The sequence below is a fragment of the Pinus tabuliformis genome, chromosome 4_2, assembly GCF_031772625.1.
Source record: "Pinus tabuliformis cultivar Carrire ecotype Pingquan chromosome 4_2, CPIR1, whole genome shotgun sequence".
Taxonomy (NCBI): Eukaryota; Viridiplantae; Streptophyta; class Pinopsida; order Pinales; family Pinaceae; genus Pinus; species Pinus tabuliformis.
Genome location: NC_142304.1, coordinates 188,695,000 through 188,767,088, shown reverse-complemented (window position 1 = coordinate 188,767,088; position 72,089 = coordinate 188,695,000).

The window sequence follows — 72,089 nt, the reverse complement described above, 5'->3', positions numbered from 1 at the left end:
GAGTCATATTCCTAGACGCAATTTCCTAAAAACTTATAAGATAGGTGTTCCTCATGTATTTTATATGATAATGGATGAGCTTTATATTTATTATTTGGAATGGTGTTATTAATGCAAGAGGCATGACTATGTGATTAATATGTACAAGAATGACTAATAAGTTGTGTTATTATTTTAAGGGTGTTGGGATATCATGTGAAGGTAATGGTTATTTCATAATAATAGTTATTATGGGAATCCTCCCATGATTATAGTGTGGTGGTTATGTGGATTGCAAATATTTATTAAAACTGTTTATGTGGTAATATGGAGGATTTCCTCCTCTTTTACCCTTGTTGACTAGTTATTTTATGAGGGTCTTTCTAAAGCATTTAAAATAATAAAAAACAAACCCTTCCTTATTATAGATCAAGTGATATATAGAACATGACATCAAAAAATTGTCTCTAACTTTTAGGAACATAAAACTAAGTTCGTTGAATCAAAATCAATAATAATATCAAACAATAAACTAAATTTATAATAGGCTACAAGGTATCCTTTGATTATTCATTTTCTTCCTGAATGTTTGGTATAAATTATCAACTACATCATATTCTTCTTGATGTGTTCTTCAAATGTCCTGGAGCTACCTTCAATGATAAATCGAGGTTGTAATTATTGATTTTGGTAAATTTAATGCCCAAGATATGTAAACCTACTGCCAGATGTTGACGTTTTGACTACCATTTGTACAACTAAATGATTGAATACTCTTCTTGTATTTATCTTTAACTTTGTAAGTAAAATTTGATTATTGATTCATCTCCTCAAAAGTGGGTCCATTGATTTTGTGCGATGACTTTCTTGATCTAATTCTTGGAATATTCTACAAGCTACTTATTGATTGCTATGTGTGTTGCTATCTGTTGCTCCAAATCTAGTTTTACCTTCTTGAAATCTGAATTGTTGAAGTTATATCTACATATTTAGTTGTCTCTTGAAAATATGCAAACTTTCACAAGATTGTACTGAATGTCTATTTTTATACGATCCACAAGCTTAAAAATTTGTTCCTTTCATAGTTTCCTGCACTTAGAATATCCCACAAAGGGTCATTAAATCAACCATGGGGGATAGGAAACTATTTCAACATAACAAGAACATGGCCACAGAATTAACTTTGGACTTGGCCCATTAAAAAGACAACATGCATCCCTTCTCAAGAGATAAATTCGACCCTTTTCTTTGAAACAAATAAACATTCATAACATGCTTATGTTCCACATCAAAAAATTGTATAAACATGCTGGACTCTAGCCACTAATGAGTAAAATTAAGCGATTTATATTTTGACCTGTAGAAAGGGATATTTGTTACACAACCATTAGACTTAACTCAACCCAGTAGTGATAATATAAATTAGTGTCTAACTTGTAGCACTAACATCAGAAAATGAGGAAGGAACTAGATCTAATGAACCCAATAAATATTTGTTCTGAAGTCAGAAAGATTATAGCTCTTATTGCCAACAAACTCTCCCTTTCCTTTGATTAGTTCGAATGATTTCCTTTGGGTAGAAACTAAACTCTCATATTGAGCTAGCCATTCGCTATCTCCTTGGGTATTGTTTTCTTTTTATTGGTGATCCAAAAAAAAAAAATTAATGATTCACTGACAAGTTCACCACAAAACCATCACAGGAAATAGCTACCTTTTCATATCCCATATTTGTAACAATAAGTCTACTTCCTTTGTGTGTCTTCATTTGGTACATTAACAAATAAAAATGGTGGCTCTATCATTTAAAGGCAACAAAAGAGATCCTTGTAAGTGTAACCTACAAAGATAAGAGAACCTGTAACATACATTTTATAATATTCTTATTTCCCCTGTTTCAGCTCTAATAAAAACTTAAAGAGCTCAGTCTTGAAATTAAATTTCTAATATCAATAAGAGTGAACATTCCCACAAACAATGACAAATCAATAGAGTTTCCTTGATTGGATCATCAAAAAACTGCATAATAGATTGATCATTTTGGGTATTTAGCAAAACTAAAAACTAAAAAACCAAAAAAATTCATCTTCTCTACTCTTCCTCGTGTAAAAGGTACAATGAATAATGGAGATAAATATTGTAACTAAATTGGTAGTAATTCTTACTAGATTGATGTTGCCATATGCTTCTTCAAGGGACATAACTGTATTAATATCCCTTTTGACTATCATCTAAAACTTTTAGCAAGCTGTACAAGTAACTGTAAGCATTAATCCCATAAGATACATGAACCAACTTGTTTGAATCCAATATTTTTTCTTTCAAACATTATGCCATGTACCACAACACAACCACCTTTGTAAGGACAAGCTCAAAGCATGCAAGCATGACTAGGAAACTATGAAGATGTATATGGAGGAAGAAGAGTGTGGAGACATGGTAGAAAATTTGTTGTCTATTGAGTGTAGCATGGCTAGAGACCTTGACTCCTCACAACCTGCTTCAGATTTGGAAATCACTCCAATAGGAAAGTAATGTACAAAATTTGTATTGGAAAAATCATCTGCATATTGTGAGCAGTTAGATGACACATCCCACTCTTCCAACATTTACCAAAAATGGAGAATCAATTACATAGCCATTCACAGTTTGTTGGTTTGAATACTTATAGTGGGATTTCAATTTTATCAAATTCTAAACCTACCTTTTCTGTCGATGTATCCAGGCCCGTAACAACGTGATGGCCACTTAACGATTTTGTTGGCACATCTATCCTTGTCCTATGGGGGGGTGGGCGGTGATTGTGCATGGTAAGTAGTTTTGAGGTGTATTTACCCACAATTTTTTAGATGTTGACACGTATGGATGAGTGGTTTCAAAAAAATAGCTTTGAGGAACCACCCCCCTCCTTGATTAAATTTTAGATGGGGATGGGGTCCCGTGATTAAATTTGAACCATCCATCTTTTCATCACTGATCTTCATCATTGAAAACTGTGTAAACTTTACTCTTGTGCATCTCCCATTGATTTCATCAAAAATTCTCATCTGAGATTAGTTTTTTGCACTTGACTTCTCTTTTCACCATTCAGCTAGAGATCTACCTAGATCTTGAGCATTTCTTTGACACTTGGGTGTTTATGGGAACCACAGAAAAATGGATGTATATAATTAATTTTCTATAATCAACATTCACAAAGAATTTTGACACAAAGTGAAAGGAAACTATCTTTCATGTAAGCGCTTAGTTCTGACATTTGATGCAGTGGTTTAGTTCGGAGTTTAGCTCTGAGCACTGGAAAACATTCTTGACTCCAACATTTTTAATTTTTCATCATGGGAATTATGCCACACATGGTAGGAGAACATAATTAATATCTTTTATATAATAAAATGTCAATAGCTCCTTTCGACACGTAGTGCACTCCTTTCCTCCCTTTTCCCATGGCTTGACATGTTGTATGAAGCACTGCTTTAGTTGGCCATGTAAAAAGGGTTTTTTGCGGGAATATCTAATATGACATGAACTTCGAAGGTTTGTTTGGCCTAACATATTTTTAAATAATTTTTTTTAATAAATTAAATAAATAGTTTTATAAAATACATATATTTGAATTGAGGCTTCTGTGATCCATAACAATTATAAGAAGAGTTTTGGTGTAAATCAACCTTTGTCGACGCGTTTCGAACCAACTAGTGTGGTTCATCATCAGGACAAGTTGAGGAGTCAGATCATGGCTACATATTAAATAGGGTGAGCAGACTTTCCCAACAGCTAGGTTGACTAGGTTGACCATCAACGGCTAGATAACATTATAATGTTAAAAGTTCAACAGGTAATAAAAATAATATTATAATTATAGTGACTAATAAAAATAATATTATAATATTATTTTTATTAGTCACTATTATTATAATATTATTTTTATTACCTGTTGACTTTTTAACATTATAATATTATCTAGCCGTTTTTCTATATAGCTGTTTATGGTCAACCTAGTCAACCTAGCAGTTGGGAAGGTCTGCTCTCCCTATTTAATATGCAGCCATGATCTGACTCCTCAACTTGTCCTGACGATGAACCACACTAGTTGGTTCGAAGTGCGTTGACAAAGGTTTTCTACATGTGATTTATGCCAAAACTCTTCTTATAAAATACATATAATATATAATTTTATAAAATTAAATTTATTTAATTTCAAAACTTAAAAATGGCCCAGAAAAATATATAAGAGCCATTTTTCCATTTGTATTTTCATATGCTTGAGAATTTGGTTAGAAAATTAACTAGCAAATTTCGAAAAAACAATTGTACTCTTTCTTTGACTAAAAAAAGCTATAACATTAGCTCCAACTGGGGACTGCTCCCCCCTGTGGGATGCAGAGAACCTGTAGACCTGTGCCTTGTAATTATGTTGGGCATGGAGTGATTGTCACAAAACCATCAGTCACTTGAGACCTGCAACCTGAGACCTGCATATTGAAATCATATTGCCTATACTAATCCATATATTGACTCACACTGAAATATGAAACTAAAAAATGCTCAAGTAAAAAACTGACACTACAAACTACAACTAAAACCAAACTAAAACAATTATTTAAGAAAATATGCACATCAAATGCTCTGAAAACAAACTTATATATCCACAAACCACTACTTAGCTAAGCTAAAATTGTATATTGTTAGGTGTAATAATGCTTCCAATGAAACCATTTAAGCATTGGATTAATTTATAAGCCACCTTGCATGTAGCTGAAAATATGACAATAATATACACTATAAACATTCAATTCCATGAGTTTTTGATACTTACCACTGAAGATTAGTAAGCTGATGAGGCATAAAATATTGAAGAACTCTGAAGACTTCATAGTTGTTTTCCTCAAGAAGAAGAAAAATACATTGCTGACTTCAACCATCACTGAGCATTTCACAAGCACAATAGTAAAGGCATCTGACATCTTGAACTAGTGGAATTGAGAACCCAATGGAAATGGAATATAAACAAAGTGGATTCGCCAGGTGAAGGTATTAAAACCATATCAAATGCCTACTCCCTGTTTACTAGCAAGGAATAGATCTAGTCTAGATCGTTCTCTAGGGAAATATTTCTTCAATACTTTTCTCCCCAAAAACAACACCAAATGTTGTATTTGTTTCTCAAATGCATTTCTTTGTTGTGAAAATGTGTTGAGAAACCAACTCGACCAAATTTTAGGTTCAAGCTAGCGGTTACACCAGAGGGGGCTCCCTCAATTATTATGAGGCTTTTTTTTTAACATTGTTCACTGTCACTAGACAACAGCCTATGAAGCACAATGACCATATCTATTATTTGTTGTAGGTGGTTTCTAATGAATTTCTAATCTCTGCTAAAAAATAAATCCCTCTCTTGAAATTTCCTGATCAAAGTGCCAACGTCTAGTTTCAACATAATAACATAGATTTAAAGATATTGGTAGAGGAATAATAGAGAATATATGATAATTAAACATTCATACTGGATATTTAATCAATGGCATATATAATATATGTGTAGAAGAATTATATAGCAAAACAAATATGCATTCAAGAGATGACAAAAGGAAACAATTAAATGATGCAGAGTCGTTTTAAATAGACTGTACAATTAGATAATCTCCGAAATGATGATAGCTTTGCAATGGTTTTTCAGGGAGGTTGATACTCAAACATAGCCTTGCCCTAGCTCCTATGTTACCTTGAACATATGGAGAAACAGATTATGGAATCACAAGGAAAGAAATAGATGAGAAACAAATTTTGTCATGAAACTAAAGCTAGAATACTTTAATTAAAAATTCTGCAATAGAAGTGCTTACAAAAATGGCAAGGTTTTAGCATCAAACTCCAACCCTTCCTTATTAAAAATCAAACAATATATAGAACATGACATCAAAAAAACATCTCTAGATTTTTGGAACAAAAAACTAAGTTATTTGAATAAAAACCAATAAAAATATCTAATAATAAGCTAAATTTATTATAGGCTACAAGGTGTCCTTTGATTATCATTTTCTTCCTAGAATTTTGGGATAAATTATCAACTGCGGCATATTCTACTCAATGTGTTCTTTAAATGTTGTCGAATTGCCTTCAATGATAAATCTAGGCTCCAATTATGGATCTTGTAAATTTGATGCCTAAGATATGCAAACCTGTTGCCAGATGTTGACCTTTTGACTGCCATTTGTACAACTGAATGCCTGGATTCTCTCCTTGAAATTATCTTTAACTTTGTAAGTAAAATTTGATTACTGATTTATCTCCTCAACACTGGGTCCACTGATTTTATGCGATGATTTTCTTGATCTAATTCTTGGAATATTCTTCCAGCTACTTGCCTTCAATGATAACTCTAGGCTCCAATTATGGATCTCATAAATTTGATGCCTTAGATATGTAAACCTGTTGCCAGACATTGACCTTTTGACTACCATTTGTAAAATTGAATGCCTGGATGCTCTCCTTGAAATTATCTTTAACTTTGTAAGTAAAATTTGATTACTGATTTACCTACTCAAAATTGGGTCGACCGATTTTGTGTGATGATTTTCTTGATCTAATTCTTGGAATATTCTTCCAGCTACTTATTGATTGCTATGTGTGTCCCAATCTGTTTCTTGAAATCTAGGTTCACCTCCTTGAAATATGAACTGTTTAAGTTGTATGTACATATTTAGTTGTCTCTTGAAAAGTTTCCAACTTTCGTGAGATTGTACTAAATGTCTATGTTTATAAAATCCACAAGCTTCAAACTGTGTCCCTTTACATTTTCTTTCACTTATAATATACCACAAAGGGTTGTTAAATCAACCACGGGGGAAAGGAAACTAGTGCAACATATCACAAACTCGGCCACTAAATTAACACTAGACCTAGCCCATAGAAAAAGATAACATGTATCCCTTATCAAGAGATAAATTAGACCCCTATTTTAGAAGAAAATAAACATTCATAACAGGATTATGTTCCACATCAAAACACTGTATAAACGTGGCAGAGTATAGCCACTGATGATTAAAATTAAGGGACTGATATTTGACCTATATAAGAGGATATTTGTTGCATAGCCATTAGATTGAACTCAGCCCAGTAGTGATAATAGAACTCAATGTCTAATTTGTAGCACTAACTTTAGAAAATGAGGAAGGAACTCGACCTAATGAACCCAATAAATCTTACTTAGGAAGTCTGAAAGGTTATAGCTCTTCTTGCCGACAAACTTTCCCTTCCCTTTGATTGGTTCGAATATTTTCCTTTGGGTACAAAATGAACTCTCATATTGAGCTCGACATATTCTATCTACTTGTGTTTTCTTTTCATTGTCTTGTTGATCCAAATAAACATTTTAATGATTCACTAACGAGTTCACTGAAACACCATCACTGGAAATAGATACCTTTGCATATACCATATTTGCAACAATAAGTCTACTTCCTTTTTGTGTCATCATGTAAGATATTAAAGAATAAAAACAGTTGCTCTATCATTTGAATGTGACAAAAGAGATCCCTGTATGTGTAACCTACAAAGACAACATAACTTGTAGCATACATTTAATATTATTCTTATTTCCCCTCTTTAAGCTCTAATAAAAAATTGAAGAGATCGGTCCCAAAATTAAATTGTTGATATCGATAAGAGCCCACATTCCCATCAACAATGACAAAGATGCCTTGATTGGATCATCCAAATGTTGCATAATAGACTAATATTTTTGGGAATTTAGAAAACCCAAAAACCTCAAATTTTCATCTTCTCTACTCTTCCTTGTGGAAAAGGTACAATCCAAAATGAAGACATATTGTCCCAACCATTAATGATGGAGATAAACAATGTAATTTAATTGGGGGAAATTCTTACTAGACTAATGTCAACATACATTTCTTCAAGGGACATAAGTGTATTAATCTCCCTATTGACTATAATCGAAAACTTTTAGCAAGTGATGTAATACATGTAAGCATTAATCCCATAAACTACATCAACCATATTGTTTGAATCCATTATTTTTTCATTTAAACATTCTGCCATGCACCCCATCACAACCACCTTTGTAGGGACACTCTCAAAGCGTGAAAGCATAACTAGGAAACTATGAATATGTATCTAGAGGAAGAAGAGTGTGGAGACTTGGTAGAACATTTGTTGTCTGTTGAGTGTAGCATGGAAAAATACCTTGACTCATCACAACTTGCTTGAGATTTGGAAATCACTCCAATAGGAAAGGAATGGACAAAATTTGTATTAGCAAAATCGTCTGCATATTGTGAGAAGTTATATGACATATTCCACTCTTCCAGCGTTTCCCAGGAATGGAGAATTGATTGTGTAGCCATTCCTAGCTTGTTGGTTCAAATACTTATAGTAAGATTTCAATTTTATCGAAATCAAAACCTACCTTCTCTACTGATGTTCCTGACCTGTAACAGTGCGATGACCACTTAGCAATTTTGTTGGCACATGTATCCATGTCATATCATTTAAATCAGAGATGGATTGTCAAGGGGGAGGGGGTTGTGCATGGTAAGTGATTTTGTGATGGAGGCTCCCACAATTTTTAGTTTTTGACAAATATGGATAAGTGGTTTCACAAAAACAAATTTGCGGACCCTCCCCCCCTCCCTTAATTAAATTTCGGATGGGCAAGGCATTCGACAATTTAATTTTAACCATCCATATTTTCAGCATCGATCTTCATAATTGAAAATTGCACAAACTTTACTCCTATGCGTCCATTGTTGGTATCATAAAAACCCTGCAAATCAGTTTATCGTTTGGCACTTGACTTCTCTTTTCACCATTCAACTAGAGATCTGCCTAGCTCTCGTGAATTTCTTTGACACTTGGGTGTTTGTGTGAACCGAAAAAAGAGGATGTATATAATAGATTTTTTATAGGAAACATTCATAAAGTATTTTGACACAAGGTGGAAGAAAACTTTCTTTCGTTTAAGACCTTGGTTTCGAAATTTGATGCATTAGCTTAGTTCAGAGTTTAGCTTTGGGCATTAGAAAACATGATTGGCTCCAACATTTTGAATTTTTCTTCATGGGAACTATCCCACACATCACTGGAGAACATAATGAATATCCTATATATAATTAAATGTTGATAGCTCCTTTTGACCCGTAATGCACTCCCTTGTTCCCTTATGCCATGGCTTGAGATTTTGTATGAAGCGCGAATTTGGTTGGCTTAGTAAATAAGGTCGTTCGATGGAATATGTAATATGACATGAACTTGGAAAGTGGGTTTGGTCTAACATACTTTTAAATAATTTTTTTAACAAATTAAATAAATCATTTTATAACATAATATATAATATATAATTTTTTAAAATTAAATTTATTTAATTTCAAAACTTATAAATGGCCCAAAAAAATATTCATAGGAACCATTTTTCCATTTCGATTTTCATATGCCTAATAATTTGGTTAGAAAATTAATTAGCAAATTTCCAAGGAAAAAAATTGTAGTCCTTCTTTGACAAGAAAAAGCTACAACATAGGCTCCAACTGGGAACTACTTCCCCCTATGGGACGAAGAGGACCTGTAGACTTGTGCCTTGTAATTATGTTGGGAATGGAGTCGTTTTCACAAAATGATCAATCACTTTCCACCTGCAACATGAGACCTATGTACTGAAATCATATTGCCTACACTGATCCAGAGACTGACTCACACTGAAATCTGCAACTTAAAACAACTCAAGTAAAACAATTGACAGTGCAAACTACAACTGAAGCCAAACTGAAACAACTGTTTAAGAAAACTTGCATGTCAAATGCTTTGAAAACAAACTTATATATCAACAAACAATTACTTAATTGAGCTGAAATTGTACACTGTTAGGCATAATCATGCTTCCAATGGAACCATGTGAGCATTTGATTAATTCACAAGCCACCTCAATGCAGCTGAAAATCTGACAATAATATACATTGTAAACATTGAATTCCATGAGTTGTTGATACTTTCCAGTGAATATTAGCAAAAGTGCATTATGGAAGGTAAGTCTTTATAACGTGATAACACAAACGGGGTTGCAGTAAGAGACAAGAAATCTTGTTCGCTAACGATAAATTGTTGATGCATACAATATTGAACAATTCTAAATATTGCATAGTTTTTTTCCCTAAGAAGAAGAAAAATATATTGTTGACTTCAACCAACATTGATCCTTGCACAAGCACAATAGTAAAGGCATTTGACATCTCGAACTAGTGGAATTGATAACCTAGTGGAATCACCCTATAAATAAAGTGGAGCTGCCAGGTGAAGAAATTTAAACCAATATCAAATCCCTACTCTTTGTTCGCTATCAGGGAATAGATATAATCTTGATCGTTCTGCAGGGAAATATTTCTTCGTTACTTCACTCCTCGACAATGACACCAAATGTTGTATATGTTTCTTGAAGGTAGTTCTTGGCTGTGAAACTGTACCTAGAAACCAACTTGACCAAACGTTAGGTTCAAGCTGGCCCTCAAACTAGAAGGAGATCCCTCAAGTGTTATGAGTCTTTTTCTTAACATTGTTCACTATCATTGAACAACATCCTATGAAGCATAATGTCTAGATCTATTTTTTGTCTTAGGTGGTTGATGATGAATATCCAATATCTTCTCATAAATGAATGCCTCTCTTGCAAAGGACTTACCAAAGTTCCAACATCCTGCTTCAACATAATAACATAGCTTTAGAGTTTGGTAGAAGAATAGAATATAATATATGATAATTAAACATTCATAATGAATATTTAATCAACCAGATATAGTAGATGCATGTAGAATAATTCTACATTCAAACAAATATACATACAAGAGATGACAAAAGCCAACAATTAAATGATGCAAAGGAGTTGTTTTAAAAGGACTGTTTAATTATCTAGTCTCCATAACGATGATAACTTTGCAGTGGGCTATCAGGGAGGTTGATACTCAAACCTAGCCTTGTTGTAGCTCCTATGTTACATTGAACATATGCAAAAATAGATTATGAAATCACGGGGAAATAAATACATGAGAAACAAATTATGTCATGAAACTAAAGTTAGAATACTTTCATTAAAAATTCTAGAATAGAAAATCCTACAAAAATGGCAGGGTTTTGGCATCAAAATCCAACCCTTCTTATAAAAAATCAAACAATATATAGAACACGACATCAACAAACTGCCTTTAACTTTTTGGGACAAAAAAGTAAGTTCTTTGAATCAAAATAAATAAAAATATATAAAAATAAACTAAATTTATAATAGGCTGCAAGGTATCTTTTGATTATTCATTTTCTTCGTGGAAGTTTGGGATAAATTATCAACTGTATCATATTATGCTTGATATGTTCTTTAAATGTTGTGGAGTTTTTTTTAATGATAAATATAGGCCGCAATTATGGATCTTGTAAATTCGATGCCCAAGATATGCATATGTGCTTCTAGATGATGACATTTTGATTTCCATTTGTACAATTGAATGTATATATGCTCTCCTTGAATTTATCTTTAACTTTGTAAGTAAAATTTGATTAATGATTTATCTCCTCAAAATTGGGTCCACTGACTTTGTGAGATGATTTTCTTGATCTAATTCTTGGAATATTCTTCCATCTACTTATTGATTTCTATTTGTGTCCCTATTTGTTTCTTGAAATCGAGGTTTACCTCCTTGAAATATGAATTGTTAAAGTTTTATCTACATATGTAGTTGTCTCTTTCGTGAGATTGTACTGAATTTCTATGTTTATAAGATCCACAAGCTTCAAAATTTGTACCTTTTATAGTTTCTTGCACTTAAAATATCCCACAAACGGTCATTAAATCAACCACGGGGGGAAGGAAATGGGTGAAACATAACACAAACTCGGAAATGGAATTAACACTGAACCTGACCCACAGAAGAAGACAACATGCATCCCTTCTCAAGAGATAAATTCGACCCTTTTGTTAGAAACAAATAAACATTCATAATAGGCTTATGTTCCACATCAAAACATTGTATAAACATGTTGAAGTATAGCCACTAATGAGAAAAATTAAGGGATTGCTATTTTGACCTGTAGAAGAGCAGATCTTTTGCATAGGCGTTAGAATGAACTCAACCCAATAGTGATAATAAAACTTAATGTCTAACTTGTAGCACTAACTTCAGAAAATGAGGAATTAAGTCCATCTAATGAACCCAATAAATATTTCCTCTCGAGTCTGAAAGGTTATAGATCTTCTTTTGAACAAACTCACCCTTTCCTTTGGTTGGTTCAAATTTTTTCTTTTGGGTAGAAGCTAAAATCTCATATTGATGAATTTGATATCTCCTTGGGTATTTTTTGCCTTGTCTTCTTTATCCAAATAAAAACTTTAATGATTCACTGAGAAGTACACTACAACACCGTCACTAGAAAGAGCTACCTTTGTATATCCCATTGTAAAAATAAATATACTTCCTTTGTGTATCTTCATTTGGGACATTAATTAATAAAATAGTGGCTCTATCATTTGATTGCAACAAAAGAGATCCCCTGTATGTGTAACCTACGAATACAAGATAACTTGCAACATACATTTTATATTATTCTTATTTCCCTTGTTTCAGCTCTAATAAAAAATTGAAGAGCTCGGTCTTGAAATTAAATTACTGAGATCGATAAGAGAAAGAATTCCCATCAACAATGACAAATAAATAGAGGTGCCTTGATTGGATCTTCCAAACGCTGCATAATAGACTTATCATTTTGGTCATTTAGAAAAACTAAGAAACCTAAAATTTTCATCCTCTCTACTCTTCCTTGTGTAAAAGGTACAATTCAGAATGAAGACATATTGTCATAGCCACACATTATGGAGATAAACATTGTAACTAAATTGGTAGCAATTGTTACTAGATTGATGTTGACATATGTTTCCTCAAGGGACGTAAGTGTATTAATCTCCCTTTTGACTATAATCTACAACTTTTAGCGAGGCAAGTCCCTATAAGAATTAAGCTCATAAACTACATCAACCATCTTTTTTGAATCCATTATTTTTTCTTTCAAACGTTCTTCCATGCACCCTAGCACAACCACCTTTGTAGGGACAAGCTCAAAGTATGCAAGCATAACTAGGAAATTGTGAAGATGTATTTGTATGAAGAAGAGTGTGGAGACTTGGTAGAACATTTGATGTCTGTTGAGCATAGCATGGCCAGAGACCTTGACTCATTACAACCCGCTTCAGATTTATAACTCACTCCTACAGGGAAGGAATGGACAAAATTTGTATTGGAAGACTCATTTGCATATTGTTTGGAGTTTGGCTCTAGGCATTGGAAATCATGCTTGACTCCAACATCTTTAATTTTTCATCATGGGAATTATCCCACACGTCGTAGGAGAACATAATGAATATCCTTTATATATTCAAATTTCGATAGCTCCTTTCGACATGTAGTGCACTCCTTCGCTCCCTTATCCTGTGGCATGGCATGTTATATGAAGCGTTGCTTTGGTTGGCTTGGTAAATATAGGGTTGTGTGATGGAATATGTAATATGACATGAAATTGGAAAGTGGGTTTGGCCTAACATATTTTTAAATAAATTTTTTTAATAAATTAAATAAATAATTTTACAAAATATATATAATATACAATTTTATAAAATTAAATTTATTTAATTTTAAAACATAAAAATGGCCCAGAAAAATATACAGGAACAATGTTTCCATTTGGATTTGCATATGCCCAAGAATATGGCTATTAAATTAATGAACAAATTTCGGGAAAAAATATGTGGCCTTTCATTGACAAGAAAAATCTACAACACCATGAATAGCAACAACATAACTTGAAAGCACGAACCTCAAGAAAAGAAGTGTTAGAAAAGCTTCAAATCAGATCCACACATACATATAAAGATAATCTCATCAACCATGAATAATTTCATGACTAATAACCATATAAAAGCATAAATGAGTATATAATCAACAATGATACAATGTTAATGTCAATAAATTAGTTTACCAATAGAAGCATAAGTAAGCACATCATATACCATTCATTCATTTGAAGAGGAATCCCACAATTCATGAAGTCACACAAGGAAACATTACACTAGAGTTTAATGAAATTTAAATCATTAAGTGGAGAACATCCATGGCACCATCACATAATACCTCCATCAAATCCATAAGTGGAAATACGAAATTACTTCTTGAATTCACCAAAATATCTCTTAGTTCTCAAACAATATGCAGAAAAGGTAATTCCAAAGCCAAAATCCCATTACAATGTGTGATGAGGACATATTTATAGAAATATGGGTGACCTTTCGTCTACCCCCTCTCTATTGAGCTACCTCATGACCTTTCACATCGATATGAGATTCTACTCTACTCTAGTCTCTATCCCACTATGCACATGTTACATGAAAGATATTCCTATATTCTATCAATCTAACAATAGACAAATACAAAACATATAGATGTAACTCATGTACAAGTTATGAGTGCCAAAGCTTGTATTTTGTTGCTACGCTGATCACCTCCTATTACTCATCCCCATGTATGTGAAGGCAATCGAGGGCATCTATCAATAGATTTTTCTTGTTATCTTATATTTTGTTAGACAATAATCATTCCATCACATACCGAGTAATCGTTTTTTTTGTAAATTGCAAGTTTTCCATGGTAGCTACCTATCGAAAGTGGCTGAGAAACACTTGAACTTCTTGGATAAACTTTTCTTCACTCCTTCATCGACTAATCCAATATAAGGTACTTTGTGCACTAGGATAACAAACTCTATTCCACTCAATAGATGTTTATATGAGGCTAGTACGCTATCCATGTCATTTCCCATTTTATCTCGTCATTGATCTTGATGCAGATTTGGACATTGTCATTTTGAGTAGTTATCTAATCCTTCATGGGGAGAGTTTATATTGCATCCAAATATCTGGTAGTCTAGTCACACATGTTGTTGATAGTTGTGCTGACTTTTTTAAGCATAGTTGTCTTCTCTTTAGTTTCTACCTATATGGTGGGGAATGTTTCCATAGTCTTATGCAGCTTCATCATCTCTTGATAGAATAATACCAAAGCGTATTCCATTGTTTCTACCTCTCCTTGAATGTAAGATTACAACTCTTTTCTTGTTTCATGGGCGAGGCATAGAAATTGGTTCCCCTCCTATTCCTAAGCAGCTCTTTGTTCAGAAGGGCGTAGCTTGGCTTGTAGTTCAACAACCTGACTATTTAGTTTGCTCACATTTAACTCCATTGCATCTACAAAGTTCATCCTTGGTAAAGTAATCATTTCAGGATTCATTGTAGTGTCCAGGACAATCTCCTTTTCTGTAACCATTGATAAAGGCTTGGCAAGGTTTTTTGCATGGCATTTTCTCCTTTCTTAAATAATCTTACACTATATTTGATCGAAGGTAAAACTAGTGATATCTAGTACTTCTTCTTCTTCCTCATCTGGGATGCCTAAGTCTTTGAGTGGAAGATGTCCGCTAGTAACTAGGCTAGAAGGAGGAATTTCTAAGGGAGATAAATCAATCTACATCCCGGATGCTTGACCCTACTGATCATTTGTTGTGTTACCTTGTTGCTCACTAAGGTAGGCTAGTTCAACTTTCCTAGCAAGCTCTTCCTATTGTCTCTTGATTTCTTCCTCCTCCTGCCTCTTCTTATCCTCTTCAGCTTTTATCTTTTGTTCTTTTTCAATTCTTAATTTCTTTTGTTTCTTCTCTTCTTCATACTTTCTCTTTATCTCCTCTTCCTCTTGTTTCTTCCTTATTTCATCTTGTTCTTACCTTTTCTTCTGTTCGACTTCTTGTGCTTTCCACTCTCCTTTCTCCTTATTAAGTCATTCTACTTCTAGCTTCTCCCTTCTTTCCTCAACCTATTGTTGGTGCCAAGGCTCCTCATCCTTTTGATCTCCTGACCCTTGTGATTGTTTAAACTCCTCTTCCCTTTTCCTCCTTATATCTTGTTTCTTTTTGACTATTGTTTTTTTCCTTTCTTTTAGTGTTTCTTATTCTTCATGCCATTCTTTCTCATCCATTGGGTCTTCTTGATGGATACTTTTATTTTTCTTTTGCTTCCCATTTTTCTTTTGCTACTCTTTCTTCCTTTTAAGGAGGGAGAATCTAGCTTTCAAGATTATACTTTATTAGGAACTATCTCTTTGTTCATCCTCCTTTTCTTGTTGTTCACTTGGTCCTATTTCCCTGGTGGAATTGTAACAATTTCTTATGTTATATTCATGATTATTCTTGGTATGAACGTAAGACTAATTGAAACCTACTATTATGAAACCAGCTCACAAAAAGATAGAAAAGAAAGATAAACGCCTTAGAATTCAGCCTCTTCGAGGGGGCAACTTCCTTTACATTACAAAAATGAACAATTCTTGGATGATACAAATGACAAGACCTCCTTTCTATATATAGGAGTCTAAAGGGTCATAATATAATCAGAGCTGACATAACAATAATAATGCAAGGGCACAATAATAACAATATGGGGACTACATGGGCACAACAATATAATAAAGGGGTTATACTAATAACAATAAGGGGTTACACTAGTATTATAGGGACCTTACATGCCCCTCTCCTTCAAATCATGTTGTTCTCAATGCTTTAGTAATTCTTGATGCTTCTGTATAAATTATTGTCCTCCCATGTGGAATCTTCATCATGTAAGTTCTTCCACTTGATGAGATACTCTGAAATTGATCTATTTCGTAGCTATCGATTTCTCGATTATGTGACTGCTTCACGTTCCAATATGATTTTTCCTTCCTTGTCAAGTTCTCGCAATATTGTTTGAACTGGGATCTTATGCAACTTTTGAATGAGTTCCCACTCCTTTGGGCATATGGATATCTGTAAGGCCAAATGTTTGGAGGAACACTTCCTACAATCAAATGAATAACATGCTCATGATCACGAATAGGTGGGAGGCCTTTGGGAGTCTCAAATACCTTGAAATGATTTCCAAAACGTTTTGGAGATCTGGAGAAATGCATGATTTCAATGTGGGATCCTCTAGTGAACATAATTGTGCAATTACACCTTGTTGTTATTTATTTAGAAGCTTTGTCATGTTGTTATAGTTGATTATGTTTCCTAGTTTCCCTTTCATACCCCTCAATTCAAATTCCTTTCCTTCCCGAAAAAATTTCAAGAAAAGTTCTTGAAAATTAAAAGTTATCGTACCCAAAGATTGTAGCCATTGGACTCCTAGTAAAACATCAGCACCACCCATTGGAATGGAAATCATTGGGCTATTCAATACATATTCTCCCATGGATAGCTTGATATTATGGCACTTTCCAGAAAAGTTTATGGTTCCTCCACTTGCAACCATCACTTGACACTCTAGTGCTGCATATGGGAAGAAATTCAATTCCTTAGCTATCTTACAATGAATAAAATTATGGGTACTACCCGAATCAATAAACACTATTACCCTTTTCTTCTTGATATGTCCTTCTATCTTGATAGTTTGAGGAGTGGTAATTTCTTCCAATGCATTACAAGGTATGGTCGGATTCATTTCTTGATGCTCGATGTGATCTTTCACTTCTTGAACATTTTTATTCTTGATATGTACTTCTATATTGATAGTTGAGGAGTGGTAATTCCATCCAATGCATTACAATATATGGTCGAATTCATTTCTTCTTTGTTGATGTGATCTTTCACTTCTTGAACCTTTTTCTTATTGATATGTCCTTCTATCTTGAGAATTTGAGGAGTGGTAATTCTTTCCAATGCTTTACAAGATATGGTCAGCTTCATTTCTTCTTTCTTTAGGGTGGGTTCCTAGTGTATATCCTCTTATTTTGATGTCGTTTGATCCTTTTCTTTCTCCTCTTCAAAATATATGTAAAATAATTTCTTCTCAGCACACTTATGACCTTTATTGTATTTTCTATCACAATTGTAACAAAGCCCTTTTTCTCTTTTTTCTTCCAATTGTTGTCGTGTAAACCTTGTAGGTTGCGGAAGGGTAGGAAAAAAACCACTTCCATAATTATAGTCATGAGTGGTGGGATTCCTCGTTTCCATAATTTCACTTTCAATTTTTCTTTCCAACCTGAATGCCTGCTCCAATGAATCAGGTTCCAAAAGACGAACCTCGTGTTGAATGATATCCTTTAAAGTCCCTATGAATACATCAATCCTTTGCTTCTTTGGAATATCATTTACCCTTATATTGAATTTTTGAAATTCCTCAATATGCTTTTCCATTGAACCCTTTTGTTTGAGATTTATTAATTGTCTAAATAAGGTGTTACTCTTTGTATCCTCATAATGTGCTATCATTTCTTCCATGAAAATTGACCAAGTGACAAGTGCTTTACAAGAACAAAGCCCTTTATACCATAAAAACCGATCTAGTTCTAAATATGAAGATGCAATACGTACCTTTTGTAACAGTTGCACCTCATGTAGATCAAAATATTTCTCCATTTGTAGTATCCAATTTACTGGATCCTTGCCATCAAACTTCATCATATCGCCTTTTCTTGATTTTCAGAGCTCGGTCTTGAAACAACTGTAACTCTATAATTTTAGATCTTCTAGTTCTGAAATAGCAACTTACAATAACCCCCTACGTCCTCTTTTTGATGCCACCAGTATGATCAAAATTGGATTCCCCACGAAAGAGTTATGCACAATCTCCCAAGATGACCTGATTATATACATTTTCATAAGAGCGAACTTGTATGAAGTTCCACGTGTCACTTTTTTAACCTTCAGATTTGAAAAATATACACAGAAAACTATAGTCCATCCTCTTTCTGTAACTTCTTAGAAAATTTCAATATGATGCTCAGAGAGACAATTATGATGATGTTCCTCAGGTCACCTGTTTGGGATGTAATTCAGGAGCTTGCAGAAACCATAAATGTCTTGGATTGTATCTCCGAAAATATTGCAAAACAAGATTTAAAATTCAGGACCGAGCTTTACCAACCTTTCCGCTAAAATGGGTTTTTTTTGCACTTCTGAAACGTCGCAGAAAAAAGTTATACCGAAAATTCTGCGATGACCTATTTGGACCAGTGAAACCCTAGAATCCAAGCTCTGATACCAAATGCTATGAAACCAGCTCACAAAAATATAGAAAAGAAAGATAAACACCTTATAATTTAGCCTCTTCGAAGGGGAAACCTCCTTTACATTACACAAATGAAAAATTCTTGGATGATACAAATGACAAGACCTCCTTTCTATATATAGGAGACTAAGGGGTCATAATATAATCAGAGCCGACATAACAATAATAATCTAAGGGCACAATAATAATAATGGTGGGCTTCTACGAGGCACAACAATAACAATATGAGGACTACATGGGCACAACAATATAATAAGGGGGTTATACTAATAACAATAAGGGGTTACACTAGTATTATAGGGACATAACACCTACCTTCTCGCAATATGTTGCTACAACTCCCTTTGGGTCATACCTGTGGTGGCTTCAGTCCAAAAAGTAGAAGCTTTTCATCTCCTTAGCCTATGCTTCATCTTCCTTGAATTTCTCAATAGTATATGCCCAAATGGTCAAAGGGAAAATAGATCATGGCTTTTTCTTTACTTTGACTAATTTCTTGGAGAACCATGTAGTTAATTGATAGAAGACTTCTTGTAAGAGCATTTTTTCCATTTCCAATGTAGCTAGAGCATGTAGGAGCTTGTAGGAGTTGTATAACTTGATAAAAGTGACCTCTCCAATGGGAAACCAATCTGCCACCTTGCTAACTGTCTCTTTAGCATTTTAAAACATGAAATGAGCATATTCTCCAAAAAGAATTTGATATAGAGGAGTAATGATTGATTAAGAAGTAGTCTAATGCATACTTTTGTAACTTGGATCCCAAAATATCTTATAATAAATGTGCACAGCATTAGGTGTCACTAGCGTCCACTTTAGACTCCATCCTTTAAAATGACATCCATAACATACTACATCCATGAGGCATGACATCATATAAAACTTTGATGGATGGCCTTTCTTGGGACTCTTTGCATATTCGATGTTTAACTTTAGGGTCGATTGCAAAATGCTTCCCTAGTTGATGATAGTCCCTGAGGTGGCTATTGAGTACATTACAGGGACCCATGCTCCGAGAAAAGTGTCAATATCTTCCCTACCATACAACTTGTTCATCATAGCTTCCATGCATTGATTTACTTTGTATAAACCTGGTCTTCCTTGACCCTAAACTTGGGGGGTTCTTGCCACCATGACTTTAGAATATCTTTGGTTCACCCCTTGAAATATGATAGGCACATAGTATTGAAAAACTCTTCTCATTCTCGAAAATTATAATAAGAAGTGATGTCAGTGGCATGAAAAGAGGTAAAGGCCTCACTTGTATGCTTCCTAATAACCCAACAATCTTTGTCAGTGTTCTATAATATCCATTATGTAGTTTTTATGCATGGGAACATTAGTGGGTGTGTAGCTACTTTGTGTAGCCTAGAACTCTTAACGTTGATATACACCTTGAAATCGTATTGGTATTGAGGGATGTCCTTCTTTGAGAATTCTAAACAAATGTCCCGCCATGTTAGTTTGGTGCTTTTGTTAATATTGCAAGATGTAACTCTATAGATTGGTGGTGGAGGTGCACTTTCTACGATCCCTTAGATACCACTCTTTATGCTCTTTTGGGAGGCTTCAACTATTAGCAGTGCCATATCTCTAGAGAAGGATGATATAGATATGCAGTCCATATCATTGTTGTATGACATTTTGAACAAACAATTCCAAGATGAAAGATACGACATAAATAATAATGGCACAAACAAAAATGTAAAACGGGTCTAAGAGGTATGAAAGGAGAGACAAGCACATGAGTTGGAAAAAGGCTTATAGGAAGGTCACATGGTCACGCTAGTTAGGGGCGTTGCAAGAGTGAAAGACCATCAAAATGGTGACTTTGTGACCTTATACTTAGAAGGGGCTAGAGTTCACTAGGTTGCAAGGTATGGGTAGGTCGTTAGGTTGCAGGTATAGGAAGGTCACTAGGTCATAGGTATGGGAAGGTCACTAGGTTGTAGGTTTCAGGCCGACATCTTTTCCGAATGTTTGACCTTGTGACCTAGGGGTTTCAAGGAAAATGATAGGTCCTAATGAGGTTATGTGGTTTCTCAGGTGACTTGGTCACTAGGTCACATAGAAAGCGAAAGCAGGCTTGGAAAGGGGGGGATCTATATTTTGTTGGTAATACGACGAATAAGTCACAAGCTTAGGCAAAAGAAGGGATTTATAGGGTTTAATATAAAAACATGAAGAGAAAGAGGGTGAGAGGTTGATCAAATACGGAGGAGATGCACCTTGAATGGGGAACTGGGGGACTGAATGTGACGCCCAATGGATGAAGGAAAGGTTGGATGGATTAGAATGAGAGTGGATGTGAAAAGATGCAGTGATGAGAAAAAATTAGGGAGAAACATGGAAGGTGTAGTGGTAGGACTAGATGAGAGGAAAAATGGAAAACTAATCATTGTATGGGAGGTGAATGGTAACTTACCTAGAGGGAAGAAGTCACGCAATCACCAAGTTGCCAAATTCGTCCACGTCGAATGCTACAATAAACTAATAAATAAGAAATGAGGGTGAGAGTTAGATATAAATGAGCTCGTATGTGAAGAGGATAAGGTCGTAAAGTAATTGTTTAGGGAGGGGTCGCATGAGAATATTTCCCCTACGGTGCGACTTAGCGACTTAGAAACCTGGTGTGAAAAATGTTTGTGTAAGGTTGTTAGTTCGCATATTAGGATAGGCCACGCAAATGAATGGTAAACATCTATGTGACTTGGAAACCTATAGTGTAACCATTAGTGAGAAGTGTAGGTTATGAAGTCGCACGGTCATAGGATTTCTAAGAAGGATTGATTTATATTAGTGTCACTTAGTGACTATGTGACTTAGTGATTTGGGTTAAAGGAGAGGTACGAGGGAAACGGATGTAGGTCATAACTTTTATGTTGAGGCTATGGTCTTAGGGTGTGACTAGTGACCTTGCGAAAAATGAGTTGAAACTTTACAACTCAAAATTCTCCCAAGTTCTAAAGGAAAACACGGCTCAGTGCCAAGGGTGCAAAACCTCAACATCACACAAACAAAGGTCTAAAAGTTTAGTGAGGGGGACTCCAAAATTTTGAAGTGGGTAAAATTTTTGGGTTGTTGTAGTGGCTAAAACAAGAAGATAATGCATAGGAGGAGCCTTCATATGGAGACTTATCTTAAATAAGCTCCCTATCTCCAATCCCCAGGTCTAGGCATATAACTCTGGGTTATGACCTAAAGTGAGCACCCTTTCAACGAATGCTCAAGACCAAGCTAGAGATATGAATGACCAAGGAGAAACATGAGATGATGTAAGCCCAGAGGTAAGGTCTCATAAGCTTAAATATGCTACACAAGGGAGAGACTAAGCTGATGAGGACCAAGCTAGTGTGGCAAGGTCGATAGAATGGAGTAGGCCAGGATGAATTGGAGGTTATGTATTGGCTCGAAGAAGAGAAAGTTCCCATTAAAAGAGGGTATATCGAAACATGGGGTAGTAGTGAGTGGGGCTTGTTTAGGTGGGAAATTTGGCAGAAAACGATGGGAATATCTTTGTCTTAGAATTTGTCTCGCAGAAGTAGTAATGCATAGCACTAAAGGGAGAGACATGATGACTCCGCATTGGGATACCAGGGTAAGAGCAGGGTCATTGGAATAGTTAAGTGGGGGTGTGATCTGGTGGACCAATTCAGAGTATTGATCATGTAGGGAAATGGAACTGCCAAGGCACGTAAACCTGATGGTTAGCCCTTGGGTGTTGAACAATTGATCAAGTTAAAAGAGAACATGATGAAATAATCCTAGGTTGTGGGGGCATACATGTGAGCACGATAGGTTATCGATTGGTGGATGGGTGGACCCACCTTACAAGTTACCTCATATGATCATCCCTGAAGCATTTGTAAATGAACAAGAGAGGAAGGGTTCAGTAACAAATCACAGGAGACTAAAAGTGTTTCAATCAGTAGTTGATCCCTCAATTGACCCACTGATACATAATCCTAGGAGGTGTTTTCCCAGAGTTACAGGTGAATGCGCATGGTTTGATGGGATGAAGAAACAAACTTGGGTAATGGGAAGTTTAAAAATAATTTACAACCCATCAATTTGGGATATATCATTTATATGTACTTATAATTACATATTAATGCATAGTGTGAGGGTTGTGAAAACCCAACCCATGAACGAGTTAGCAGCTAATATCCTAATTCCAAGTTGATGAATGGGAGGCTAGATGAAATGTCGCATTGATGCCATGTGGTACATCGATGATGGGGCAACGGAACTTTGAAAATTCATAAATTTTGATCTAGAGGTCAGATAGTGCTAAAATTTTATATCACAAGAAATGTCTCATTGAGATGAAAACAATGGTGACATTTATTTCAAGTTTTGAAGACAAAGAAAAAATGTTATTAATTATCCCATCTCTTTAATTGTACAAGGGATATTGGATTAATAAGTGAAAAAGTTTCACTGAGGTTAAGGAAGGGTGTTTACAAGTGCCACATGTCACTTACTTTTCGATGACTTGGCCCAACCAAAATATTTAATCTATCTTGCACATGGGTTTTCATTGTGGCACAACGTTAGGCTAAGTCCATGTTGGTGGCCACATGGCTTGGGTCACACTAGGCTCTTACCTTTGTGCACGATTGAATTTCAATTGAGTGCAGTAAACTTTCCCATCTCTTAAGTTGTGTACCCCAGGATGTTAATACCCAAGGGGTATTTTTCCAAGCACAAATGGTCATGGGTGTAAAATGATGGGGACTAGGATTCAAATTGTTGGTCACAACCCCTAGCTATGTGGACTCTTTCCATCAGTACCAATGTTAGTGCATGAATTAGAATGCTCCCACGGTGGTTTTGATGTGTTAGGGTGGCTATGGTCCAGATTAAAAAAAAAGACTCCCTTGACTAATCAGTGACCCTCGTACGATGGGGAATCTGACTATCAATGTTAAATAAGGACCCCAGCCATGCCCCCCCACCCTCCTCGTGACATCACGAGGCAGGGGGTCCTTAGTCATAATTCCATCCCTTGGTTTTTTACCCCCAGATAAACGAACGAAAATCATTCAAACCCAATCAATAGAATCAGGGACGATGACCCCCTAATGTACAAAGAAGGGGGAGGGGGCGGTGCATTCCCTCATCAACATTCTGCCCCTCTAGAACCATGACACTAAAAAGAATATTATCATTTCATAATGGAAGGATCTCCAAAACGTAGTCGCTTTCACACTCACTAGAATTGTTATATATGAAGGATTATATCTAGCCAACGTGATTATTTATGGAGGGTCACCCTCCAATGCTTGGTGTTATGCTTCTACACAACATCTTACGGGTACACAACCATGGTACTTCTCCCCTATGATATTTTATCATGTACACATATATGTGTGTGTGTATTTATATATACATTTATATTTATATTTAGGCTTATCCTACAACACTTAGTCAATAAAGCTATTCTTTCTAAGTTTGTGAAACCTTCTTATAGTTAAAGGGGATTCACCGGGGAGTCTCTGCACTTGACCCAGGCCTACCCCTACCAAATTTAACGTGTGTGTGTGTGTGTGTGTTTAAACATATAGATCTTATTTTATCCCTCCTAAGATTTTTGAGCACTCAGGCTGACCCTTATATAGGTATATACATATGCATATATCATTATCTCTCCTAAGCTTAAGCAACATTTAGCTCCAACTATACCCAATTATATGTATATTTGTATCCACCACTGTTGGGTAGCGCAAGCCTCATGGAACGAGTATGGGGTGTGAAGCCCAAAATTGTGGGTAATATTAGGGTAAAACACTCCACGAAAAGTGTGGAGTGTGAACTATCGTAGCTTGAGTCAAAGGGTAGTCCACCCAAAAATAATGTAAAGAAATAGTAATAGATTTAGCCCGCGGAGGGATCGCGGGCCAAGGGAAAGTATAAATAGAGCGGGGCTCTATGAGGGAAAGTAGTTCTTTGGAAAGATGGAATATAATGGGTCCTTAAAGGCAATAGCTTGAAAGCATATGTATGTCCAAGTCGAGGGAGTAGGGTAGAAGGTAGAGGCTCTGTAGCTGTGTGCGCAGAGGCCTGGAAAGTCCACAACTATGTGCATGGACCCCTACAGCTGAGTGCGCAGGGTGGATTTGGATGTATTGTTGAAGATTAATAATAAAGATAAGTTTCTTATGAATTCTGTGTTGGTTGCAACTTTAGTCTTTTATGATAAGTGAACTATTATGATTTTTGCATTTCCTACGGCTGAATACATGTGAACTGGGTTAATATTGATGCACAAAGTAACCAAAAGTAATAAATGTTTGCTTAAAGACCGTTTTAACTAGATCAAACCAGTAATAAGTGATTCAATTTGTAATAAGCGCAATAAGGGTATTCCTATCTGCACGGATCTAGCGTAGCGTGAGGCTGCAGAACAGCGCGTGAGCCCCAAACCACATCCAAGACATCCCCAAGGTGTGGAAACCTGGTTCCAGCACCCTCCCCTGCTACCTCGGGTGAGACCTCTGTCCATGTCTCCTAGGCTATTACCGAAAGGGCCGGTAGCTACAGGATTTGTTTGGCTAAATAATTTTTCCGAACCTGGGTCAAGCCCATATAAGCCAACAAATGGTTCCATTGCCGAGACCGAGATCTGCCTAAGGGGTGTCTGGTGTGAAAGGTGGGGACACTAGAGAAAAGAGCGATGAAAGATCAGGACGATAGTAATGGTGAGTGCCATCCAGTTACCAGTATTCAAAGGAGCAGGCAGTGAAGATCCGGAAAAGTTTTGGTTTGTATTGAATTCAGTATGGAACGTGCAGCAGATCACGGATGATAATATCAAGAAAGCTATCTTAGTTAGCACACTGCAGGACCGAGCACTAACATGGTATATGAAGTATTCAGGCATCAACCCAACGGCGAGGATAGCAGACATCCACACGGAATTAAAAAAGGAGTTCAGCCAGCCAAAATCGGAATCGCAGTTGGTCGTGGGATTCAAAGAGATTACAATGATGCCTGGTGAGACCCCATGGGATCTTCATCAAAGGTTAAAAAGCACTATTCGCAAGGCCAACGTGACCCTAACAGATGCACAGCACCGTGCTTGGTTCATCACATCACTAACGCCACATCTAAAATTGGCTTTGTCACAACAGAAGATCTCAACCCAAGTAGACGCACTGGAGGTAGTAATGCGGCTACACGAAACCTTGGTACAGGACCCAGGGTTGTGAGTTCAACAAATCCAAGTGCAAGTCCAAATTTGTGTTTGGAAATACAGAAGTTAAAACAAGACCAGGCGCTGGAAGTTCGGGAAGAAGTCTGGTGCATCAAGTGTAGGGGCTAGGGACATGATAAAGACCATTGTCCACTCACGGTAAATCTTGTGGTCACGGGGTGACCAGCACCATTGCGACCAAAGGCACAGGTAGGGCTAGGCGTGATCACCCTGCTCTAGTGCGCAATCTGTCAAGTAGGAGGAAAATAAAACACAGATAATTTCCACCTATTGCCGAAATATAATCAGACCCCCCAGCAGCTCTTTTGCAACTTTTGTAGATTGGTGGGTCATGAGGAAAGGGATTGTTGGATGTTGGTAGATCAGGCATCTGCCTACCGAATGCAGACTAAGGGGTGAGGTCAAAACCCAAGTGCAATGTTTGTGCATGGTGGATTCCAAGGACGAGGTCGAGGACGGGGTGGAATGGGACCAGGAAGGGGTCGAGGACAGCTAATTTGTTACAATTGTGGAGGACTAGGACATTACGCGTGGGATTGCACAAATCCAACTTGAATATCATGTCCCTGTTGCGATCAATTCAACCATGAACTGCTATATTTCCCTATGCTACTAGCACAGATTCGTGAAAAAATGACAGCACCTCCGACGACGACACAAAATGTGTAGATGATAAGGGCTGAACCGCGTGATGAAGAATCTAAAGTAAATATGGTACTAAGGGGCCATGCAACCTTATAATGGGATCAGTCTGAGCCATACAAAGGTCCCTCAATGTTGACAACTTTTTTAGAAACTTGCATGAAGTTACTTCGCGATAATAGGGCAGTGAAAGGACTACAGGAGGTAATTAACAAATATGCAGGGTGGGGAGAACCTCACATAGTCTGACGAATGGGGAGCCATACATCCCGAAATAGATAAGAAATGCGATTAACAATGTGGATTGGTGACTATGAGATGGATCAGGTCATTCTGGACCTCAGCTCGGATGCAAACGTCTTGCCTAAGCAGACGTGGGAGCGTATCAGCAAGCCTCCACTCCAATGGTCTCCAATCTAGTTACAGATGGCAAATCAGTAGAAGATCTTGCCCATGGGCAGGCTGCAAGGAATCACCGTAGACCTAGATGGTGCAAGCACTAGAATGAACTTTGAAGTTATTGAGATAGTGGACGAAAAAGCTCGTACCCTGTGTTGTTGGGAATAGACTAGGCCATCGACATGAATGGGATTATTAACCTCAAGCAGAGGAAGATGACATTTGAGAAAAAGTTGCGCCGCGTAGTTGTTCCGCTAGATCCAACCGAGGGAGCCCACTACACAGAACTTGTGCACGATGACGAGCATGAGGAAGCATTGGATTGCATCTACCAAATTGTTGCACAAAGGCCAATAAAGGGTAAGACAATGGAGGAACAGATAATTTCACAGGGTTACGCGGAACCATATATAGATGAGTTAGAGGAAGAAGATGAGCAATGGTGGAATAGAATGAACGAGGCAACTACTTTAAACTACAACATGCTGACAATATCTATGTACTACGTTAAAGCTCAGGACCGCGAGCTACCGGTGTATGACAGGTTCATAATAGTAAATGAATTCCTGGAGAAGTTTGAAAGCGCAGTACTAGAATACCAACGATTTGATGCGCTCAAATGGGCATTGCACGTGACACCGGCGCGATGGTGGGGTACCCATGAAGGAACCTTCGCAGATTGGCAAAGTTGTAAGTGCATGATGCAGATACGATTTGGGGAGCTAGTGCTCCATCTAATAGAGAAATATGATGGACGAGAGAATCCACACATACACCTAAGCAAATGGACCAAAGCCTATGGCGAGGAGCCACAACCATAATGGGTGCACCTATTTTATCATACCTTGGATGTCATCCCAAGGAATTGGTATACTGAAACAGAGCTCTAACATGGCACAGGGGAGTGGGATATTTTGCATGAAGGGTTTCTGTCAACATTTCTTTTTGAGGATCAATGGATGGATACAGTGGACGATGCATTAAAGCTAGTAAAGACTGCAATTTTCACGATGCCACTAGAACCAAAAGAACTTGTGCAACCAGACTGGTCGCGACAGCTAAGCTGGGCCCTGAAATGTTACAATGTAAAAGCAGAAGGTGACGAAGATGATCCGCGCGACATCAATATACTAGAATCCGAAGGAAGTCAAGAAGTGCGCAGCCCTGAAATAGAAGATCCAGATGTCGCGGCGCCGTTAAAAATGAAGCAAGTGATTATCGGAACAAAGGAAGAAGCGAAGTATGCTATGCTTGGAGATTACTGGGACGACGCTATAGTGGAAAAGGTCGTTGAGCTACTCCGGGAGTATCGAGACCTCTTCCCTACCATGATTACAAAGCTGAAAGGGATTTGAGGTGAACTAGGAATGATGAAGATAACTTTGAAGCCTGACCTGAAACCAGTAAAGCGGTGACCTTACCAATCGAATCCAAAAGATAAAGCAAAAGTATGAGAAGAACTAGACAAAATGTTGGCAGCCAGGATCATTGAACTAGTCGAGGAGTCCGATTGAGTAAGTCTGATGGTGGTACAAGAGAAAAAACAGAAGGGTGAGATCTGCATCTGCATGGATCTAGGAAACTCAATGATTCTTGTGTTAACAATCCATTTCCCACACCTTTTACCAATGAAGTCTTAGAAAATGTGGGTGGGTAGGAAGCGTATTCCTTTACGGATGGGTTCTCTGGATACCATCAGATCAAGATTGCGCCAGAGGATCGAAGCAAGACAACGTTTGCTACGGAATGGGGTTGCTTTCAGTATACAATGATGCCATTTGGGCTGAAGAATGTGCCGAAAATATTTTCCCGCATTGTGGTAGCTGCATTCAAGGAATTTATACATAAATTCTTGGAAGTATATCTTGATGATTGGACTGTAGCAAACATTGTCAAACGTTTGCTACAGTTGCAAGGGAGAGGATTTATTTGATGATTAGGTCTGCAAGCACCGCGCAGTGTCAAACAGCTTCGTGCTACACTGGGACACGTGGGGTACTATCGGAAGTTCATAAAAGGTTATGCCCAGATCATGGCTCCAATGGAACAGTTGTTAAAGAAGGATGCCACATATTGCTGTAATGAGGAATGTAACAAAAACCTGGAATTGCTGAAGGAAAAAATGGCATCTGCCACTATCTTGACCTTTCCAAAATGGGACGTGGAATTCCATGTGCATGTTGATGCATCGTGTATCGCATTAGGAGCAGTACTTACTCAGGAAGGAGCGGAGGGAGTTGACCACCCAATTCTGTTTGCAAGTCAGAGGTTGTCAAAAGCTCAGAAGAATTACTCTACTACTGAGTGAGAGGGACTGGCGATGGTGTACGCACTCCAAAAGTATCGTCACTATTTGCTTGGAGGACATTTTTAAGATGTCTACTAATCACTCTACGCTAAAATACCTATTGAATAAGCCTGTGTTAGGGGGGCGCCTTTGTCGATGGTTGTTGTTGTTTCAAGAATATGATTTTGAGGTTGTTGTAAAGTTGGGACATCTGAATGGGGGTCTAGACCACTTATCCCGGATTGAGATGGGCGAGGAACCCACGAATCTATAAGAAGGAACCTCGAATGCCCAGTTGTATGCAGTGCGCATTGCGAATGGCCACTTTGAAGATATAATCTATTTTTTGACTACTGGCACTACGCCACAGGGGTATTCTGTGCAACAAAAAAGGGAATTGGTGACACCAGCAGTAGATTTCACTGTGATTACTAGCCATCTCTACAATATGGGCTATGATGAGATATTACATAGAAATGTACTAGAGTTTGAGCGAGAACAGATCCTTGCCGAAGCACATGGAGGGGTTGTTGGCAGACATTATGCGAGCCGTGCCATAGCCCAGAAGGTTCTTCGTGCCGGATTATGGTGGCCCACCCTCCATCAAGATTCAGAAGCATACTGTCGGGCCTGCGATGTATGCCAATGAACGAGCAAGCCGTCGCAAAGGGATGAAATGCCACTTTAGTGACAAGTAACGCTACATCCATTTGAGAAATGGGCGATCGACTTCGTCGGGCCTATTGAACCACGAGGGAAGATGGGCACGTGCTATATTATCACTGCAACCGAATACTTGACCCGATGGGAAGAAGCACACCGAGTTAAGGATTGCACAGCCACAACAACGGCAAAGTTCTTGTTCGAGAATGTGTTAAATAGGTTTGGGTGTCCTAAGATTCGCATGAGTGATCGAGGAATGCATTTCTTGAACGAAACCATCAGCACGCTCACTGAGGAATTCCAGATATATCACCAACAGAGCACGCCATACCATCTGCAAGAAAATGGGGCCGTTGAGACATTCAACAGAATTTTGGAAACCATGCTGACTAAGATTTGCAATGCGTGATGGAATGATTGGGACTTGTGCATCCCTGCTATGCTATGGGCATACCAAACCACATGCAAAAAGTTGACAGGCCAGACACCATTTCGACTAGTCTATGGTAAGGAGGCCATGATGCCTATGGAATATATCGTGCCTAGTCTGTGGATTGCAACAACTACAGGAATGGCAGATTGTGGGGCCTTGGAGGAAAGTCTCATACAACTCGAAAAACTAGACAAAGAATGATTTCTGGCGGGATTTCATCAGTAGGTGCAAAAACAGCACGAGAAAGCATGGCATGATCACCATATCAAGGTGAGCACATTCAAGAAGGATGATATCGTATTGTTATATGACAGTAAGTTCAAGAAATTCCCAGGTAAGCTCCGCATGCATTGGTTGGGACCTTATGTCATCAAAGAAGTAACTGATGGGGGCGCAGTTCAGCTGGCTAAGCTCAACGGAGACCCCTTCCCGGGAAGAGTGAATGGCAGTCACCTAAAGCTCTATATGGGCAGGCCGACCGCCTGACTAACTGTTCGAAGGAGAGTCTCACCGCTCCGCCCAGTTGAAAGAGAGCGAGGGACGATAAAGCAGTCTGGGGGACAGAGGCGCGGGTATCAGGGTGCGTGTACATTTGGCCAACAATCAGGGGCATGGTTCCATGGACAAAGCCACGTGGGTGTGCTGTTCCAAGGAATGATGACCGTTAATATCATTGTTCATGACAAGAAGGCTGCATTATGGCAAAAGGGAGTGAGCGGAGGGCAATTAAGCGCAACAGTACGACCCATATATGAAATGATTAGCCACATATTTCACACGGGAAGGTTACATGAGCTGGAACGAGCAGCTATCCGGGCAGTTGAAGTTTGCATGGCTTATAAATCACCATGGGGAATATGATGGGAAGCCTACGCTTTGGAAATACAGATGGAGCTGTTCATCATCTCTGCACCAGGCATGCACCCGAAGGTAGTAATCTGGCTGAGGGAGGAGTAGGACTCTCTAAGGAGTCCGGTATTGACAACTACGAGTATCCCACAGGCTACAACATCGCTAGTAGGGGATGTACCGGAAAAAAGGGAATGCAAAGTAGAATTGGTCCAGATGTCATTGCCCCGTCTAGGGGCAGGATGGCGCACTACAACAAAACAACAAAAGGATGGACAGACGGCGACCATGGGTGGAGATGCAGTCAATAAGTCGCCTCTGATGGTTCCTGATGATTGGGATCATGCGGATAGCACCCAGGGTCTCGCAAAATTGCAACACAGGTTGCAGTGGATGGTGCGAAGAGAAGATACGATAGTTGGAAAGGGCTACAATTGTACGAGGAGGTCTCTGCAACCCATAAGGGATAAGGGTATTCAATCTGTAATAAGCACGATAAGGGTATTCTGATCTGCATGGATCTAGCGTAGTGTGAGGCTATAGGACAGCGTGCGAGCCCCAAACCACATCCAAGACATCCCTAGGGTTCAGAAACCTGGTTCTAGCACCCTCCCCTACTACCTCGGGTGAGACATCAGTTCGTGCTTCATGGGCTGTTGCCGAAAGGGTCGATAGCTGCGGGATTTGTATGGCTAAATAATTCTTCCGAACCTGGGTCAAGCCCATATAAGCCAACAAGCACGTTAACTCATCTGAGCTTAATGATCACTTAACGTGGTTCATACTTTATATATATATATATATATATATATATATATATATTCATAAAAAAATTAAATCTCCCGATCTTTACAATTCTCGATGGACTACTATTATCGAAGGTCATTAAAATATGGGAATTCCAAACAACAATAGAGGTGTACCCATCTCTTATACTTAGGAAATTAAATAGAGTTTTAACTCAGGCTTTAACATAGGAATTTCCCATTCCTCAAAATATACATAGAAATCATCATTACATTAATTACATTCCTTAGCATTAACATCGTTGGACATTGGATAAACCAACGTTCCTCGTGTGTTTTGTGACATGGACTAACCACCTCTCATGGATCCTTATCTTTGGGAATGTGATCATTGACTAACACCTGAGGGTTTTGGTCTAACAACAATTGTGATTCCCAAAAAGTGGTATCAGAGCGTAGGTCATGAGTTCGATACACACCCATCTCACTTTGGGGGGGAGATCTTTGGACATTGGATAAACCAACATTCCTCATTTGTTTCGTGACATGGACTAACCACCTCTCGTGTATCCTTATCTCTAGCGATGTGGTCATTGACTAACACCTGCGGGTTTTGGTCTAGCAGAAATCGTGATTCCCAACAAACATATCCATTTTACCATTTCTCAAAAAGTATTCTAGACAGCAACACTCCATATTCCTACTATATATATATATATATATATATATATATATATATAGATATAGATATGACTTGGTTTTCAATAAATCAATGGCCTATGGCCAAAGAATGTAATCATTTCACATGCCAAGGATTAACTAGTAAAATAGAGAATCCATGGATTTCTCACAATAAGCCATTCTACTAACTTCAACTCAACAATATACACAAGAATAGGAACTCCTCATCATAAACACAAGCATTTTAAAAACAACAAAGAGAATTCATGAACATTTTCATTGTAATCAAACACATAAAAATACAGAAAGCAAACTTATCTAATGGTTAGAATCTTGGAAACTGACATGGGGACTTCAAATCTCCAGCCAACCTTATATTGGATTACACTTCAATCTTCTTGGAGCTAGTTTCCCTCGAGCCAGTTTTCATAGGTTGAGTAAGGGTTCTCAAAGGATTTTCTCACATACTCAACACCATTGGGAGTCTATATATCCTCCTATCTTCACCCAACAACTAGTTTCCCTTGGAAAATTACTGAGAACAATCCTTCACTGAGTTCTTCTTTCTCCAGAGTTATACTAATTTTTCCCTTGATGTTCTTCCTATGTCTTATTCCTTTTCTGTTTTTTTCCTACACATCAATACCCTTCATCTCCTCTCAAAATCGTCCCCACTACTATCCTCCCTTCTTTTATCTTGTTTCTCATTTTCCTTATTTTTGCATCTAAGCCTCCAACTAATGTGCACTGCTTCCTATTAAATACTTCCTTCTTTTTTTCCATTCAATATTTATGTCCCAAGCCTATGGTTCTCTTCGTTTCTTCCCTTGTGGTGAGCACCAGTATTGCAGCAATAATGCTACAACTCCTGGGCTTCCTACTTTACTTTTATCAACCTGATAGTTCATAAAAAACTTGGAAGCGATGGTTCTGTATGCACAAGTACTAGTTCTTATTGCAGGCTGTCACTTGGTCAGCTAGCGCAAGATCACTAGGAGCTCAAGCCAACTTCTATGGATTCCACAAGAAGCTCTATATATGATGAAAGAAAGGAAATCTTACTCTACAGAGGCTACTCTACTTGTAGAAAGGAGAAGAAGACTGAAATGTAAGGTAAACCTAGCAAACCCTAATTAACCAACTAATCCTACTTTTGCAGAAAGAGAGATAAAAACCATGAAATGAATGCCATTACTTAACCTAGGAAGTAAACAACATCTACTCAAGCTATTTCTAGAAGGAAATGAGAAAAAACATCTTTTTGGATTTTTATGTATTTTTAGGTGAAATTGTCATGCATGTAATTTATTTGTTTGTGACTATGATAGTGATTAGGTGGTGATGGAGGACGAATTTGGAGTTTGCATAGGTGTAGGAAGGTGTGCATGGGTCCTAGGAGGTCTTAGGTGGCCTTCTGGAGGCTTCTCCTGTAATTGGACTTCAAAAAGACACCTACAAGAAAATCGATAGGAGGCTGTAGGGGATCCACAGGAGGTCTACATAAGGTCTACAAGAAGATGTCGAGAGCCGTTCTAGAGGTTTTGAAGGTGGGAAAGTGGGTGGAAAGGGTAGCTGAAGGCTAGGGTGATGTGTTAAGGTGTCTAGGGTTCATCCAAAAGGATCAGGGAAGAGAAAGATGGTTGGACTTGTTCAAGGAAAGAAAGGAAAGTTCATGAGAAAAGTGTAGAAAACTAAGGCAGATTTGTGAGGGACTTTGGGTGACCTGTGGGACATAGATCAAAGAGAAATGGTGATGGTTGATTGGCTGACTTATTGTGAGAAGAGGATTGCTACAAGAGAACTGAAACTCACATCATGAGATTAAGCAAGCAAGGAAACTAGCTATATCAAAAAAATAGAAATTTGCATCAAGCTAGTCTAAATTCTGATCTAGGAAAGTAAATGTTGAAGAATGCTACATGGAAAGAAAGCATGGAAGGAAATTTATTGCAAAGACATAAATGAGCATGGAAAAATAGATCTACAGCAAAGAATTAACCTTCTAACAAACTGCAACACTAGAAATCCTATGGAAAAGGAAAATCTGTGTTTTTTTGTGGCAGTAAGAGGGTCTTGGCCTCAGTTCATGGTCCCAGAGGAAGGAAAGGAGGCCAAGGCTCTATTGATGGCCTTTTTGTATCTTTTTCCTATCACTGTTCAACCTGCTACAACAAACTGAAATGGAAACAACCCTTTTAAATCACCAAAAGCAACCTATTCTTAACTAAGACAGAAATCTATCTAACAACAACTAATTCATAAACTGAAACAAAGCATATAAATACAAAATAAGAGGAGTTTGGCTTCTTGGATTGGGCCCTAACCCAAGAGCTTCAGCCCTCTGAGGTAACTCAGTGCTAGCTCGAACAAGATCTCATCTTCATTATCAAAATAATAATAGGATTACATGAAACTGTCAACAAAAGTAAGCTCGAAGTTGAGCAGAGCAAAGCTGCAACAAAAATTAAAAAATTTGACTAACTTCCAACAACGTAATGAGTCCCTAGGCCTCTCTACTTATACAACTAAAGCTCCCAACATCTTCCTTAAAATCAGGGAGGCTCGGCTCCCAAAACTTGAGATAAACATAAGTTATCCTCCACTTGCTTGGCTGCCTCTTTGGTGCATTGATGTGGCTGCTTGTGCTCTGAGATGCATGATCGAGAATTCAAAGTGGGGAGTCATAAATGAGGGGGATACCCTCCTATAAATCCTCTCCCTTGTCTTCTTTGAATATTTTCTGCCAAATTTCCATTAAATCTTTGACTTTGTCTCCAAAATTGACCAAAAATTTGCATTAAACACACATTAGACTCCATCGCATAATGACCAACCCAAGTCACTCTATTAGCATAAATATAATAAAAAAACATTCAATAAACTAATGAGAATGGTGGATTAAGCCAAGTTAGGAGGAAAAATGAGCCCATATAAGTACCCATTTATGGGGCTCATCATCACCCCCCTACTGAATGTGTTCCTCGTCCTCTGAGCAACTAGTCCATCTCCTCATGTTTGATGGCCCTGATGGCCTCCCTGACATCCCATGCTTCTGATGTGAGGTCCTCTTCTTTGTCATGGAGTGTTGCCTTTCTATCCACCTCTTCCCACTATTTTTGTTGTTGTTATTCTTTTCTACCTTCCAATAGGCCTAGCAGTAGTGGGGGACTCAATTTGAGGCCAATCCAATTGGCCTTCAAACTCTGCATAGAGTGCTTGTACAGTGGCACTCTCCTTAATGCTTCTTTCATCCTTGTTGGGGGGTGATACTCCCTAATTTTTAGACTGTGTGGGAGAGTGTTCCACCTCCTCATACAAGCATGAATACAGTCTTCCCCAAGTAATTTTTCCATGTCCTCAAAATATGCAATGGCTTGAGCCTGATCATTGATATACTTAGGGGCACTTTGAGGATTATTTGCAAGCAGCGGGTGTGTGCTGATGAGAGCCATGGGGTCTGATGGCTCAGATCTGATCATTAAGGGTTCCTTTTTCTCTTTTGCCATCAACGTTTTTATTTATGTTGCCCTTTTCTCCTCATGATTCATCCATGATGCGATGGCCATCAGTTGTAAGTCCCCTAGCCTAGCATTGGGGTCCCATATGTTCATATCGATGAGGGCCATATTATGCAAATAGAACTCTGTTATCCTTGCCTTGTCTTCTGCTGAACTTTGGTCACATAGGTTTGTAAACTGTCTATAATCTTGGAAAGGCATTGTGCCTCTCTATGCCAAAGTCTTGATATGAAACTGCAGCCATTGGTCTTTGAGGTATACTCCATATGATTTTGCTAGTGTTCTGCACTGTAGTGCCTCCATAGACTAGCTGGCCATGCATGCCAATTGTGTCTCCTTTTTTTTCAGCTGTCTTCTTAGCAACTCATTTTTTGTTCCCAAGTGAGTTCTTGTGATTGCCTCTCTATGTCTTATAGCACTTAACTCCCTACCCATTTCTCTAAGCTTTTTTTCCATATGGGCAATATCCACTACCCCCTTGGATCTGGCAATTTGCATCCATCTGTGGCTCCTTATTCTTTCTTTTTCCAACTCAAAGAAAAGTGGGACTGAAAATTTCTATGGAATGATTTCCCTCCCTCAAGAAGATTGTAGTAAGAGCCCAAACTAGGCTGGGGGTCAGGTTCTTGAGTCTCTGTTGTTTCCTCCTTCCCCTTTAGCTATTCTTTTACCCTTTTCTCAAGTTTTTCGGTCTCCTGTAGCTTAGTTAGGGTATCCTGTAGAACAGTATGTGCCTCCTGTAGAGCTGTTTTTGAGTCATGTAGTTGAACTCTTTCCTTCTAGGTGGAAAATCTGGGACTTCCTCTTTCATATGTGATGGGGGTTTTAGAGGGAGATTCCTCCCCTTTGACAGTGGGTGAATCTCCAATTACAATAGGCACTGTTGAAGATGGCTGCGGTTTTCTTTTTTTTATCCTTGTGCTTTTCTGAGCCCTGAAATACATTGATGTTCACCTTTTCCCCTTTTGTTTTGGTTTCACTGGGGTGCTCAGGGCAGTGAGGGCAGCTGCTATCTCTCTTTCTAGGGTCTAAGGAGACACTTTTGTCTTTTCTGCCCCTTTTTCCTCTCCTTTTGTCTTCTATGTCTTTGCTCGTTTTGTTTCCTCTTGCTCTATTTTGGTTTCTTCCTCCTCTGGTTTAGTTTCCTCCTTCTCTATTTGTTCCTCAGTTTCCTCCCCTTCTTCCCCTTGTTGCTCTTCGATCCTCACTATCAAAAGGATTGTGATCATATGTGAGGGCCTTTATATCATCTTCTTCTATCATGTTTCTGAATATTTCCCATGCTATGGGGATTGTGAAGGTATGGAGGCATTCTTCCACTAATTGTTTAATCAACCCATGGTGAGCCAACTAATATGGACCTCCCACCTTCAACATAATGCTGGAGTCTATAAGGGACTATAGGAGAAAATAGGGAATGTTGAGTTTCTAGGGTGTTGGATTGTCCATGCCATATCTTAGCTCATGGAGGAGTCTGAAATGGTAGCCATAAACTATGCTATACCTTCCTTCACAAGAAATATACTTGATAATTTGGTAACTGACCTCATCCCAAGGGTAAGGTATTCTTGTTCTTCTAATGCCATTTTTGTCTTCTACAAGATGTTCATTTGGTTGGAAGAAGTTTTTCTTGGCAGGTTGCTCAATTGCCTTTTCATCTTTGCTCCAAGGTAGTCCAAGGGGAAGGCTGGTAACCCTACTGATAAATTCTAGGGTGATTTCCATGGAGAGACACCTCAAAGTAAAAGTGGCATGGGTCCTTGAGTGAGGGACTAAAGAAAGGGCAAACTCCTGAGCCACTTCTTAATCAAACCCTCAGAAATTTTCAAAGAATGCCATCCAATTTGCTCTGGTAAAAATGGTTACTAATTCAGGATGCTCATGGATCCTAGCTAAATTTGTGGGCTAATTCTTCATGAATCCCCCTATCATTTTTCTTATACCCCCTTTGAACACCTAAAATAAATATGGAGACAAGAATTTTGAAGGAACAGGAAAACAGAGAAAAACTGTGTTTTTTTAAGAAAACAGACATAATTTTTTTATGAAATTCCTCTTCTCCTACAAGCTCAATTACTCCTCAAAACTGTATCATTCCTTGCACATATTAATAATCAAGGTGGGTATGCACAGAACCTACCTCCTCAAGCCATAAATCGAGCAAAAATCCCGTGTTTTCTCCTTAAAAACTGCTTACTGTCCCTCCTGTAGAACTGGCTGTAGGTTCTCCTGTAGAACCTGTTATTGCTCCTGTAGAATGCTGATAGTAGGAGGATGGCTAAAAATGATAGAGAACGATGGTTTCAAGGCTATGAAGGTGGTATAAAGCTTGCTGCAGCTAAGTGGACGAGGATCAAATGGAAGAAAAGGTGGTGAAGGAGTTTTGAGGAGGAGTACTTATGTCTTCTTTGAGATATTTACGGTGATGGGGTGAGTTGGAAAAAAGGTATGTTGCCATATTTGGACCATTGGTCCCCATTTCCTTGTCATCATGACTCCTCATGACTCTTCCCTGCAATCACTTCCCATCATTGCATCGGAGTTTGTATACCCTCCACTACCTGTCCTTTGGATTTTTCTATGAGTTGACTAGGTACACGTGGTGGCATCTCTAGATGAGCGCAGTCAACTAGATGAGGGTGGCTAGTTAATTGGCCACCTTTTCTCATTCAACCCTAACCATCTAATTTGCTTATGAATATTTTTGAATTACACAAATGCAACCGAGGAGAGGGTTAGACACTTACCTACAAGTTGAATGTGCGTGTTGTGTTGCATTTTGGTTCCTTTGCTGTTGCATGCTCGTATTTCAGTTCTTGCATGCCTATATCTCCTCTGTTGTATGATTTTTGCTCCCTAATGTATGGATTGTGTGCTTTCTATAGGTATCCTCTGGTTGGATCTAGCTTCAACCCTTCAATCCTATGGCTGCACCTATTTTGTTGTTGTGGCTTGATTTTAATGGGATCAGCTACTACAGGAATTCCTATTGGAGCTCCTATAGCTACTTCTCCCTTTAAAATTTTTAGCTAATTTTTGTGTTGGGAGCTATGAGGATGATACTGGAGATGCTGATGAAGACAGAGAGGTACTTGGTAAGCTGCAGGTGAGATTTGGAGGTGTTGTTCCTTTTATTTTTTGTTTTTTTCTAAAAAACTGGTTTCTGTGTTTTTTGACAGGAAGGAAAGAAATCGATGATGATGAGGTGGTGCAGGTGTGGGATGGATGGCCAGGAGGGTGGATAGCTGTAGGAAGGCCTACATGCTCTTCATGAAATCTCTCAGCCCCTCAAACTGCTTTTTGAGACCATTTCTGGCTCTCTGTGATTTCTACAGGAGCCTCCTATAGAACACATAGGGCCTCCTGTAGGATACACAGTCTTTGGAAAAAAAGCACAGAGAGGTGGAATGAAGGTCAGAAATGATGGAGAAGAGTGTGGGGGATATGAAATAGGCTCAGTGGCATCTTCTCTTGCTCTTGTGGTCCACCTGTAACCTGCAATGTACATTAAAAGTCAATTTCCTTTTCCTTCTTTCTGTTTTTTCTTCTTCTTTTTTCTCTCTTTTTTTTGAAAGACAACTAGGGCACCTCAAGGAGGTTTTCACCCTAATTTCCTACCCTAGGCACCTCCAAGGGAGGTTTTCACCCAGGGATATTATTCTTTCTCTTTTTTTATGTTTTTTTCATCACTAGGCCGCCTCAAAAGAGGTTTTCAACCCAATGATGGGACTCAAGCACCTCATGGAGGTTTTCACTTGAGTCCTTATTACTTTTTCTTTTTTCTTCTTCTTCAGTGAGTGGGTGGAATGGAGGTTAAGACCTGCTCCACTACCAAAACTGTCTTATTCATATCTTCAATGAACTCTCACTTGGAGAGGGGCTTTTTGTAAATTTTCATCCTATGTCCATTGACAAGCATGGGGATGGCTTCCTCATGAATGGTTCTGATCAAAACTGAACCATTGTCATTACATTTTTCCATAGTGTAGGGTCCTAGTCATCTTGTCCTCAGCTTGCCTTTGAATTCTTTATACCTTAAGTCATAGATCAATGCCCAATCTCCCTCTTGGAATTGCTTCTCCTTGATATTTTTGTCATGCCATATTTTCCTTTGAAGCTGAACTACCTCTATGTGGAGAAGGGTCTGCAATCATTATTCATCCAATCCATTGAGCCAGAGTAGTCTTTCCCTTTGTGCATGGCTGAGGTCTAGGTCCAACTGAGTTGCCATCCTTAGTGTACTGTATTCAAATTCTATTGACAACAAATCCCTCTTCCCATAGACCAATTCATAGGGTGTGAACCCTGTGGTGGTCTTCCATGTTGTGTTGTAGGCCCAAGTGGCCTCAATTAGTCTATCTGCCCAATATTTTCTATTGTTGCTCACTACCTTGGTCAGAATTCCTTCCAAAGCTCTGTTAGTGACTTCCACCTACCCATTGGCTTGTGGATGGTAAGGGGTGGAAGTCTTGTGCTTGGTTTTATGATGTGTGAGAAGGTCTTCAATCAAATTGGAAGTGAACTGACTGCATTCATCTGTGACCAGTTCTCTTGGATACCCGAACTTATAGAATATGTTTTCTCTTAAAAACTCAGCTACTTTTTCCTCTGTTGCTACCTTGATTACTTTTGTCTCTGCCCATTTTGTCAGGTAATCAATGCACACAATGATGTATTGCCTGTATTTTAAAGGAGGGTTGATAGGAACCACAAAGTCCATGCCCCACTTTTCAAATGGCTCAAATGTCACTTGAGGTTGCATGGGCATCTCATCCTTTGGCACCGATCACATTGGCTGGTATATCTCTTCACATTTTGATGGAGAGTGGGCCAATAGTAGCCTGCCTGCAATATTTTGAAGGCAATCCTCTTTGTTGCAAAATGACCTCCACAAGGCCTGTCATGATAGGTCAGGAGAATGTGAAGAACTTCCTCCTCCCTGACACATCTTCTGAAGATCTGATCTGGGCCAAGTTTGAAGAGATTTCCCCCAATCCAAGTGAAAGGAGCACTTTTCCTCACGATCTTGCTCTTCTCTTTTGAGGACAAGTGTGGTGGGAACTGTGTTGAAACCAAGTAATTTGATATATCAGCAAACCATGGAGAGAGTATTGAGATAGCAAATAGGTGTTCATCTAGCATTTGATCATCCACCATTCCTTCTTCAGCTGTAGGAAAATTTTACTCTAGACAAAAAGTCAGCAACAACATTTTCTTTATCGGCTTGTCAACAATGCTTAAATCAAACTGTTGCATTAAAAGCAACCAGCTAATGATGTGAACATTTACATCTGGTTTATTCATTAAATACCTAATTGTAGAATGATCAATGTGTACAAAGGTTTGATAGCCTGTGATGTAAGGTCTGAATTTATTTAAGGAATGCACTACAACTAGGAGTTCCTTCTCGGTTACCGTATAGTTTAACTCTGCCTTTGACAAATTTTTACTTATAAAGTATATGGCATAAGGTAACTTTTCATCAATTTGTCCCAAGGCTGCTCCTATTGCTTTGTTCGAGGCATCTGTGTGAATGTGGAAAGGTAGGGCCCAGTTTGGGCCTCTCAAAATTGGGGTAGTCACAAGTTTGCCTTTCAAGGTATCTAGGGCTTCTTGACAATTTTCAGTCCATATGAACTTGACATATTTTCCCAAAAGACCAAACAATGGAGAGGCTAACTTACTGAAACCTTTAATGAATCCTCTGTAATGTCCTGCTAAGCCTAGGAAACTTCATACATCTCTCACCTTTTGAGGAGGTGGGATCCTTTGGATGATGGCAAGTTTGTTGGGGCCCACCTGCAATCCTTGTTGAGATATTGCATGACCTAGCATGGTCCCTTTAGTCATAAAAAATTCACATTTTTCCAGACTGAGGGATAGGTTCATTTCAATACACTTGCCCAAAACATTTCCTAGGTTAGATAAAGCTTCTTGAGAGTTAGAACCATAGGGAGTGAAATTATCTAGATATATTTCCAATGCACCATGAAACAGTTCAGAAAATATACTCAATACTGCTCTTTGGAAAGTGGCTGGAGCGTTGCACAAACCAAAAGGAAGGACCCGATATGAAAAGGTACCCTAAGGACAAGCAAAAGTGGTCTTATCTTGGTCTTCCAAGCTGATTTGAATTTGATTGTACCCACTAAACCCATCTAGGAAGGAGAAAAAGTTTTTGCCCGCCAGACCATCTAACACTTGATCTATGAAAGGCAAATGAAAATGGTCCTTTTTAATGGCCTTGTTCAATTCCTGATAATCAACACAGATTCTCCACTTACCATTTTTCTTTAGCACTAGTACCAAAGGAGAGACCCATTCACTGTCAGAGATGGGGTAGATGAATCCAGCATCAAGTAATTTTTGCAATTCTTCCTTAACAATGTCTTTAAGGGCTGGATTCATCCTCCTTTGAGGCTGCCTGACTAGTTTGCAGTCTTCCTTAATGTATATATGATGAGTACATGCTAAAGGGTGCACTCCCTTCATCTCCTTATAACTCCAAGTGAAGGCATCTAAATGTTTTCTCAATAAGCTACACAGTTCCTTCTTCTGGGAAGTGGATAGGGATGAGTTGATTTTCAAGGTTCTTTTTGGGTCGAACTCTATATTCTTAACATCGAGAGAGGTCGGGTTGGCCACACAGAGATCAGTTAAGGGATTGTCTTTGGTTTCTTTCACTAGATCTTCCAATGGAAAAATATTGGGGGGTGGATTCTAAATTAAATTTTCAAAGATATCATCATCATTTTGCGGTTTCCCCCCATGACAGTTTCTACTACACACAATGGTGCAGAATAGACTTCATCCTCATCCTCCTCCTCCAACCAGAGAGCTATATCATGTTCTAGCAAGGGTTGGGCAGGAGGGTATAGGATTAGCTGGTTAGACATATGCATGCTCTTGATGGTCATGTTCCCAGCTCGACAATTGATGTAAGCATTGGTAATGGCCAACCAAGGTCTTCCTAGGATGAGAGGATACCCAGTGAGCTTTTCCTTCAGCTGGAGAACTAAGAAATCAGTAGGGTACTCCTAAGAATCAATGGAGACCATCACATCCTCCATAATCCCTTCAGGGGTCACGGTGGAGCAGTCTGCTAGCTGCAGTACTGTCGTGGTCTTCCTCAATGAGCCTTGGAGGTTGAGTTTGAGCATGGTGTCCTTTTTCATCACATTAATGGCAGCTCCCAGATCAATCAAGGTATGTGGGATCATGGTGCGCTTGATGTGGACATCAACCACTGGGCTTCCAGGGTCTAGATATTTTGGACAGATTACCTGCCCCAACATCAGGTCGGACAATTGTCCTATGACATTGGTGGTTGGGGCATCTCTCTTGCACCTGCCTGGATGCCTAAAGCACTTCCCTTTTATCATATTATTGTATATAGGCACATCCTTTATGGCTTGGAGAAGTGGTATCTTTACACATAACTATTTCAATTCTCCCAGAAGTTCAGTTTCTTCTGCCGTGGGCTGTGTTGTCCCGAATAATCTCTTAGGAAAGGGTGGAATTGCTTTTGGTTCACTTTCCTCTTTATCTTTCTCAACCTCCTAAGGGGGAGGCTAGCTATCTAGGAGAACCTTCCCAGATCATAATTTAATCTCCTGAATCTCCACAGCATAAGTTGGGCATCATGGTTCCCCACTATATACCTACTGGGCCTGTCTGTTGTTCGGGTTCGGGTTTGGCTGGGCAGGCATTTGGGGTTGCCTTGGTGGAGCAGGAGGCAATGGTTGTGGTTGAGTAGGTGGTGGAGGCAAAAGAGTGGGAGGAGAGTTGTACTGGGGCCTCCACCCCTGATGAGATGCATTCCACTGAGGTTGTGGCTGAGCATAGGATTGAAATGCATGAGCAGCTGGTTGGGCATGATATTGAGATGGATAGGACTAAGGAGGAGGTGTGGACCAGGAAGGATGAGCAGGAGGGCCCCAAGAAGGTATGGAAGTGGCTTGGTTGGGGTTGTAGTATGCCTGAGATGTCCCTTGCATCCCCTATTGGTATGGTCTAGGTCCATGCGGTCTCCTTTGGTTCATGAAATAGAGTGGTTTAGTGGCTCCTTCGGTACCCTGGTATAAAGCTTTAAGTTTGGGCAAGGAAGGGCACTTATCTGTAGAATGATCTTCTTCATAGACCGAACAAACCTCTATAGAGTTCAATGGACACTCGTTCCTAGGATGCCTTCTGGTGCACCTAGGACAGAAAATGGCCAAAGCCCTCTCTGCTTCCTCTTGTTTCCTTTTGATATGCAAGGTATCCATTTGCATGGCAAGAGTCTACAGCATCTCACTCTTGAAGTCTTCCAGCATGTTTCCAAGTTCACCTTTGAGGGATGAACTAGATGAGGAGGTACTGGCTATGGGTTGACTCCCCATACCTCTATTTCTGGCTGCCCTAGAATGGTTTCTAAAAACAATCTTTATGTCTTCATAAGGTAGTTGGTAGATGTCTCCTCCAGCCAGTAGATGGAGGGTGTCTAGAAGGTCTTCCGGAATTCCCCTAAGCAGGACCAACTTCAGAGATTCGGGGTCAAGTGTGCACCTGGCCCTTTTATAACTAAGCTAGAACCTCTCTTCATAATCTTCCAAAGATTTATCACTTCCCCTGGTCATTCGGAAGATTTCTTCCTTGGTGTCTTTTGACCTATAGTAGTCTCGATATTTGTTATTAAAGACCTACTACATCTGAGCCCAAGTTGTGATGCTATTGCCAGGCAACCCCATGAACTAGTGCAATGTTGCATCCTTGAGAGTAGAAGGAAATAGTTTCAACTTTTGCTCATCTTCTGCATAGTCATAGGTTCGATAGATAACAACAAAATCAAACAAAAAGGTGTCAGGATCTTCTATAGTCAATCCATGGAAGTGAGGTAGGGCTGAAGGGCTTATGTTCTTCATTTTAGTGTCCCCATTGGTCTCTTGGATGGGAAAGGTACCCTCTACTCTTTCTCCATTCCCCCTAGCATTTCTGTTTTCAGCCATTGTCTTAGGAGGGATGTTTTCTTCTTCTTCTTCCCCTATAGGTTCTTCAAATATCTCTGGTTCACCTAAAGGTTCTTCCTGATCACTGCCACTGAAGAAGAGAGAAGGGTGGCTATGTGATGTGGTGGGGGTGTTGGGAAAGAATTTTCCTAAATTATCTCTGTTCCTATGAGACATGAAAAGAAATATTTTGGTTCATTTTTTGCTTCTTCTTTTTTTTTCTTCTTGTACTTGCAAAACTGAAATTGATTGAACAAAAAAATTGCGACTAACTGAAATGAACTTGCTGAAATGAAATTGCAGAACTAAAAAGGAAATAAAATGAGATGCAGAAAGAAAAGCAAGGAAATGAATAAGCTACTTTTGCTGAAATGGAAATTGCAGATTTGAAAGGAAAGCAAGGAAATGACTAATCTACTTTTGATGAAATGGAAATTGCATAATTGAAAGGAAAGCAGGGAAATGACTAATCTAGTTTTGCTGAAATAGACTACTTAGTAGAATGTTGTAGTAGAAAATAGAAGAAAAGCAGTAATCACAAAATACTCTGACACTTCCCTAGCAACGATGCCAAAAAGTGGTGAGCACTAGTATTGCAGCAATAATGTAGCAACTCCAGGGCTTCCTACTTTACTTTTATCAACCCGATAGTTCGTAACAAACTTGGAAGCGACGGTGCTGTATGCACAAGTACTAGTTCTTACTGTAGGCTGTCGCTTGGTCAGCTGGTGCAAGATCACTAGGAGCTCAAGTCAACTTCTATGTATTCCAAAAGAAGCTCTGTATGTGATGAAAGAAAGGAAAGATTACTCTATAGAGTCTACTCTACTTGTAGAAAGGAGAAGAAGGCTGAAATGTAAAGTAAACCTAGTAAACCCTAATTAACCAACTAATCGTACTTTTGCAGAAAGAGAGATAAAAACCATGAAATGAATGCCATAACTTAACCTAGGAAGTAAACAACATCTACTCAATCTATTTCTAGAAGGAAATGAGAAAAAACATCTTTTTGGATTTTTATATATTTTTAGGTGAAATTGTCGTGCATGTAATTTATTTGTTTGTGACTATGACAGTGATTAGGTGGCGATGGAGGGTGAATTTGGAGTTTGAAGAGGTGTAGGAAGGTGTGGATTGGTCCTAGGATGTCCTAGGTGGCCTTCTGGAGGCTTTTCTTGCAATCGGACTTCAAAAAGACACCTACAGGAAAATCTACAGGAGGTTGCAAGGGATCTACAGGAGGTCTACAAGAGGTCTACAGGAGGATGCCGAGAGATGTTTTAGAGGTTTTGACGGTGGGAAAGTGGGTGGAAAGGGTACCTGAAGGCTAAGGTGATGTGTTAAGGTGTCTAGGGTTCATCCAAAAGGATCAAGGAAGAGAAATATGGTTGGACTCTTTCAAGGAAAGAAAGGAAAGTTCATTAGAAATGTGCAGAAAACTAAGGCAAATTTGTGAGGGACTTTGGGTGACCTGTGGGACATAGATCAAAGAGAAATGGTGATGGATGATTGGCTGACTTATTGTGAGAAGAGGATTTCTACAAGAGAACTGAAACTCACATCATGAGATTAAACAAGCAAGGAAACTAGCTATCTCAAAAAAATAGAAATTTGCATCAACCTAGTCTAAATTCTGATGTAGGAAAGTACATGGTGAAGAATGCTACATGGAAAGAAAGAATGGAAGGAAATTTATTGCAAAGATAGAAATGAGCATGGCGAAATAGATCTACAGCAAAGCATTAACCTTCTAACAAACTGCAACACTAGAAATCCTATGGAAAAGGAAATTTTGTATTTTTTTTTGTGGCAGCAAGAGGGTGTTGGCCTCAGTTCATGGTCCTAGAGGGAGGAAAGGAGGCCAAGGCTCTGTTGATGGCCCTTTTATATCTTTTTCCTATCATTATTCAACCTGCTACAACAAACTGAAATGGAAACAACCCTTTTAAATCACCAAAATGAACCTATTCTTAACTAAGACAGAAATCTATCTGACAACAACTAATTCATAAACTGAAACAAAGCATATAAATACAAAACAAGAGGAGCTTGGCTGCTTGGATTGGGCCTTAACCCAAGAGCTTTAGCCCTCTGAGGTAACTCAGTGCTAACTCTAACAAGATCTCATCTTCATTATCAAAATAATAATAGGATTACATGAAATTGTCAACAAAAGTAAGCTCGAAGTTGAGCAGAGCAAAGCTGCAACAAAAATTTGAAAATTTGACTAACTTCCAACAACCTAATGAGGCCCTAGGCCTATCTACTTACACAACTGAAGCTCCAAATAGCTTCCTTAAAATCAAGGAGGCTTGGCTCCCAAAACTTGAGATAAACAGAAGTTATCCTCCACTTGCTTGGCTGCCTCTTTGGTGCATTGATGTGGCTGCTTGTGCTCCAAGCTGCATGATGGAGAATTCAAAGTGGGGAGTCATAAGTGAGGGGGATACCCTCCTATAAATTGTCTCCCTTATCTTCTTCGAATATTTGCTGCCAAATGTCCATTAAATCTTTGACTTTGTCTCCAAAATTGCCCAAAAATATGCATTAAACACACATTAGACTCCATGGCATAATGACCAACCCAACTCGCTCTATTAGCATAAATATAATAAAAAACATGCAATAAAATAATGAGAATGGTGAATTAAGCTATGTTAGGAGGAAAAATGAGCCCATATAATTACCCATTTATGGGGCTCATCACCTTGCATGCAGAAGTGGTTTCTCTATCATATCGGCTCTCCATGCCACTTCCTAGCTAGTCTTCTTTGGCCTACTCTACTCCTACCGATGTGGTGTGCTCTTGCTTTATTTTTCGTCTTTGCTTGTGGACTTGCCCAAGGGAGGTATGGGCTCATCCTATTTTCCTCTAGCTTAATCAATGTGTATACAACCCCATTAAGGCACACCTATCAACTCATGACTAGTATTAATAACCACTTCCTATAACTTCCCAAGAAACATCCTCCCCAAGCTCTAGACTTTGTGTCCTATCTCTCAACCATTTTAAATATATCATAGAATGGTTACAATATTTACAAGGTTGGGATCTGCTAGGTGTTGTCATATCTCATGATCTAACCTTGTTTTCCTTATCTTCTGTAATAGCACCGGGTTATGTTTCCATGTAAATAAATTAAACCAAGGTCATGGGACACGTATTCCATGTTGAATGAGGGGGAAAACATCAAATTGGGGGTCGCTTGTAGTTAATTATTTATTGGTTATGGAAATTGGAATTGCCATTGGAAAATGAAAAAGGAAATAAATGGAAATTTAATTCAAGAAATAAAATAAAATAGGAGAAAAGGATGATGAAGGCACAAGAATATGCATGCAAAGGAAAAATGAAGAAAAAGAAAAGTGAAAATAAAAGAAAAAGGGAGAGAGAGAACCTTCACACAGTCTCAAACATTCTAGAATTTACTTGGAGAGAAGAGGAGATAGAGAGAGAGAACAAGAACTTGGACACAATGAAGAAATAAGCAAGAAAGCAAAGAACAAGCAAGAGAGTGCAAGAGGAAAGTTGGACAAAAGTGAGCAAGGGCATCAATAATGTAAGGAAAGAGCAAACAACAAGAAGATTTTGCAAGTAATATGTTTTATCTTTGGTTATCTTCCTTGGATGTGAATGCATGCATTATGCATTGGTTTATTGGTCATGTATTTTTTAATTGGCATGTCATTTGCAGGAATTGATAATGGTATACATACTTTCCTTTTCTATTTCCTATATAGCCATGATGTAGTGCGTTCCCTATTTTCGTTGAGCTTTGGATTGCCAATAGATTTTGGATCCTGTTTGAGGTGCTCTCAGGAAACTTCCCAAGGGTTGAGGATGGTTGTGGTTTTCTCTCAGAACTCTTGACAGTTGGGTGGAGAGAGGAAAATTCATCTAGGTATGGCGAAAAAATTCTAAGGAGTCCAAGCTTGTATTGATTTTGGTGATTTCTGGACCTGTTAGGTGAAATCACTGTGGTTGAGGGTGGAGGTGGTTTAACCTCTGGATTCCCTAGTTGGTTTTGTTTTGGTTTATCCCAAGGGATCCCAGATTCATGCTTGGAATATGGAACGAGGGTGATTGGATGAAAGAAAATTTTGGTTCAACGCAATCTATGGTTGGGTGGTATGTGGAAGTCCTTGACTTTGTTGGCTTCATGCATATGTTAATATGTGTTATTTATTATCAAGATCAATGAGCGCAAGTGTTGGCTATTGTGTTGATTTTATGAATTTTTTCCATGGATTCATTACAGTTAAATGTTGGTTATAGGAATGGTTCATTCTTATTGCATGATGTGCTCCTGTTATGGATCTTATTCATGGTTTGATAATTTACTGAATGGTTATGTGAATGCATGAACTAACTAGTGTTTTGTGCATCTAGAATGGGAGATAAATCAGACTTATTGATGATCTTTTGATGAAAATATTGATGAAGTGAGCATATATCCATTCATGACTTATAGTTACTATGTTTACCATGTGTTTTTATAAATTTTTATCATGTTTCTGGCAAGTTTGGGAAATATCTAAGTCTAATTATAGATTATGTAGATTTCTTATCATCATAGACTAGGTTCTAGAATGTTCTGGGTAGTGTCCCATAGGCTAGACCTGGAATTTCGGCATTGAATCCATGGTCGTAGGCACAAAAATATAAGACTTCAGTTGTATCCACATGTAGAATGAATTTTGCATACGACTAGAGCCTTCCGATCACACGTACTAGATTGAATGCATGTGGTTGGGTTGTAAAGTCAGGTGAAATACAAATCTAGCTCAAGGTAAGATCATTAGTGGATGTTGTCTGACATTTGGGTGATTAGATGTCCCTGCGAGATTGTAGTTAGTTTCAATATTATAGGCCCCACTTCCATAACTGGAACTTGGATGTTGGGTCATGCATAGTAAGTCTCACCTCATGTTACCCTGGTGAGCTTGTAGAACGTTGGTAAATGTGGGTGGGGTTTTACAAAGTGGTATCCATGCAGGCTTACAACACTGGACCTCTAGGTAAAAGAAAGTTGTCATATAGTTTTATATGTTTGGAATGTATGCATGATGGTTAATTTTTATTGTATGCATTATGGTCACATGCAGGTCAATCATTTTATTGATATTGTGGTTACATGCCTGATAGATTCTAGTTTATTAGTGTGGTCATATGCCCGTGCATCAGTTATTCATCCATGATATTTAATTTGTGCAGTCTGGTCATATGCATGTTGATTATTATCATTGTGGTTCCTTTCATGGAAGTTAAGTACCTGATATTATTATATATCATGGTAATCTGAATTGAACTATGTAAATGCAATAACCACACCAAAAGTAAGTTCAGGTAATGCTTTTGATTATGGTTTTATATACCTAACCATGGCATATTTAAGGAAAATGGAAGGTCAAGAGATGAAGAGTAGGATGGTATATTATAGTTCATATGACTGCCCCTGTAGGCTATAAGAGAAATTAGCAAGATAGGAGAACTCATTTGAACAACAGGGAGATGAATACTCTCTTGATCTAGCAGATACCTGAAGAATTCTGAATGCATAGATCATAAATTGTAAACATACAATGAGAGATTGATTGAAGCATAGGAAAGGATTGCAAGAGCTCAAGAAAAGAAATCATAGGTAAATGTACCCATCCTTCAAATTATTTTAGATTTGTAGAAGTAGAGACAACTAGGGATTTGTCATGGAAACATACAAGGAGAAAGTACTAATGGTGTAGATGGAAACAACTCTCAGAAAGGGCATGGGATGGACATGTATGATACAATGAAGAGTGGAAAACTCTTGGATACACCTGAGATGATGGCTAGTATAAATGGATTTTATTCTAACTCTACTTCTAGGAGACATTTTCACCATCATTGGAAGCTTCATTATAGGAGGAGTGAGAAGGAGCATTTTCCAGAGGAATTCAAGAATGCCAAGCGTCCTACATTTGATTGTGAGATGACCAAGTCAGAATATGCAGAAGAATGGCTACTTGGGATGAATAAATTTCTCAAACTCCAAGATTACTGAGAGAATATTAAACACAAGATAGCTACCTTTAGTCTCAAAGGAAAAGTAAATATCGAGTGTGAAGATGTTAAGCATTTTAGAGACATCAGGGAAGAGAAGATGACTTGGAAATAATTTGAAAGAATATTCAAAAATAAGTACCTATATGAGAGATATTATGATGTAAAGGCCAATGAATTTTATGAGCTGGGAATGGGTTCCATGACAAATGAAGAATATACAACTAGATTTCTAGAGTTGTTGAGAAAAAAAAATTATTTCAAGGATGAAAAGAAAAGATCGAAATTTTCATAAGTGGATTTCCATTTTCATTCAAAGATCATATTGAGTTTGATGAACCTCATTAATTGGAGGAAACCATAAAAAAGTTAAAGCATTGTTATGAGCACTGAAAGTACAAGCCTCAATCAAGCGTGAATTGAAGGGTAATGAGAATTCTAAAGGAAAATTTCCCAAGAAGTGAGGAAGATCTTAGGATGTACATGAGAAGTAAAATTGAACCCCTCATAAGAAGTTCAATGCAGTTGAGAATGGCAGGGGTCTCATCCTATGAAGTAGTAGAATAAAGGAAATGACATAGAACCATTGAAGTTTTGGTCTTGTGGTGGAGACGATCGTAGGAGGGATTGACCATTGTATCAGGGTGGTAGGCCTCATTTCTACAATGCACAAGAGGCATTGGATGTTGGGGATGTAGGTCAAAGTATTCCTAGGAACTATGAAACATTTGGTAATAGGTAGGTAGATCACCAGGAAATCGTCATCAAGATGGAAGGTGGAATTAGAGGGAGAGTTTCAGTAAGAGGCTCAATGCATCTTGCAATGGAATAAGCTCATGCTCCGAAACTAAGTAATAGAGAAAGTTAAAGTGCATGGAAGAACTTTGGCGTCAAGGGATCTACACCGAATATGATTGATCAGATGCAGCCATTGTTAGTGTCTGTCAGTCATGTCAGTCACCGGTGATCAAATATGCTCTTTCAAATTTTTTTTGCTAGGATCTTAGGTCAAATTTTTATGGTTTCATTAGGTCTTCAAATAAAAATTTGATCATTGGTTGGTGTGTCTAGGTCAGTGCTACACCCTTCAGTATTCATGGTTATCATCATTCATCATGGTCATGTATTTTTTCAGGTGGTTTTGATGATGGATCAGTTGCAATGTCTTCATATGCTTTTTGGTCTATGTCTTCACCTGTTTTGTCATTACTATCTCAAATTTAAGCAAAAAAATCCATGTTAATTGTCTTGAGTCCTCATATAAATGATTTTTTCATCTTAGGAAGCTAATGAAATAAAGGTAAAGGTAAATTTTTAGTTCATAAAGATATTGTTGCAATCACATCATATTTGGTCTTAAGATGAAGTATAATGTCATGCCATGACATATGCCAACAAAGTGATTTTGAGTTTATAAAGGATAATTCAAACATTCATATCACTAATTTCAGTTGGATTTAGCTCCAAATTATCATTGGATTACATCCAAGTCATTTTAGCATCGAACTGCACCCTCCAAGGAGATTTTTCTCCTCCACACAGTGTTTTGTCCAATTCGCTGTATTTTTCAGTTTTGGGAGCAAAGGGGCACCTTGCAGGGGTTTCTTTCGCAAAAAATTGTTCTATAATCATTCATACAAGTTATCCAAAGCCTCGCAGTACCTCATTTCACTAGTTGTTTTACATTTCAGTGGGGAACCCTCTCCTAGGATTCATGCTACATTTTTGTGGCCTAGCACTCTTGTTTAGTTTGAAAATAGAAAAACCTAGTACCATACTCATTTAACCCTTTCCCCACACTCAAACACACTTCCCTTGGCTATCCTTATCCCTCCTCCCTCATTCCCCTAAGTCCTAGAGTGAACCCTAGCCTATTGCTACAATTTTGACACTTTCCTAGCTTAGGAATATTTTTTCCACTTTTGCACCCTTTCCCCTCACCCATTCCCTAAAATTTCACTTCCCTACACTCCCTAACATTTATCCTTAGTTGTTGGTTCCCTATGATACTAGTGATTACCCCATTACTATTGTAGTTGCATCCCTTATTAATATTGTTGTGCCCCTATTATCCCCATATTGTTATTACTGTGCCCCATAGAATCCCTCTATTGTTATTTTTGTGGCTTTATATTATTATTGTTGGATCAGTTGGGTTATATTGTGACTCCTTAGACTCCTATATATAGAAAGGAGGTTTTGTCATTTGAATCATCAAAGAATTTTTCATTTATGTAATGTAAAGGAGGTTGCCCCCTCGAATAGGCTGAATTCTAAGGCGTTGATCTATATTTTCTATCTTGTCTTGAGCTGGTTTCATAACATTTGGTATCAGAGCTTTGGATTCTAGGGTTTCGCTGCTCCAAATAGGTCATCGTGGCATTTTTGCTATAAATTTTCTTCTACGATGTTTCAGAAGCTAAAAAAAACCCTTTGAGAAGAAATCGCGCTGAACCTCGAGTCCAAATTTCAAAGCTTTTTGCATTATATTTGCGGAGATATGATCTGCGGAAGTTGGTCTTTTTGCAGACTCCTGAATTACATTCCAAACAGGTGACCTGGGGAAAATCGTCATAAATTTGTCTCTGAGCATTGGATTTAAATTTCGTAAGAAGGTATAGAAAGAGGACGGACTGTAGTTTCTTATATATATTTTTCAAAGCCAAAGGTCGAAACAGTGACTTGTGGCACGTCATACAAGTTCGCTATACTTAACTAGTCTATAATCAGGTCATTGTAGGAGATTTCGCATAACTCTTCCTTGGAGAATCCAATTTGGATCAGACTAGTGGCATTGGAAAGAGGACACAGAGGGATACTATAGGTTGCAATTTCATAATTGGATGATCCAAAAGTACAGAGATACATCAGAGGCAATATCAAGCTCCTACAAAGTGAAAAAAGGTGTGTAGATTCTTTTAAATTTTTGCTTAAGATTGGTTTGAAAATTTATTTTTAAGGAATTCAAAGGGAATAGTAGAGCATTACTATCGATAACTGATGCCTCGAGGAAAGAAAATGCAAACACCTAGTAAGCAACCTAAAATCTCTAGCATGACTCGTGAAGAAGAGGAAGAAATGCTACATGATATATCAAAATTACAAGAACAAGTGAAACAAATGTCACTCTCACAAAAGCTAACAGAAGCTAAGATAAATGGCGTGGAATTTAAGATAAAGGGCGTGGAAGCTAAGATGGACGATTTGAAGATAGATTTGAAGACATATTTGAAGAGAGACATGGCAGATTTGAAGACAGATTTGAAGATAGACATAGCAGATTTGAAGACAGATTTGACAAATTTTCTACAAGAAATACTTACTAATGGTGAAAAGGTAGTAAACGAAACTCATGATGCGAACAAAAGAAATGTTAATCATGATTTGTTAGACTTTAATGTGGGATCGAAGACCCACCATATTCCAAAAATCGATATGAGTAAGTTTGATGGCAAGGATCCCGCAACATGGATATTACAAATGAAGCAATTTTTCGATCTCAATAATGTGCAAAAGACACAAAAGGTACGTATTGCAACTTTATATTTGGAACCAAATCAGTTTGTATGGTATCAATGGCTTTGCTCTCATAAAAAAATTATCACTTGGGCAATTTTTACGGAAGAATTGACAGCACATTATGAGGATACAAAAATCAACACTTTTTTTAGCCAATTGATAAGTCTCAAACAAAAGGGTTCAATAATGGAGCACATTGAGGAGTTCCAAAAATCGAACATAAGGGTAAAAAATATTCCATAGGAGCATAGGATTGATGTGTTCATAGGGACTTTAAAGGATAATATCCAACATGATGTTCACCTTTGGGAACCTGATTCATTAGAGAAGGCATTCAGGTTAGAAAGAAAAATGGAAAGAAAAATTATGGCAACTAAGAAGCATACCACTCACAACTATAAAGATGGAAGTGTTGTTGCCCCTAGTCTTCCACAACCTATAAGGTTGACACCACAACAATTGGAAGAAAAAAAGAGCAAAAGGGCTTTGTTATAGTTGTGATAGAAAATACACTAAAAGGTCATAAGTGTGCTGAGAAGAAATTATTATACATAGATTGCGAAGAGGAAGAAGAAAAGGAGAAAGAAAGGTCAAAAGAAGAGGATATACTCCAGTAACAAAGCCTAGATAAAGAAGAAATGAATCCGAGCATATCTTGTAATGCATTGGCGGGAATTACCACTCCTCAAACCATCAAGATAGAAGGACAAATCAAGAAGAAAAAGGTAATAGTGTTTATTGATTCAGGAAGTACCCACAATTTTATTCATTGTAAGGTAGCAAAAGAATTGAATTGCTTCTTATATCCAACACCAAAGTGTCAAGTGATGGTTGCAAATGGAGGAACAATAAATTGCTCTGGAAAGTGCCATAATATCAAGCTATTGATGGGAGAATATGTATTGACTAGCCCAATGCTTTCAATTCCAATGGGAGGTGTTGATTTTGTACTAGGAGTCCAATGGCTACAATCCTTGTGTAAAATAGCTTTTAATTTTCAAGAACTTTTCATGAAATTTTCTGTGGAAGGAAAGGATGTTGAATTAAGGGGTATTGCAGGGAAACTAGGAAAGATGATCAGCTCTAACGATATGACAAAGCTTCTAAAAAAGGAACAAATGGGTGTAATTGCACAATTATGCTCACTAGATGTTTCCACATTGGAATCATCTATTTCTCCAGATCTCCAAAAAGTCTTGGACAATCATTCCAAGGTATTTGAGACTCCCAAAGGTCTCCCACATATTCATGATCATGATCATGCTATTCATTTGATTCTAGGAAGTGTTCTCCAAACATCAGGCCATACAAATATCCCTATTCCCAAAAGAGTGAAATTGAACGAATGGTTGCAAAAATGCTAGAGGCTGGTATAATTCAACCAAGTCAAATTTCTTTCTCTGCTCTAATAGTATTAGTGCACAAGAAGGATGGATCATGGCGCATGTGTTTGGATAATAGGGAGCTCAACAAGCTCACTATTAAAGATAAGTTTCCATTCCCATCATTGATGAATTACTGGATGAATTGCATGGATCAATTTACTTCGCCAAATTGGATCTTCGTTCAGGATATCATCAAATCAGAATGAAGACTGAAGACATTTTGAAAATAGCATTTAGAACTCATGAGGGTCATTATGAATTTTTGGTCATGCCTTTTGGCCTTACCAATGCACCTTCAACATTTCAAGGTTTGATGAATTCCATTTTAAAACCATTTCTTAGAAAATTTGTGTTAGTATTTTTGGACGATATACTAATCTACAGCAAGTCTTGGAAGGATCATGTTGAACATGTTGACAGGGTGTTACAACTATTGGAGGAGAAACAACTATATGCAAAAAGATCCAAATGTTTCTTTGGAGTACAAGAGGTGGAATATCTGGGTCATATTGTATCTCATGAAGGAGTTAAGGTAGACCCTAGAGAAATTAAAGCCATTAAGGAATGGAAAATCCCCACATCCATAAAGCATCTATGAGGATTTCTCGGGTTGGCGGGGCATTACCGCAAGTTTGTTAAGAATTATGGGAGAATAACAGCACCTCTAACAACATTATTGAAGAAAGATGCATTTTCATGGACTCCAGAAGCAACAAAGGCCTTCGAACATATTAAAGAGGCAATGTGCCAAGCACCAGTCCTAGCTACACCAAACTTCACAAAAACCTTTATTGTCAAATGTGATGCTTCAGGAAATGGAATTGGTGTTGTTTTAATGCAAGATGAAAGACCCATTGCTTTTGAAAGTTGTCCAATCAAGGGAAAGTTTTTACACAAAGCTATTTATGAGACGGAAATGTTGGAAATACTCCATGCACTTAAGAAATGGCGACCCTACCTAATGGGAAGACACTTCAAGGTAAAAACGGATCATGATAGCCTTAAATACTTTTTCAAACAAAGATTATCCTCTGAAGAGCAACAAAAGTGGGTCACAAAGATGTTGGGTTATGACTTTGAAATCATCTACAAAAGAGGGAAGCAAAATGTGGTGGCAGATGCACTCTCAAGAAAGGATGAGGATGTGGAAGCATTGTTGTGTGCCATTTTTATTATCCAACCAGATTGGATAAATGAAGCAAGGGAGGAATGGAAGAATGACGAAGAAGTGTGGGCACTTATTCGAAGGTTACAACAAGATTCCAGTATGTCTGATACATTTAGCTGGCAAAATGATTCTTTATGGTATAGAGATCGTTTATACCTTTGTAAGAATTCCCAACTAAAACAAAAGATTCTTATGGAATTGCACACTTCTCCCTTAGGAAGGCACTCAGGATTTTTAAAAACTTACCACAGGGTTAGGAAGGAATCTTTTTGGGATGGCCTTAAATCAGATATTAAAAAATTTGTGGTAGAATGTTTGGTTTGCCAACAAAATAAAGTTGAAACAATTAAGACACTAGGTCTATTACAACCTTTATCCATTCCAAGCCAATGTTGGGAGGAGGTTTCAATGGATTTTATCACAGGTTTACCCAAGTCTGAGGGAAAGAGTGTCATCATGGTGGTAGTTGACAAACTTACCAAGTATGCACACTTTTGTGCATTATCACATCCATTTAAAGCCAGTACAGTTTCTACTGCATTTATGGAAACAATTCAAAAGCTACATGGAAACCCAAAGATTATTGTAAGTGACAGAGATCCCATTTTCACTGGAAATTTTTGGATAGAATTATTTTCTTGTCTTGGTACTCAGTTAGCTCATAGCTCATCTTATCATCCTCAATCTGATGGGAAAACTGAGATTGTAAACAAATGTTTGGAAGGATATCTTTGTTGCTTTGTATTTGATAAACAGACACAATGGGTCAAATGGTTGCCTCTGGCTGAATGGTGGTATAACACTTCCTTCCATACAGCAACAAAAATGACCCCATTTATGGGACTTAATGGATATCAGCCACCATCCATCACATCATATTTAAGAGAAAATTCTAAGGTTCAAGCAGTGGAACATCACATCGAACATCAACAACAAGTCCTCGAACTCTTAAAGGATAACCTCGTGTTAGCACAGAATAGAATGAAACAACAGGTAGATCAACATCGCAACAAAATAAGTTTTGATGTAGGTGATTGGGTATTCCTACAACTACAACCATATAAGCAAATGTCCCTCAAGCAAGCTAAGAAGGATAATAAATTATCACCAAAGTATTATGGTCCATACAAGGTGTTGCAAAAGATTGGTACTATGGCATACAAATTGGAGCTTCCTGCAGCTTCTCGATTGCACCCAGTTTTCCATGTTTCATGTTTAAAGAAGGTTATAGGTGACAAGTACCCAGTTCAAACAATATTTCCGGAACTTGACGAGGAAGGAAAAATTATATTGGAATCGGAAGCAGTCAGAGAAACAAGAACACGACAACTACGAAATCGATCAATTTCGGAGTATCTTATCAAGTGGAAGAACTTATCCGCTGAAGATTCCACATGGGAGGATGAGAATTTTATACAGAAGCATCCAAAACTACTCAAACCTTGAGGACAACACTTTTTTGAAGGATAGGGGCATGTTGGGTCCCTATAATACTAGTGATTACCCCATTACTATTGTAGTTGCATCCCTTATTAATATTGTTGTGCCCCTATTATCCCCATATTGTTATTACTGTGCCCCATAGAATCCCTCTATTGTTATTTTTGTGGCTTTATGTTATTATTGTTGGGCCAGCTGGGTTATATTGTGACTCCTTAGACTCCTATATATAGAAAGGAGGTTTTGTCATTTGAATCATCCAAGAATTGTTCATTTATGTAATGTAAAGGAGGTTGCCCCCTCGAAGAGGCTGAATTCTAAGGCGTTGATCTATATTTTCTATATTTTCTTGAGCTGGTTTCATAAAATTAGCCCCCTAAATTTTCCCAATAATTTAGGAGCCCCCTAACCTCTTCATCTCCCTTCATTCCTAAAACTACCCTAAATCCCATATTTTATAGCGCTAAACCCTAATTACATTTCCTAGTGAGCTAGGGTTACATAATGGATGCATAGACCACACCCACTGATAATAGGAATTATAAAGGAGGGAAAATATCCAGGTATGAGCCCATTTGATCACATAGCATCATGTCTCCACCATTTCTCAAGAAATCATTCCAAGAGACAAATATTTTTCTTAAAAGTAAGTTTCTGACCAAATGAAGATGAATTTTACAAAGGTTAAAGGATTTGTAGTCAATAACAGGCCAAGGAACAAAAAAATCCTTCAGTTTATACACAAGTTTTATGATTTGGGAGAAATTCCCAAAATACAGTGGCTACAGGAAAGTTGTTGCACGTCTAGAGTGAGCTTGGGAGAATGCATTGTTCTCAGTCTTGGAGAGGCCATGTTGCATGCTTAAGTACTCTATTGACAAATAGAAATCATAAGAGTTCCAATGGTACCTTCATATCTGCATTTGGAGTTCATAAAGGCAGTCAAAAGTGACCTTCAAGATGGCACTTTGTTTTCATTGTGTTTTTGCTGCACTTTTGGGAGTAGTCTTGGAAAAATGCAATTTTATCTATCATGGAATGTCCAAAGGACTTTATTGATGAATAAAATGATAACTAGACATTCACATATTTCCAATGAGCCATCAAGATACTTATTTGGATTATGGAAACCCATCCAAAAGTCACTTGTAATTGGCACACTACATTTTTGATAGTTTCACTATGTTTTTGCTTGGAAGTCACTTTTCTCGGTTTGGTTAGCTAGTTTCAAGTTTTCTTGATGTAATTACTTATGTCTTATGTAATTATGATGTATTTAAGTGTCATTATTCTTTCTATGGTAATAAAATACTAGATTCATGTTTGTAAATGTGTTCATGGTCAAATGAACCAGTTTAAGGCCAATTTGGGAGTTTGTTTTAACCTCCCTAGTCATTAGGATTTGTTGAAGAAATTTGTGTAAATTGATTCTATACTGAGTATTTTGACCCCTGAGTGAGGGGAAGATGGTTTTCTAATATATATGTATATTTTTTTTAGTCAAACTCAAGGTTGGGCATCAGTGAGTAGAAGTATTGGAGCTTGTACTTCATCACTTTTTACAAGAAATCAAAGGATAGTTGCAGCTATTATTTAGGAATTCTTGTGTTGTGAGTTTGTGATAATTTTTATTCTCTGTTATAGTTTTATATGAATGATAATATCATCCTATTTTCATATCTATGCTTTTCAGTGACTTTCCTAAGAGGTTTTAAACAAAATTCTTAAGTTTAAGATCTGTTTTGTTAGGAATTTCATGTTTATGTCACCTATCTTCTGATAAATGAATTCATGATTGCCATGATCATTTTGATCTTTGATTTACAACTTACACTACATCGAAAAAACCAAAAAGTATCACAAAGGCATACCTACCCTACTCCTTTATATCTATTGTAGCTGAAACCTTTGATCTTTCAACCTAGTTCCCTGATTTTCACGCTTGATCCAACAAAACCCTAAAATCTTCAAAACCCTAAAGCTGAACATATCTACCCTAATATACTTTTCCCACCCCAGTTGTGATTAGCTATGAGCTCATAGAGAGAGCCCTCTCTAATTTGGCAGGGCTAGCTTCCAAGTTAAAAGTTGGTCTGAGGTTACCTCCTTCGATCTCCTTTCTCAACCTTGGGACATTGTGGAGGATAACAGGCATAATAGCTGGTTTCCAATTATATCTAAATTAGTTAAGGGAATTGGAATCCCTTGAGAGATGATATGTTCACATTTTTATATGTAGGGTAGCATGCTTGGTACAATACGACAAGGTAACTGGTATATTTTTATATTTATTAATGCACTAACAATTTTGCATTTATGGCAGTGTGATGCAGGGAGTCGCATGGAAAAAGACATTTCCCTAAAATCTTGAAGAAGGCTTGGGTTGAAATTTTATTCATGAACCCTTATAAGCACTAGGAACTCATTGGGATTGATTCAAGATGTTCGTTGAAAGTTTTTTTTCTCGATGTTTCATGATTTATTTGTGCTTCATTTATGATTTTACTGTGACTAGTTCATGGTCATGCCACTTTATCTGTGGTGTTGTATCATTGTTTGGATTTCTATGGTTTCTTCATATTTATCCTTGTCCTTTCCTTTTATTTTTTTAAGGTATTTGGATTTGGTTGGAGGAAATATAAAATATAATGGATCTTGGGGAGATCCAAGTGGTACCCAATAGGAAGTATACGACCCGATGAATAAAGGGGAGTTAAAGGAAAGAATATAACAACCAGTTAGGTTGGTTTGGTCCATATGGATAAATGGATAGTGGAAGGATGATCATGAGAAAGGTAACCAGAACGGTAAATTAAATGGATTTGAGGTAACATATGCATTCTCTATGTTGGTAACTATTGTTCTTAATGATTGTGCATGGTTTGCATGGATAAAGGAAGTTATCTTAACCTTGACCTTATAAACGCTCGTAATTGTGTTGTGATCATGATTATGCTAATTCATATATCTATATATATATATATATATATATATATATATATATATATATATATATATATATATATATATATATATATATATATATATAATGTCATTGTTTGATAGGGAAGAAGGATTATCTTAGGTAGGTGAATGACATGAAAATATTCCTAGTTTTATGAGGAATCAAGTGGGAAAGCAACCCTCGAAGATCTATTATTTTAGTATCATGTGGATATGATTTTGATATTATGTGTTTATAACTATGCTCATGTTTGTGATATGAAGAGGGAATGATGAAGGATACATCAACAAGATGAAAGAAGTGTGATCTGCGACCTGTTGGGACAAACATGGATAAGTGGAAAGAGCCACATACCTAGAATTTGGGTTATGGGTGCATGTAGTAAGGTGTGGGAAAGACTTTAAAGGAAAGAATTTTTTTGTAGAGATGATCTAGTCTTTAGATGTGTAGTACTGCAAATTGTGTACATGTTTTACATGTTGTGTTGAGCATGTGTTGTATTTTTCCATGTGTATTGTGTACGTGTTGTGTTGTGATATGTGTATTGACTTTTTTGTATCATGGGTATATGTGAAAGTGTTGTGGTACGTCATGTGCAAATTTATGTGTTGGGATAGGCATGTATGGGACTATCTGGATTCCCTTGTTGTTGATATTGAGGGTAGAGGTGGTATAGTCTCTACACACCCTTGTTGCTAATATTGAGGGTAGAGGTGGTATTGTCTCTAGACACCTTTGTAGTTGATATTGAGGGTAGAGGAAATTTAGTCTCTAGACACCCTTGTTGTTGATATTCAGGGTAGAGGCGATATAGTCTCTAGATAGCCTTCTCGCTGGTATTGAGGGTAGAGGTATTGTAGTCCCTAGATGCCCTTATTGTAGATACCACATATGGAAGAGAAGAGAAGGCATTCGGTCCTTGCGAGGTTTGGTAACCGGTCTAGTGTGTGTGAGGAAAGCACGAAGAAAAAAGGGAGAAGCAAAGAATAATTTAAAAACATAAATATAAGTAATTATTTCAGTTTTTAATTTCAAAATTATGAACATAATATATAATTATTATTTGTGATGTTTGGTTTTTGAGCTAACCAAATGTCATATTTTTATACATGATGATTTGATCAAGGAGATAATTTGACTTGTTATGACAGGAATTAAACATAATTACAAGTGTCACCTTATTGATGAGCTATCAATGAGGTATGATTTGCATTTATTACAATTCCTTTTAAATCTAATAGAAATCATGTGCTTGGTACATGAAAGCATGGAAATGCCAGGTTTGGGTGGTTGGAACTAGCTGCAAGAGAGTAAACCACAACAGTAAAAGGGATTCAAAGATGTAACAGTATGATGGTAAAGGACTTCAGGAACATGGTCATTCTGGGACACTAGTACCCAATAGTATCCATTAATTTCCACAAGCATGTTATGATTGTTATGACAGTTTTGAGGCAAGGGTATCCCTAGTTTTTGGACCTTCTAATTTGAGGAAACCTTGCCAATGAATGGATCAACCAAGGGTCTAGGAAGTAGAGAAGGGGATGCCTAAACTCAAAAGGAAGGTGACTACATGAAAGGTGGTGACGAGATTTATCAAGGTTCTAGGAATCAGAGAAGCGAAGGTTTGGGAATAAGTTTTTTTTGGTCATTATCATTGATGATTAGAATCAAAAGCACATTTGGAGTATTCCCAACAACAATGAGTTGGTAATTGTTCACTGAGAGAAGAAGTAGAACAAGGATTATAACACTGGACATTGGAGGCAGACTTTGATCTTAGTAGTGGGTTTTGGATATTCTATGAAGGAGGTGAATCCTTGGTACCACTTTTGAGGATAAGCTTCTAGATTTCCTTGTTGTTGATGCAGGCATCATATCCTTTCATTGTTTGGTTAAAGCGAATGTGCATATGTATATATGTGTATATTATTGTAAATATTGTACTAAGCTATGTTTATAAACATCCATAAGCAGTATGTTTTGTTGGTCATAAGTGTCATACAAAACCAAGGACGGTGTCCCCACAATGGGGAGGGTTTAATAGCCTCGGGTCAAGTTTCCATGTAAATATATTAAACCAAGGTCATGGGACATGTATTCCAAGTTGAATGAGGGGAAAAACATCACATTGGGGGTCACTTATGGTTAATTAGTTATTGGATATGGAAATTGGCATTAGCATTGGAAAAGGAAAAGGGCAATAGATGAAAATTTAATATAAGAAATAAAAGAAAATAGGAGAAAAGGAAGATGAAGGGATAGGAATGTGCATGAAAAGGAGAACGAAGAAAAAGGAAAGTAAAAAGAAAATGAAAAGGGAGAGAGAGAACATTCACACACTCTGAGAGATTCTAGCATTCACTTGGAGAGAAGAGGAGAGAGAGAGAGAGAATAAGGACTTGGACACAAGGAATAAATAAGCAAGGGAGTGCAAGAGGAGAGGTGGACAATATTAAGCAAGGGAAGAAATCAAGTAAGGAAAGAGCAATCAACAAGAGGATTTTGCAAGTAACAAGTTTCATTTTTTCTTGTCTTGCTGGGATCTGAATGCATGGTTTATGCATTCATTTATTGGCCATGTTTTCTATCATTGGCATGGGATTCTCATGGATTGATAGTGGTATACAACCTTACCTTTTCCATTTCTTCGATAGCAATGATGTAGTGGGTTCCCTATTTTGGTTAATCTTTGAATTGCCTATAGATTTTGGATCTTGGTTGAGGTGATCTTAGGAAAATTCCTAAGGGTTAAGGGTGGAGATGGTTTTCTCCTAGAACTCTTGACAGCTGGATGGAGACAGGAAAATTCCTTTGGGTATGGTGAAACAAGTTTGAGGCATCCAAGTTTGTATTAGTTTTGGTGATTTTTGGACTATTTAGGTGAAATGGTTGAGGGTGTAGGTGGTTTAACCTCTAGCTTCCCTTGTTGATTTTGTTTTGGTTTATCCCATCTGAGCCCACATTTATGATTGAAATATGGTATGAGGGTGATTGGCTGAAAGAAATATTTGGTTCAAACCAATATATGGTTGGGTGATACATGGAATTCCTTGACTTGGTTGGCTTTATGCATATGCTATTATGTGTTATTTCTTATTCAAATCAATAGGCACATGTATTGGTTATTGTATTGATTTTACGACTAGTTTGTCATCGATTCATTCTAGTTAAATGTTGGTTACATGCATGGTACATTATTATTGTATGACGTGATCTTGTTATGGATATTGTTCATGGTTTGATAATTTATTGAATGGTTATGTGAATGGATGAGCTAAATAGTTTTTGATGTAGCCATATTGGAAGGAAAGTGAGCCTTCTTGATGATCTTCTAATGAAACTATTGAGAGAATGAATAGATATGCATTCATGAAATATAATTACTATGTTTACCATGTGCTTTTCTAAACTTTTATCATGTGTTTGTCAAGTTTGGGCAAGTTCTAAGCCTAAGTATTTATTATGTGAACTTGTGATCATCATAGACTTGGTTCTAGAAATTTTGGGGCTGTTATAGGTAGTTGCCTACATGCTAGCCCTAAATTTTGGCAATGAATCCATAGTTGTAGACACAAAAATTGAAAACTTTGGTTGTATCTGCTTAGATAATGGCTTGTGCGTGCAACTAGAGCCTCCTGACATCATGTACTAGATGGCTTGCATGCAACTGGAGCCTTCTAACTACATACATGTAGTTAGGCTGCAAAGTCAGGTGAAATATAGTTTCAGCTCAGGGTAAGAAAATTAGTGAATGTTGGTTGACATATGGGTGATCAAGTGTCCCTAGATGGTTGCAGTAAGTTTCAGTATTGTAGGCCCCACTTCCTTAACTGTATCTAGGATGTTGTGTCATACATAATAATTCTCTTCTCATGATATCCTGGTGAGCTTATAAAAGCGAGTAAATGTAGGGGGGGTGGGTGTTACATCTTCCTTCCTAAGTTTCAAGTCAATTATAATCTCCAAATGGGGACACTTTTTCTTTATACTCATTCTTGATTGATAGGTAAGGTGGGAATAACTTAATTAGGCTCATGCCTCCCTTTCCTTTAATATTTTCCTTTGAACAAAATTTCACCCTAGAAACTTCTACTTTTCTTTCCCTTTGAATGCTTTCTTTTCGAATTATTGACTTCTAAATCTAAAATAATCCCATAGTTAGGACCTCATTCCCTTTACCTACTTTTTCAATTCATTGATTGGGACCAAATACTTAATCCAACCCCTTTTTACCAATTCAAATGTTTCATGTATCCTCTCCAAACTTTCCCATTTTTCATCAAACATTCTTACTTGAAACATTTATTCCCAAGTCACAATTTTGAAATTAGTCTTGATCTTATAATTGATCCCTTCTTCGGCTTTCACTCTCCCCAATTCATGGATTAGACTGAATTTCCTAATTGAGACCTATTTTCTCCAATTGAAAATGTGTTTTCTCCCTTTTAAGTTATCCATTTTTTCTGAGGGTAAATATTTTCTCCCCTTTCAAATGTTTTCCTCTTTCAAAAACCATTTAAAAATGTAGTTTTGTAACAAACATATACAAAGTAGCTAGTTTCCTACTCCTTCGCAAAAAGTGTAAGAATTTGCAGGATAAAGAGAATTATCCCTTTCTCACATTTTTGTGATTTGAGTGATGATAAGGAGCACTATCCCTTTTTACAACTTAATTAGTGTTCGAGAGGAACAGGAGTATCATAATCCCTTTCTCATACTTTAGTAATTTTCACCAGGAGAAGGAGCACTAAACCTTTCTCACACTTTCTAATGAGTGATGAGGAGAACGAGTGGACTCATTCTCTCACAAGTTAGTAATTTCATGAAGGAAAAAATGAACACTAACCATTTTTGACACATGTCATTTAACTTAGTAGGAGAAGGAGAATTTCCCCTTCCTCACACATGTCATTTGAAAAAGGAGGAGAAGGAGCATGCACCCTTTCTCACACTTTCAAAATTTGATTGAATAAGATAAGGATCATTTAGCCCTTTATTACACATTAGTAATTTTTTTGGAACAACAGGAGATCTATGGCTTCCTTATATGTTACTAATTTTTAGGAGGAGAAGAAAGAGAACTAGTAATTTCTCAAACTTTTGCACCCATTCCCTTAGATTTGTTGACTTTCTAATGTCAATTAGCTAACTTTTAGGAGAAATATAGGTAGGGAAAGGAACACATAAATTTCAAGTGCTTACTAAGGTTAGGATTTATCTTGCTTATTTTCCATAATTCATTGTAGTGGTAAAATGGAAATTTAGATTATTGTTGATTTCAATTGTTTTTTGTTTTTAATTTAAAGAAATTTTAATAGAAATATTTCCCTAGAGTCCATTTTCACCAACACGCTTGCAATAAATCTATGACCAAGGTGGATTATAAAATCCTAGATATCCTCTAATATTGTTAGCAATAACCTTCAACACCTTCTCAAATCATAAATGCTAGTAATTTATTGCATATTTGTTGCACCATCAACTTCTCACATCTTGGATTGAAACATTGTGGCCACCCTTTAGCTCAAAGTGTTATTACACCCTAAAACCTATAAACCTTCTATTTTTTTTAGCATGTACCCCATAATGAAAACTAAAAGTAAGACATCCTTGAGCTAACATATAGAACAACAAGAAATACAGTAACAAATTATCCCAAACCTAACAAATCCTCTCTAAATTGTTTTAATAGGTCACTCTCCAATAAAACATCCCAACCACATCTTAGTCCATCATGAAAATAATTTGATTCATATCTATATCATCTCCGAGAATGATTTTCACCCCATCCTTTCTTCTCTTTGCACACATGTTTTTTTATTCATTGGATGAAACTTTGGATCTACCTTTTCTACACCAACATCTAAATCTTTGGAGTTTATTTAGGGCATAACTTATGGTAGTCCTCTATTCAGTCTTTCTCTACCTCACCTTCAATTTTTGAAACTTGGATTTTCCTAATTATGTTCAAAATATAAGAATTCTCAAGGTCTATCATATCTCTGATTGCAAAGGCTTATATCTTAACATTACTTCGCATTTATTCAAGGACTAGATCCACTACCTATTAAGGTATTTCCTTTCAAAGGATGAAATTTTTTATGTAAACTTTCAACTAACCAATTTTGTCAATAATAACCTTGATATTTTGGACATTTACCACCCTTATAACACCAACTTAATCACATGAACTTGTCAAATAATAGCCCTTATAGAGTAGTGAAACTCAACTAAACCAAAGATTCTATAAACCCATAAACTAATGTCCCCTTGAATAAAACACCATAACCTATTCAGACCTTATTTGAAATTAAGATTTCATCTAGACCATTTTGACACCCAAAAAAAAATATTTCTTCTACATAAAGTAAATCTTGATTTCTTCTCCGTAAAGTGAATATTCTTCTTATAAAAAAAATGTAGTTGAAGTAATATCATTTTAATAATTTAAGGTTTTAAATGTTTTATATTTAGCATAAGTCGGTGGACAATAAATGTGTAGAACTAGTTTAGGTTCATTGTAACTCTGGATCTATCAAGTGCGGAGATGAATCAAATCTCTCCAAGTGCAAAGCTCTTTTCTGAGTGCAAAACTTGAAGAAAGGCTTATACTTGGAGAAATTTGATCCCTCTCTGAGCTTGGTAGATTCGTAGTTAAGATGGATGTAAACTGGATTAATTATTAAATTTTATTTTTTTAGCTAAATTTTGTTTTTATGTAATTTCACTAAGTCAAAATGTTTTAATTAATAATTTTGTACTTTATTTTCATTTTTGTTTTTATATAATTTGACTGGGTTAAAATATTTAGAAAATATAATATAACAAGACATTACAACATCTCCTCCATAGTCGGATAGAGAGTGTCCCTTGACCCAAAAATGTAATAAATTTAAATTAAAAAAAAAATATTATAAAATATTTTGATTGTGAAATGAGATCTGGTTTTTGGCCATGTGGTATTAATGAGCCATGGTATTCACCCATGGTATGGTGTGGTTAATAAGACCCATGGTAAATTGGGGTGAGTATTCATGGTTAAAAATCTTGTTATATTGTAAGTATTATTTTGATTGTGAAATGAGAGATGGTTTTTAGGCATGTGGTTTTGACGAGCCATCATATTGCCCCAGTGTATTATATGGTTAATAATATCCATGATAAAGTGGAGGGTGAATATTTATGGTTAAAAATCTTGTTATATTGTATGTATTAAGTTTTTTAGGTGCTTACTAGTGAAATTTAAATATGGTTACAAAATTTTTATTTTAATTATATGGTAAAATAGATTTTAATTTATAGCTACTATTTATATATTATACATTTTAATGTGATAGAGGTGTAGATATATCTCAAAAGTAATTACAATTTTTTCTTTTAGATTTAATCAAAAATATGTTATAAAATTAAATTCAAGTAAAATATTAATAAAATGTTTTGATTGTGAAATAAGAGATAGTTTTAGGGCATGGTGTATTGATGAGCCATGGTATTGTAACAAAGCCTATTTACAAGTAAATAATATGTATGGAAAGGTGGATGTGAATATAGATAGTTAAACATATTTTTATATTGTAAGTTGATTGTAAATATTAAAGTTTTTATGTGCTTATTAGTACAGAATCATTGTTCTATTTTATAAGGTAAAATGGATCTTAACTTATTGTTGCTATTTAAATGTTATATATTTTAATGTAATTTGTATATTACGATTTTTTTTTTTATCTAAAACGTTATTCATAATTTCATTAATAAAAACAAAATTGTAATATAACAAATTGAATTTTATTATTTTTAATTTTTATGAACACTACAAAATCTCCCCTTACTAAACTCTATATTAAAGGGTTGTAAAACCCCTCTTAACAAAGTAAAATTAAACAAAAATATTAGTTATGCACAATAAAAAGAATTTGTTTCCCATCAAAGGGCGTTGGTGTGTTGATAATGGGAATAAAATTAAAGTGGTCATATTATTTTAACAACCATGTCAAAAGTGTTTTACAAAGTGAGTTGGTTACAAATAAATGCTTTCATGAGCAATTAGTAAGCTCTATCTAAACCATCGGACCACCATGTACAACGATTCTTGAATTTTATCAATGTAGAGGATGCTTTCATGGTTTATTTCTTGGAAATGGCATTATTGCTATTAAATGTTGAAAGGGAAGATTGAAGATGTGTTGAAAGTGTATAACATTTAGGTGGCAAAAAAAAGCGAAAATACACTTTAACATGTATAAGAAATATTTCTAAGTTCATTGAACAATTATATATAATACTTATATAGGCATAACATATTAAGTCAGAGAATGAGAATAATGAGAATATTTATGATGTATTGAAAGTGTGTATAATTTAGATGGCAAAACAAAATGAGAACAAAATGAGAATGCACTTGAATTACGTCAAGATCATGGTAGAATTACATATTGTAATTGTAATTAATAATTTATAATAGTTGTGATGCATAACTTATATCATATTTGTGAATTAAAATGTTATGAATTTTATTAATTTTTAGTTTTCGTGAACTTGTGGAGTTATATATATTAAAATGTGATAAACAAATTTGAACTTAGTGGGTTGAAGTGGGTTGAACTAAATGTCGAATCGATAGGTTGTAAACCTTAAAATTTGTTTTAGTGTTAACAAAATATCCAAAATGTATTAGCTTTATTATTTGGGATTTACTTTGGCATATAACTTAATAACCTATGAGCATATCTATTTATATTTAAGAATATAATATTGATTTAATATTGATATAGTGATTATAAAGAACCGATTTTATATTTGTAGAAGTATTTATATTGGTGAGATGAAAGGGATTATCATATTGGATTATTGTATTATTTTTCATATATATTATACTTTTTGGGTGAAAATTTTAGAGCAACTATTTTGTAGGGTTCATTTTAGTGATAGGCCTTGATTTGGAAAATTTATGTTTAGAATCTTCCATAACCATATTGAGGCATGAAATGATTTATTTTGGATATGTAGGTTCTAAAACTTATGTGCGCACCCTCAAAATTTATCTACACTTTGATACCTTTCCAACCATCCAAATATCACCTCAATTAGAGTTTGTATGCAAAAGTTATGCCTCTATCACGTTGACCTACATAGTTGACCACCATGGTACAATTGAGTGCCACTTCAACTCCCATTACCTGCACACGTGGGAATATCCATGTAAGGACTCTAAATAAGATTCTAGAAGGCCCAAAAAATTGTTACATTGAGAGTTAAGGATGTAAAACGCCTAAATCTAAATGGTTATCAGGGTATGTTAAATATTAGACCGCTAGGAGGAGAAGGGATTCCATTTTTTTACATCGCACTTGTCCATAGTTATTCCAAACACATCTAGGAGTGGTATATTTAGAGAATATTGGAGGAGAAGGGGAATTCAATAGAAGTTATTGAGGCCTAACTTTGAAAGGTAACTTCATAGAAGTGCCCATTCCTTTATACGTGTATTTTTATAACTAAATTAGAGAGAAAAGGGATTCCATTTTTTCACCTCATACTTGTCCATAGTTATGCCAAACACATCTAAGAGTGGTATATTTATAGCATATTAGAGGAGAAGGAGGATTCAATAGAAATTGTTGAGGCCTAATTTTGAAAGGTAACTTCATAGAAGCACCCATTCCTTTATACATTTATAACTGAACTCGAGAGTGAAGAGGATAGGCCTCACCTGCTAGTTGTGTTTCTGAAATATTATTTTCTTAGGATAAATATTGTGTTCATTTGTGTGTATGGTGTTTCCTTTTTCTTATTCATTTCATTTCTTATTCCATTTATTTCATAACCTTGAATAAACCTAGTGAATAATTATTCTAGAATTTAAGGAATAAATATGCATAATCTAAGATTTTAGATATTCTAAGATATGTTGTGATGAATTATTCCAGAGGAATATATATAGCCATTTATATATCATATTGGTATCAAATTATGGTTTTCTTTGGATTATTGCGGGAAAGTGTAGGATATAGGAAATGGCTTAAGAAAAAAGT